This window comes from Lytechinus pictus, chromosome 5 (genome assembly GCF_037042905.1).
Source record: "Lytechinus pictus isolate F3 Inbred chromosome 5, Lp3.0, whole genome shotgun sequence".
Classification (NCBI taxonomy): domain Eukaryota; kingdom Metazoa; phylum Echinodermata; class Echinoidea; order Temnopleuroida; family Toxopneustidae; genus Lytechinus; species Lytechinus pictus.
Window position 1 is genome coordinate 34,605,393 of NC_087249.1, and position 72,089 is coordinate 34,677,481.

Here is a 72,089-nt window from a genome sequence, read left to right on the forward strand (position 1 = left end):
ATATAACTATTTTGTTAAAAATAAGCGAAACTTTGAAATGTCAAAACTTTCTTATTTTACATCCGATTTTGATGAAATTTTCAGCATTGTGCTTGTCTGGTTTTTCTCTATTGATTCAAATCAACATTTTTCTGAGGTGGACTTGACCTTTAAAGGGGAAGTCCACCCCAACAAAAGTGTGGTTTGAGTAAAAGGAGATAACTCAAGCATAGCGTTGAATATTTTAAATTAGAATATTGCAATTGTTTTGTTAAATTTCACAAAACATAACATGCATGCCCTGTTCTGAGTACAAATGACGGACCGATGACATCACCCACTCACATGGAATTGCCATTGTTGAAACCTTACCTATTGTGATTCAATGTATAGTTTCCTTAAATATTTTTATATCTGCAAAAATTGACATTGTATAATAATACAAAAGAAATAGTGAGTGTGTGACACCAAAGACATTCCTTTGCATATCACTGTGATGTGCATCTTTTTACAGTGCAGGGTGCTACATAACTTTTTTTGAAGCACTTGCCCAGTCGGGCAAGTAAATTTTCAAATAGTTGGAGAATACTTGCCCGAATATAGATTTCACTTGCCCGAAAAAATCCTTCAAAACAAAGTTTTGTTGCTTCAAAACAAGTTATAGCCTTATAGTTTTACATACCATACCATTGACGGCATCAAAAATACATTTTTCAACATGACTACTGATGTACCTTGTAGTTGTATTTCTTTTTTTAAAATGATTTTTATCTTGAACATCATGACAAAATATATGGTAAATATGCTCTTTAATTAATTTCCTAATCTCATATATTTTCCATATATTTTGGAGGGGACTAGGACACACAATAAAAAACGGGGAAAACACTAAAAATAACCAGAGAAAAAAAAATAAGAGGGGGAGAGAATTAAAGAAAAAAAAGTAAGAAGACAGAAAGGACGAAGAAATAAAGGAAGAAAGAAAAAAAAAAGAAATAAAGAAAGAGAGAGAATGGCTGCGGGGGAGAGAAAGATGGAAAGAAAGAAAGGAAGAAAGAAGGGAAAGGAGGATGGAAAGAAAAAAAAATAGAAAAAAAATGAGAGGAAGAGAAAGGAAGGAAAGAAAGGAATGAATAAAAGGAAAAAAAGAAAGAAAAAAGGTAAACAGAAAGGAAGGAAACGAGAGAAAGGAAAGAAGGAAGAAAGAAAATGTATAGGATAGATGGAAGGAAGGAAAAAAAGAAAAGATAGATACAACGAAAAAAAGAAAGAAATGAAGGAAGGAATGAAGGAAAGAGATGAAGGAAGGCAGAAAGAAAAAATAAGGAAGAAAAGAAAGGATGGATGAAAAAAAAAAGAAAGATCAAAAGAACCAAAGACAAAAAAAAAAAAAAGAAGGAAGAAAGCAAAGAAAAAATATATAAAAAAAAACTGAGGGGAAGAGAAAGGAAGGAAAGAAAGGAACGAATAAATAAAGAAAAAGAAAGAAAAAAGGTAAAAAGAAAGAAAGGAAGAAAGAAAAGAGAAAAAGAAAAGGTAAAGGATTGATGGAAGGAAGGAAAAGAGAAAGGAAAGAAGGAAGAAAGAAAAGGTATAAGGATAGATGGAAGGAAGGAAAAAAAAGATAGAATGAAAGACAGAAAGAAATGAAGGAAGGAATGAAGGAAAGAGATGAATTAAGGAAGACAGAAAGAAAAAATAAGGAAGAAAAGAAAGGATGGATGGAAAAAAGAAAGATCAAAAGAACGAAAGACAGAAATAAAGGAAGGAAGGAGAAAGAAAGAATGAAAGACAAAAAGAAAGTAAGGAAGAAAAAAAGACAGGAAGAAAAGTTAAAGAATGGATGGAAGGAAGGAAGACAGTAAGAAAGAATGAAAGGAAGGGGAAAGTGAAGGAAGGATTAAAGAAATAGGTCAACAAAGGTTGGATGGAAGGAAGGAAGAAAGAAAAAAAGATAGAAAGAAAAGAATGACAAAAAGAAAGTCAGCTATAGTATAGTAACAGAAAAAATGAACAAAAGAAGGAAGAAAATTTAAAGAAATCAAGAGAGATTCAAAAGAAGGAAAGATAGGCAGAAAGAAAGAAAATAGAGAGGAAGAAAGCTCATATCCAGTCATAAATAAAGAAGAAAATTTTATAAATTTCCTTGGCTAAAAAATAGTTACGAAAGAAACCACGTTTATCAACATACACACAAATGCATATGTGGGACTGTCAAACAATGTATTTCAGTGTGTGCGATACAGACGATCATTCGAAACCCGATCTTTTGAAGCATAACAGAAGTGAAAATTTCTCCTTTTACCGCTTACAAATGACAGAGCTACCACCAATTTTTAGGAAATATGGACACTACAAGAATTTTCATTGGTAAGAAATGTGAATTTTGACAGTTCTGTGGGAGATTTCTTCCAGAGCAAACTTCGTTCTTGCAGCACCGTACTCCGTATAAACTTTACGACATGCATCGGCTGCGTGGACTAGGCGCTAGCTAGCTACTAGGTATGCTAGACTGCCATTGATTCTGTGTGTGTGTGTACGTCTCTGAGCTGTGTGTTTATTGCAGAATATGGCGCAAATTTTGCAATTCGAAAGAAGAAATTAATGATATTGCTTTTTTTGTCTCTCTTTCTTTTCTATATTTTGATGGTGAAATATGGGGAATCTTTCTAAAATATAATTTCCATAGGAGAATTTTGCTTGCCCGATTCGGGCAAGCAGTTTTTGTCTTTGCTTCAAAACACTTGCCCGACTCTAACTTTTACTTGCCCCGGGCAATCGGGCAAGCGCTTATGTCGCACCCTGCAGTGTATACTTATTTGACTTTTCTCTTATTCAATTTAAATTTGCTGTTAGGGTGGACTTGTCCTTTAATAAAATAAATATTAGTAAATTAATAAACCAACAGAGATTTTGTCTAGATGTAACTTACTAGGGGGTGTATGAAGAGATCAAGGATTACCCCTTAGAGAGTAAATACTCAATGATGAATGAATGGTAATATCATAAGGTTTCTCTTGTGTCATGCTTGAAGAATCAGGGGGCCAGAGTCCAATTGTGTACATATGCTTTGCTCCATTTGCCTCTTCACTTTTTGAAGTGTGAGTGTGTTTGAATAAAATTTTAGGTTTAGTGGTTTCTGAAAAGAGTTACAAAAATGCAGTATTCAAACAGAAAGAACCTCCCTTGTACATTTACAATGTATTGGTACAGTTGTGTGATACATGACATGGCAGAATATAGAGCAAGCCTAGTTAGGATTTTATTGCCAGAGTAGAAATCGACAGGAATGAAATTATGAGATTGTGGTGTTTTAAAAAAGAGTGAGTAGAAAAATTCTTTTGGATGCTATTATTTTGTGTTCTTTGATAATCCTTTATTATAGATATCATGATCTGATTTCTTCTGTAGCCTACTTGTACTTAATACATAATTTGGTATTACAGAAACTGTCTGATTGACAGCCTTCCTGTGATTTAGATTCAGGTGTGTGTATATATAGATAAAGCAAATCATGACAGTTTGGATTCTGGCAATGTGAAGTTCATATGTATGTTGTGATATTATTTCCTCAATTTCAGCTGAGCAGTTTATGTCATGTGTAGGAAAAAATCTCAAAAGCCCAAATTTCCTACATTGTATTACAGTTTTCATTGGACCCTCTGGGAATTTCAGGGGTTCTTTTAAATTTTAACCCTAAAATGGCCGGGGGGGGGGGGTTGAATCAACCCCCCCCTCAACATTTTCTGCGATCATTCCGCCGCGCGAAATTTTTTGACCGCGCCACTCGCAGAGTTTATACTTTTAAGTCTCGCGCATCTTTTGAGACCAAATTTACGACGCCCGGGTACACGGTTTCGAAATTACGCAACATTTTGTAAGTGCATGTGAGACCAAAAATTGTTCCAAAACGTGATTTTGTGTACAAAGTCAATGCAAATTGAGTTTTCTCATCTTATTCATAAAGATATGATTATTTCTACTTTAAACAGCTGAAAGCAATTGATTTTAGCATAATTATGCTTCGAAAAGGTTGTGCAATAAATCTGGTGAAAAAAACAAAGAAAAACAAAAGGTTGAAAAACAAAGAAATACATAAGAAATTCATAAAACAATAAAATACATAAGAAATTGATTTCCAAACCGAAGTTTTTTTCAATTGCCATTGTTAAGAATGCTACAAAGAATATTTTTACCAAAAATTAGCATTCTAGGAGCTTTATTTAGTGAATTAGAGCAAAAAGTATGATTTATGCATAAATTAGCATAATTAATTCATATAAAATAAAATCTCATTATTTTGGAAAATTTTACCATACAGCCTTGTAGATTACATCGCACACTACCAGCGTGCAAATTTTTGCGGCGCTCACGCGATCGGCAGCCGAGATCTCGGGGGGGGGGGGGGTTGAATCAACCCCCCCCCCGGCCACAGAACAGCCAAAAAAGCCCAGCCTAGTTAGGGTTAAATTAAGAGCACTTTAGGACATTTTGGGTGCAAATTGGCCCTAATCCCAGTCTAATTTTGTGTGTGGTCATGTTTCTGGATACTGTACTAGCTTCCTTGATGCCGGGATTTAAAAAGAAATAAGTATGTAAGTATATTGAAAGATTCTTCCGCCCTGTTACAGCTCCGTTTTAGATACCGTTCTCTTGTATCTTGTAATCTGTAGGTGGTTTGAACTAGATGACATGGCTACAGAAGACACTACCCGACTGATCACGGATGGGGCCAGTCAAGGCTATAATAGTACAGAGGAGACAGACATCTCCCAAACACCCTTCAGGGATACTGACGATGAGGAGTTGCTAGATGTGACTGACATCCCAACAACATCGTCTTTTAGGACATCTCCCAGGCATTCGATAGGAAGGTCTAACAATAACGGAGGTCAGTATGCTTCAGTGGTGTTTATGAATGTTTCTGTGAATTGAATCAGTTGACAGCCTGTTTCTTATGCCCGATAAGATAGCATGATGGTTTGTATGTATGAAAACAGTTTACAAAGGCTTAAGGACCTGGTCCTGATAATACGTAGGTGTTGTGAAGAAAGAGCTATCACATCCTACAATGTAATCGGGTGCCATTGAATGGGGAAAATGAACAGATTTTTATAGTAGAATCTCTAATATTGAAATGGCTTGCAAAGTTGAATATACATCAAGTCAGGAGTTTTATTCAGTACTTGTCTAAAACTGTGTAAGCAAATACTTCAAAGCACCTTTTCTTTGTGGTTACAGATGCCTTGGACAAGATATCTGCAGAGATCAGCCAGTATGATGACTTCCACACCATTGACTGGGTACGTGACATTGCCCGCTACCGTAAGGAACGTAAAGACCTCAAGAAGAACAGAAAGGATTCCTGCTGGGGCACCGTGAAGGATATGGGTTTCAGTGTGTCAGGTTGGACTATCGTCCTATTCGTGGGCTTAGCTACAGGTCTGTATTCCTAGATTTCTTGAGCTTTGTTTAGGTCAAAGTCATCTATTGAAACATCACAAAATTGCTTTTTGTATGGTCATTCTTTGAATTAGATTCAATTTATTTCAATTTTTTTTATCGTAAACTTTTATTTTCTTTTATTTTCTTTCTACTACTACTACTACTACTACTACTACTACTACTACTACTACTACTACTACTACTACTACTACTACTGTTACTACTACTACTGCTACTGCTGCTGCTACTGCTGCTGCTTCTGTTTCTGCTAACTGCTACTACTACTACTAATAATGATAATAATAAGAAGAAGAACAAGAACAAGAAGAAGAAAAGAAGAATGTAGTGGGTTTTGTATAAGGCACATATCCACTTCGTTATGTGATCAAGGCACTTCTATATTACCCCTGCTAAGTATAATGATCAAAGTGAAATGAGTGTTTGTTTATCTATCATCTGTAGGAGCTTGTGCTGGTGTTGTTGACATTGGTACCAGTTGGATGAGTGATCTAAAGCTTGGTGTCTGCAAGAATGCTTTCTGGCTGAACCAGGAGGGATGCTGCTGGATCCGCAACACCACCATGTTTGACTCCTACAACTGCTCCGAGTGGGTCACATGGTCAGCGCTCTTTAACCACAAGGCAACCGATGATGCCTTGGCATATATCATTAGTTATTTGATGTTTGTCATGTGGTGTGTTGGGCTTGCTGCCATCACAGTCCTATTGGTGCGCATGTTTGCACCATACGCTTGTGGATCAGGAATACCAGAGGTAGGCACTTACCGTTTTAAAGTAGGGTTGTTGGAAGTTGACCAAATAACCACTTGTCGTTCACCTAGGGGCATTTTCACGGTAACTGACGTTACATGGCACAATTTTACACACCTTTTATTGTGTGAATCTCTAAAACAACAAATGATGGGAGTTTGCCTTTAATAGAGTTAATAATGTGAACCTTGCTGTATACTCTGATACTAAGTTTTTCAATGTAACCACATTTGTTACGCATCAGCAAGCAAAAATACACAAAAAGGACATGCAATTTCAGGGTGTTCAGTAAAATTGAAATATCTCATGTCCCTGAGTAGATTTGAATTTGAATATGTAAATCTACCTTCATTACTTGGTTAAGATGTGTCAAACTATTAAATAATTTGTTTTTGTCTTTTGGGGGCTATGATAATTTATCCACGACCATGCTGGTAACTGACGTTACACTTAATGTGCCATAGAGATAACACATGGAAGTCAAATGTGTGGAATCATTGCATTGTATCTTCTGTGCAAGACTTCACATGAAAGTTAGCTTGATGTGGAAGTATACCTGAGTTTCTAGGAACATTTAAATGAAAAAACTTTTTCTTTTTCTTAATTCATTTTCTTTGATTTGAACATTACCAGTGCCATATGATTTTCAAAGGCATAATTTTCTCTGTACTTATATGTAAGGATTTTAAAAATAAATTTTAAATTATCAAAAGATAATTAATATATGTTTTACTTACTCGGAGGGGGGGGGGTCATAGCAGCTACATGTATTCCTATAGTAATTTAATATTGCATTGACTGTACACATGGATTTTTCTGACTATACACCCATTTACATATATTCATAAGATTTGTATTGACTTTTTAAACCTTTTCCTTCTCCAACCTCCCCCTCTCCTCAAAAAGGCAAAATGAATAAGGGTCTCCTTCCCTAGGCTACCCCTCCCCCGAATCTCATGCAGCCATGCAGTTTTATTGATTTATATTCTGGTCAGTGCAAGCAATGCTTGTTCATATCTGTCGGATTTCAATTTTCTTCATAATTTGTTTAATCATTCTCTTTGCTAATTTCTTTTTAAGCTGTCAACAAAAAATAAACTCCAGCTTCTAAACTGAAACTGAACTTTTTGTAAATTAGAAAAAAGACACAGTTTTAGTAGATCCCTGCAACATTGATCAGAACTGTCAAATTTCACTTTTCATCTATACTTGTAAACCAAAACAAAAATTGTATCACACATCTACACTACTAACGAGTATAAAGACCAGGAATTTACTTTTAGCACGGCAATGCTCAAGAGGATCCTAGAAACTAAAAAAGGGACCCTGGAAACCCCCATTCATCACAATGTTAAGCTTATTTAGATTTGCAGATTTAGGCAATAGGTTGGGAAAAGTACCCCTTCCCCCCAAAACAGAAAAAAGTACATGTACATATGCAAAACAACTTCACAGTAATTTTCTTTGCATGATGGGAATGCAACTTCCTTCATAATTTTATATAGTATTCCTTGTAAACTATACCTTTTAAAAGTCAATAGCAAGCTCCTTCTGGTGTGATTTAACTAAGTGAAAGACTTACAGTAAGTAACAAGTATACAATGTTTCTTCACTATAAAATTGACCACATTTTCATTTCACTATTGGTAACCAATGCTTTATCATGGTAACTGACATTACTTCTCGGTAACTGACATTACATTTTTCCACATGGTAACTGCCGTTACACATATTTAATGATACCCTATGGCGTGATTGATAATTGATTATCTTTAATTTTGGTGTAGAAGGGAGGGTTGTTACCTATGGAGGAAATCAACCAAGTTTCATATAATATATCTTTTCTGGGAAATGAGAAAAAAAAGTTCATGTTTATGGGTGACTGATGTTACATACCATACCACATTCTTCATCTACATGTATATTTTTTTATCAGATGACTGAATTACTGGTGTTTCTTTTCATGGAATTTTATAAAGTGTTATAATATCAAGCTCAATCACAGGGCAAACATTATGATCAAACCTGTTCTTTAAAAATCTGTCAAAACAAAATACATGTATGTATCGATATACCATTTTCAACACTAATTTGTATCCATACTTTGGCGGCCATTTTGAAATAAAAAATGGCTGCCAGAGTCAGGAAAAAAATTGTCCCAGAAACTTCAGGTCTTGTATTTTTAAAAAGCATGTGAAATGAATATCAATTTCATCTTTTTGCCTCTGTGTCCATCTGTGGTGAAAATGCCCCTAGGATTTCATGCATTGCATATTTTTCTGCATGATCCAACATTTGTTTCTCATGGAAAATTTACTGTTGATTAAATCCGTCATGTATATTGATCCCCTGCAATTGGATCCATTTCCCACCAATTTGCCTAATTTGTATTGATATAGAAAACCGAGTTCCTCTACATCATTTTGATGTTGAAATGGATGATTTGTGAACTCAAATCATAACTTGCATTTATACATGTCTTCTTTTGGCCGTGATCTGTCCTTTCTTCCAGATTAAAACTATATTGAGTGGTTTCATCATGCGAGGCTACCTTGGCAAGTGGACATTGTTGATCAAGACACTGACCATGATGATGGCCGTAGGGGCTGGTCTGAGCCTGGGTAAAGAAGGACCATTAGTACATGTTGCTTGCTGCTGTGGAAACATCTTCACATACTTCTTCCCAAAGTACCACAAGAATGAGGCTAAAAAAAGAGAGGTAATTCAAACTAAGTGATTTCTTATTGTTCTGATGGGAATTGCTGAAGGATAATATGGTTCAGATTATGTTTCACCTCCAGCACAGATGATGCCCTACTGATTGTTTTGATTAATCATCAGTTGTACAGTTAAAAACTTGAAATGCTGCCACTCCATAATTTGACAGTACCGAACAGATTGTAGTAACCCTTCATTCATTCTGATGCGTGGATGAATGGATGGAATACATGTAAGTGTCCACAGAATATCAATCTAATATTTGAGTATGAGGCATTTAGTCTTCCTTTTATTTTGGGATGGCATCAGAAAATTGATATAAAAATTTGACTCAACCCTAGTTGAAACAAAATTGTATTTTGAATTTCCACTGTTTTTCTTATACTTTTAAGTCTTTCTCAATGTTTCTCTCATTTAATAGAAAGACATGCTTAGTTTGGCTTTTGATAACTGGATGGGGATTACATCTAATTCTTTCATTTCAATATGCATAGAAGAAAAAGTTTTATCAAGAGATGCTCTATTCTAATATCTTTACATTTATTGGAACCCTTTGTTCTTATATTCAGGTGTTATCGGCAGCTGCTGCAGCGGGTGTCTCAGTGGCGTTTGGTGCACCTATAGGGGGCGTCCTATTCAGCTTAGAGGAGGTAAACTATTGGGAGAGAAAGTGAGATTGACAGAGAGAGAGAGATAAAGGAGGGGTAAAAGTAAGATATAGAAGTGATTACGAAACACAATATCCATACTAAGTCAATGTACATGTAGTTGCAGTGATTTAGTGTAGTTTACATCAGTACATGTGTTTTCTCTTTCCCATTTTTGTCTCACCTTCATAGCAGTGTGAGACTATACATGTAGGTGCCGCTTTTCCGGCGGCGGCGTCAACATCAAATCTTAACCTAAGGTTAAGTTTTTGAAATGACAGCATAACTTAGAAAGTATATGGACCTAGTTCATGAAACTTAGCCATAAGGTTAATCAAGTATTACTGAACATCCTGCCTGAGATTCATGTCACATGACCAAGGTCAAAGGTCATTTAGGGTCAATGAACTTAGACCATGTTGGGGGAATCAACATCAAAATCTTAACCTAAGGTTAAGTTTTTGAAATGTCATCATAACTTAGAAAATGTCTGGACCTAGTTCATGAAACTTGGACATAAGGGGCCCGTTGCATAAAACTTTGTACCTGAGAAAACTCAGGTTGTTTTTACCGGAGTTTTTGCCCAGTGTTAAAGTCAATGGCAGAAATCAGACTAACCTTAGTTTTCAATTTTTACCAGAGTTTTCTCTGGTAAAAAGTTTTATGCAACAGGCCCAAGGTTAAAGAGAAATGCCAGTATTTGCAGTAAACACTGATTTCTTGAGAAAGTCTGTAAAACCAGGCTTAATTGTCAGTATATCATCAAGGATCTAGATCTGGTACAGTTAAATAAACTGACCTTTGTGAAATCTTCAAATCTACGCAGAAAAATGTTCACACTGAAGATCACCAACACAGATAGGCACACGTGGGACAGTGTATTATTATTGCTGAAATAAAGACCCTATGGAAGTGACCGAATCCGCGCTTATTTTGCTTATTTCTCAGCAATTACACAATTTCTTCCAGAATCCTTTGGCACATATTTTTTATTTATACAAACAGACACTTGGGTGGTCATTATATTAGATTCTGTAAAAAGTCATTTTGAGATCGTTACCAAAACTGGAATTTATCTTTAATCAAGTATCACTGAACATCCTGCATGAGTTTCACGTCACATGACTAAGGTCAAAGGTCATTTAGGGTCAATGAACTTTGGCCGAAATGGGGGTATCTGTTGAATTACCATCATAACTTTGAATGTTTATGGATCTGATTCATGAAACTTGGACATAATAGTAATCAAGTATCACTGAACATCCTGTGCAAGTTTCAGGTCACATGATTAAGGTCAAAGGTCATTTAGGGTCAATGAACTTTGGCCAAATTGGGGGTATTTGTTGAATTACCATCATAACTTTGAAAGTATATTGGTCTAGTTCATTAAACTTGGACATAAGAGTAATCAAGTATCACTGAACATCCTGTGCGCATTTCAGGTCACATGACCAAGGTCAAAGGTCAATGAACTTTGGCCGAATGGGGGTATCTGTTGAATTACCATCATAACTTTGAAAGTTTATGGATCTGATTCATGAAACTTGGGCATAAGAGTAATCAAGTATCACTGCACATCCTGTGCGAGTTTCAGGTCACATGATCAAGGTCAAAGGTCATATAAGGTCAATGAACTTTGGCCAAATTGGGGGTATTTGTTGAATTACCATCATATCTCTGTAAGTGTATTGGTCTAGTTCATAAAACGTGGACATAACAGTAACCAAGTATCACTGAACATCTTGTGCGAGTTATAGTAGGTTTCAAAGTCAGCACTGCTACTATATTGAATCGCGTGATGCAGGTGAGACCGCCAGAGGCCTTCCATTTGTTCATGTTTTTAAAGCTATGATATGATGAAGACAAATTTTTGTAGTTGAAACATTGTGGGATATTATTTTTAATACAGATTTTGATTCATGAGTATTTTTTTACTCCTTAGAATCAGAAAAAATGATATGAAAACTTGAAGATGAAAATGCACATGCCACATGGCATGTATCAGTAAACCTTTGAACATATTGTTGGCAGTGTAAAGGAGCTCTGTAACTGAGTGTTGACAGAAGCAAAATATATCTCCTTTTATTAATATTAGATAAGGTAGAAGATGATCCTAACAATTGTAATCATGAAAATGTTAAGACAATGTATAACTATGCAGAACAAGACAACAATACTATAATCATTGTTGTAATACTACTGTGCAATAATTCCCTCTTTCTAACAGGTAAGCTACTACTTCCCATTGAAGACACTATGGCGGTCATTCTTCTGTGCTCTTGTGGCTGCCTTTGTCCTTCGTAGTATTAATCCCTTTGGTTCTGACCATCTGGTCATGTTCTATGTGGAGTATGATCTACCTTGGTCACTCTATGAGCTATTCTTCTTCATTGTCCTGGGAATCTTTGGAGTAAGTCAACTCGTTATTTTAAACTCATTAGACCCATTTCATATTCTAGTATACAAATGATGCATGCACATGAGTTCATTATGCGATCTATCCTCACTCTAGTTGAGGCTCTGTTAAATCTATTGCATGAAGCCGTTAGGCTGAGTTCAATGGGGTGGACACAGCTTCAACGAGAGTGGATAGGTCGCATAATGGTTGAATGAAGACATGCATCATTTGGTTTATACAACGACTATTCTAGATTGTGTTATTTGAAAAAAAATAGGAGGAAAAAAAAAAGATGGAATTAGAATATATTTGCCTTTGTCCGGCAACTCGTTTTCTTTGACAACATGATTATTTTCCCCATGTATGAAAGCAGTTGTTTTTATTATTTTGTGATGCCCATCATCATCATCATCATCATCATGCACTTTGATCTATAATTAATTTAAATGCGCAGAGTTAACCTTGTTGATGCACTTACTTCGATGTATGTACGTAGCTTACTTCGATGGGCACAAACTCACACACATGCAAAATGTACATACACACACATGCTCAGAGGTACACACTGAGGGAGAGAGCTCACCATGCAATGGAAAAATGAAAAATGCACGGTCGCCGTGCAATGGAAAATAAAATTTGTATGTAGTATAAAATGGATCAAATATTGAATGGCTTTCAACCAATCAAATGACAAGAATCTTTGTATGAGTTGTATAGCAGTTTATATGAATGGCTAAAGCACACATCCTAAGCTTTAGAATGATATGTAACTTGTAAAATTCGATAAACAACAACCCACACTAGTACTTGATTGAATGCAGAGGAAAATCAGTGAGAGCTTCCTCCTCCTTTATTTGGAATAACATGTTAATATGTAAGTATGGATTCAAGACTTAAAAATTTATTGTAAATTTATTATTATAAGATGGGACTTTTTGGGGTTTGTTTTCCAGGGTCTCTATGGTGCATTCTTCATCAAATTAAATCTGAAGTGGTGCAAATTTAGGAAGAACTCAAAATTAAAGCAATATCCGGTCACAGAGGTATGTACTAATTCTTTGGATCATATTGTATGTTAATCAATATTAGTGGAATAATATACTTGATACTGTACGTATCAAGTCTTATGGTTTGAGATTTGAGATTTGATAACCAAAAGGAAAGAGAGTATCAGAAAAGCAGGCCTTGTTTCACAACATTTACAATTAACCTAAATTCACCATCATCGGTAAACTACCAATGTCAACACTACTCAACAGCTATTCAATTCAAGCTTTTTAAGGCAGTTATCACTTGTAACAAAGCCACATTCATTTGTATGTATTATGCATCAGGGCTATGATGTACGTTTAGTGTGTTTTACTTTGTAGCCTGAAATCTCCTGTGATGGTTTTTATTCTTAACAAATTTTTGTGTCCAAGATCATTAAAATTTCCGCATCCCTATATTGCTATACTGTTAAAATAAACTATAAACTATAAAAAATAATATAATAAGTGAGTTTTAAAAAGGTTGACAAAAAACTTACGCACCAAATGTTTGCTTATTATACAGATTTGCCATGTTGTAGCCTCTCCATATTTATAAGACAGTTATATGTCCGTTTAGTAAGAGACTCCACAATAATTATTAAAGAATTATGAATGAATATTTACAGAGCATACATGTAAATGTTTGTATTCCTAGGTGATAGTACTAGCATTGATCACAGCTGTCGTCAGCTTTCCCAATCAGTACACAAGAATGAACACAAGCAAGCTTATCTCACTTCTCTTCTCTGAATGTGGACCAGAAGATGATAATCTACTATGGTAAATATACATTTATTCAATGAATTCAGTTCAAAAGTGATACTTTATTATTATTGATTTATGTGTATGTTTTTTTAGAAGATGTGACTCTCATATTATTTTACAAGCAAACAATTTAATCCACAATGGACATGAATGCAGTATAAAATATGTGTTGAGTTTCAGCAAAGTTCAGAATGGTGAATGTACCGAAATATGTGATCGATCATACCGAAATGAGAGACAAGTCGCAAATCAAAATTCCTTGGAATTCGACACACAAATAAAAAAGTCAAAATTGTGAAGATTTTTTTTTTTTAAATTTTCTGATTCTTCCATGTTTCATAATTACTCTGTGAAAAAGATGAGTGAAATTGATGACGGGAATATGATAAAAAAGCAGTTTTTCTGCGAGTGTTTTTTTTTGGTCAATTCGAAAATTTCTGATACTTGGCACGTTCGACTTGATCGAATTTCGCTTCATACTAAGCTCCGCCCCTAGCAACGTATGCCATTGTTGATTGGCTATTCATTTAAAGTCGTGTACAGCTGGCGGCGGCCGCTCGCTCGATCGATCGATCGGTTCAATGATTCAGCTTCAAAAGAAAGATCAAAAGCATCGATTTCAATACGTATTCTGAAATTCAAAAGGGGGGCTTCTTGACAATAGTTAACAAACGGGATACAACTTCTAAAGGGTTATTTTTTGGTGATAATAGTACCAGGCGGGGGTATTAGCGATAGATTGATACCGGATTTAGAGTATTAACCTGGCTATAATCGCGAAATAAAAGTCATGCAGAGACGCAAAGTATTCAGAACACGGTTTGTTTGCGAGGATTAATTTCATTAAACATAACATGGACATGTTGAAGATTATCTCCATCATTTGCAAGTGATCGGGATGTTTTCAAGAGAGAACATTTTCAAAAGAAAGGGTTTACAATCCTTAAAAATATTGTTTGTTCGTGAATGTGAAAAATTTATGTAGAAAGCTTGGTGGGCTTCATTATTTCCAATTATTTATAATCAAGACATTGTTGCCCTCAATTTTTATCATGTTTGAATGAACGATAGAGAAAGCGAAAGAAATAACTGTACAAACAGAAAGTCTGAGACAGCTAACGTCGACCAATGAAAAATGGCCGAAACGACCATGGAGAAGGTTTAGTGCATTTTTTTGGATAAAGACATTGATTGAAAATATCAGTCATTTAAAATACACATATTGAAATAAACATTTCATAAAAGTCATTGTCATGTTGTTCCATTCGACTGTGTCCAGATCTATTCTCTCTTTCCCTCTCTCTTATTCTCTTACCTACTTCTTTCGTCTTTCTTGTGTTTTATTTCTTCCTTTCTTCCTCTCGCCCCCTTTTCGTTCGCTCTTCTTATTCAGGTCATTCGGTCTCCTCTCTCTAACCCCCTCCCCTATTCTATCTCATCCCCTTTCTCTTCTTTAATTCTTTCGTCCCTCTTAATCTGTTTTTCTTTCTTCCCTTTCGATCTTTTTTTTTTCTCTGCCGATTCTTCCCCCTCCTTTCCTTCTTCTCTCTTGCCTTTTTTTTCACCCTCCACTTTTTGTTTTCAATTTTTCCCCTTTTCTTCATGTTTTCGTTTCTATTTACATAATTCTGTTTTTCGTTCTTCTCACCCTTCGATCTTCTCTCTTTTTGCCGGTTTTCTTTCTTTTTTCCTTCTTTGTTTTCTCCCTCCCTCACCCACCGCCTTATTCCTCTTTTTTTCTTTCGTTCCTCTTTATATAATTATGTTTTCCTTATTCCTCTCCCCTGCCCATTCCCACCATCTTATTCCTCTCCCCCCTCCATTTCTTTTTCTTCTCCCCCGTCGATCTGCTCTCAATATTTTTTAACCTCATTTCTTCCCCCTTTTTTCCTTCTTATTCCTCTCTCTTGCTCACCCCACCGTCTTATTCCTCATCCTTTTTCCTCTTATTTATTTTGTTGTTCTGTATTATTCGTTCTTCTCCCCATTCGATCTTCTATTTTTTTTTCACAGCCGTTCTTTCTTCTTTCTCTTTCCTGCCCACGCCCACCATATTTTTCCTCCATTCTTCGTCTTATTTTTTAAAATCCTCTTTATATGTTTGAGAGTGAACACATGCGAAAAAATATCGAACAGCTTTTATTGTTCTTTCTTTAATCATTCAATCTTACAAAGACATCATTGTTGCACAAGGCATTTGCAACAATCTTCTGATTCTTTATCTGTATTTACTGCGTTAGAATATATATATATATTTTTAAACAAGTGCACACCAAGCTACCAATAATGCCTATAGAATTTCCATTTATTTGAAAGCAGGATAAAATAGCATTGCACATTAAATGCCTTGCTCACAGGCATAGGTGCCGCGGCCAGGGATCAAACCCCAGACTTTTTATGTATAGCCAGGCGCCTTAGACCACTCGGCCACGGCACAACCAAAATATTGTTTGTGCTTGATATCGATCCGAAAATCAGCATTCGTGGAGGTGTCGTGGCCGAGTGGTCCAAGGTGCCTGACTATACATAGGAAGCTCGGGGTTTATCCTGCATTCAAATAAGTGGAATGTTGTATGCATTCTTGGTAACTAGGTGTGCACTTGTTAGTTAAAAAGTTAAAAAAACTCCCCTAATCTATCCTTTGTTGGAAATAATTGTGGCGGGATTTTACTCAGGGTACCTCCTCGCTCTTTTTGTTGTAGAGTTAAGACGTTTATGCCAGGTTTTTTTTTTCAGGAATCAGTTTTAGAATCACTATAACTTTTTTTTCATTAATATATCTTTGCTTTTTTTTCATACTAATTTTGAATCATTTCAATGCTGTAAATAATTATACCCCCCCCCCCAAAAAAAGATCGATAATAGACGATATTGAGCAAATTATTCACGTTTTTTGTTCTCACTGCCTCAATCTAACATAAGCATTCATAAAACATGATCACACAAGCCTTTCGTATAAAGATAAGGTTCAAATTGAAATATTTTGAAGGCTTATCTTACCATTTTACAACGGATAGTTCTTTTTATTAGAACATGCGGTTAAAGTTTAGGTCATAATGACTCGCTTGATAGATTACATGTGAGAGTAAACGCGATCGACATTCAAACAACCGCATAGAGGCAATTTGCGGTATATGAAATTGTTATTATTATTTAATAAACAAGACGATGATACAATGAAAATCATTGGTATACTCCCTCCTCACTGGTTTTAGGTCCGACCTTTTCTCCCTGTCTTTTATTTCATTAAAAAGGGAGATCATGACAATTATTTCTTTCACGAATATAATTATAAAACCCCAGTATAACTATGGAGCTATTACACTGATCTGTATAGAAGATCAGTGGATTGACATATCGAACCAGAACATTAACTTTGTTTCGTCTTGCAGTCGCGCGTGACCTGCAAGTTCACTATTGTTCCAAATGCAGCCTCCTCATTGGTCAATCGTTTCGCCTTCTTTGGCAAGCGGTTGCTAGGACATTTCGGTTAGCTAGGCGGTGGCAAAATAGATTTTTTCATGGAGCGGATTCAAAACGGAAGTCAAACTTCGAAGGCGTTTTTCTCTTGATATTTATTTTCAAAAGCCCAATTCTTCTTGCATTCTAAGGCTAATATCTCCACTATTATTTACTCTTAAGGGTCGAGTGATATATCAAATTAAAGGTAAAGAAACGGAGAACAATAATCACTACAAAACTTGGATTTGAAAAATTCCGAGTTGTCTCTCATTTCGGTATGACGATCTAACCCATATGGGTTAGATCCTTTCATGTTTAAATATTAATATCACTTTGAAGAAAATTGTCTGTACTTAACTAACCATCATCTTAACTTTAGTATTTAACAGGCAAATATATATATTTTAATTATGTTCACAAACAATCACATGATCTACATGAACATACACAATATACAGTATTCCCATTATTAGACCTCCCCCCCCCCATTAAATGATATTGATAATGTAATTTATGAAGCACCAATTTACTTTGCCATGTCATATATGTAAAAATGCCATGCAATAGTGGAATCTTGATAAATCTTCTTGTGACTTTTTCTTTCCTTAATCACATGTGTCCATGTTTAATTACACAGTGATTATCAGAGGAACTACACCCGTATTGACAAGTCTGTCTACCCCACAGCTGCGGCAGGCCCTGGTATCTTCAATGCTCTTTGGCTCCTTGCACTAGCGCTAGCATTCAAAGCAATCATCACAATCTTCACATTTGGTATCAAGGTATGGTCAATGCTTTAAGTTATCATAGTACAAAATGTTCCAAACAGTCATGAAAGCGATATATAGTAAAGCTATATATATTACATAGAAAATTTGAATGATAGAATAAATCCAATCCTGTGTCTTTCAGTTGTGATTCATATAAGGATGAGGAGATATTTTTTTTTGTCTTAGAAGTCAGTCATAAAGTCATTTGTCATTTAAAAGTTAGCTTTTCAATTTTTATTTCAACACAGGTTATCAGAAGCATTTTTTATCCAAACTTAACAGAAAACCAAATGATTACTTCCTAAACCACTTTTTATGGAAAATGGTCCTTAACTATTGAAACTTCTGCACAGCATGAGTATGTATGTTGCATTTGTTGCAGGTTCCAGCCGGTTTATTCATTCCTAGTATGGCTGTTGGAGCTATCGCAGGGAGAATCTTGGGTGTCCTGGTTGAACAGATTGCATAGTGAGTATGAAATTATAAAATCCTAGATATACAAATTATGAAAGAGTTGGGTTTTAATGCCTTTCTGAAAATTATAGTTAGTGATGGAGACTAGTTGCATGTATTAAGTTGCAAGTCATCCCATTATAAAAATTTCAGAAATAAGACGGTAACAATAAGATTGAAACCATGTGACACCTTTCTGATTGACCTCTTCCTTGATTGACCTTCTTCCTAAGACATCTTTCAAGATGTCTTACAGATTTATTATAAATAAATCGTATCCCATGTCTGGCAATTGTTTCTGTTCTATTTGACTTTGTAGTAAAAACCCAGACTGGTATATCTTTCATGAGTGTAAGTTCATTGGGAAGTGCATCACTCCAGGACTATATGCCATGGTGGGTGCAGCAGCTACTCTGGGTGGAGTCACTAGGATGACAGGTGAGGATAGGGATAATGATGATGATGGTGGTGGTGATCTTGGTGAGGATGAGGGTATTGATGATGATGATGAAGATGATGACGGGAAAGGAAGTCGGGGAAGGAGGACAAGGGGTTGCCATAGGATGTAGGGGAAGGACAATGAGAGGAGTAGGTGGAGGACTAGGATGAGGAGGAGGAGGAGGAGTTTAATGGTCTTTTAATTTTGTTTGCCTTTTGAAAAATATAAACAATACACTTTGCATAGCAGTGTATTTATACATGTTGACAATACAGTTTACAGAGAGAAAAAACATGTATTCTTATTTTGTAATGATTTTTTGATAAATTGACTTGACTGATTTGTCTAAATTTGATTTGACAGTATCTCTGGTGGTGATCATGTTTGAACTGACCGGTGGTCTAGTGTACATTGTACCTCTGATGGTAGCTGTCATGGTCAGCAAGTGGGTTGGTGATGCCTTCTGCAAAGAAGGAATGTATCCTTGACAAAAATATACATTATTTCTGATTATACAGGGAAAAAAATACACATGGGTTTGGGGCGAGTTGGCCCCCAAAATACTCAGGAGCCCTGGAAACTGAACAAGGAGCCATGGAAAATTCCCATTTGGAATAATAATAATATTGACTGGCTCTTCTTTCGGGAAACATCAAATATGTTGCCCTTAAAAGAACCATATTGCCCTCGTCTAAAGACTCGGGCCAATATGATTTTGTTGCTGGCGACATATTGTATGTTCCCCTCAAGGCCAGTCAATATTATATAATTATTCAATATTTATTTTCAAAGTCAGCACTGCTGCTATGTTGAATCGTGTAATGCGGGCGAGACTGTCAGAGGCATTCCACTTATTATTATCCTTAATCATGAAATTTCTTACAGATATGATGGTCATATCCATTTAAATGGTTATCCTTTCTTAGACAGTAAGAGGGATTTTATGCATACATCACTAGCTATAGATGTTATGAAACCTCAGTAAGTATCATGTAACCATGAAATATATTTTTTTACACAATGATTTACAAATCATGAACAGAATTTGGGTTTTATATCATCAAAGCAAAAGGGGCATCCTTCCTCACAAAATTTCTTCATTTACTTACTGTATAAGTAGAATCTTGATCGACATGAAGTTCTTATTTGCTTATTTGTCGACTCTCAGATGTATGTTTAATGTTGAGCATTTGTCCCTTCAATTGCTGTTAGCTCATCAAGGAAACATGACATGTTGATGACCGTCAGTATCAATGTTCGCCTCTTACTCACTCGTACTCCTCATAAATGCAGATTGTGTGTATTTATATGAATAATGAAATTGAAACCAATCTCCAGATTAATTTCTGAGGGCTGTTTTCATGCATTTGTTTATGCTAAATTACATTTCATGTCTAACCTTATACCATTTTTGTCTCGCCCACCAGAGGTGAAGGCGAGACTTAGGGATCCAAATGTCGTCCGTCCGTCGTCTGTCGTCCGTCCGTCACAAATTTAATGACACATAACTCCACAACCGTAAGTTGCTTTTCTACCAAATTTAGATGGTAGAAGGACTTGGGGGACCTGCATGTTATGCTGCAGTCGGAGGTCACATGGTAAGGTCAAAGGTCATTTTCAGGTCAACGTTAAAGTTTACATGCCAGACTCTCTTATGACACCTAACTCCGCAACCGTAAGTCACTTTTCAACCAAACTTGGATGGTAGATGGACTTGGGGGACGATGGACTTGGGGGACCTGCATGTTATGCTGCAGTCGGAGGTCACATGATAAGGTCAAAGGTCATTTTCAGGTCAACGTTAAAGTTTACATGCAAGACTCTCTTATGACACCTAACTCCGCAACCGTAAGTCGCTTTTCAACCAAACTTGGATGGTAGATGGACTTGGGGGACCTGCATGTGATGCTGCAGTCGGAGGTCACATGGTTAGGTCAAAGGTGATTTTCAGGTCAATGTTAAAGTTTACATGCAACACTCTCTTATGACACCTAACTCCGCAACCGTATGTCACTTTTCAACAAAACTTGGATGGTAGATGTACTTAGGCGACCTGCATGTTTTGCTGCAGTGGGAGGTCACATGGTAAGGTCAAAAGTCATTTTCAGGTCAACATTACAGTTTACGTGCAAGGCTCTTATGACAAGTGTTATCAAACTAAGCACCTTGGTGCTTACTTTGATTGTAATATGAATATGTTAGAACAAGTTAATCAATTATGTAAATCTGTCAAATTCCATCTAAGAAACATATCGCAGATAAGAAAGTACATAACTGAAGAAACCTGCCACAGTGCTGTTCGTTGTCATATTTTGTCCAGATTAGATTACTGTAACAGCCTATTGACATCTGTTCCCCAAGTGTATTTGAAGTGCTTACAAAGTTTACAAAACTGGGCAGCCCATATTATCTTTAAGGTGGACCGACGTCATGATCCCGGCCCTTTACTTACATCTCTTCATTGGCTCCCTGTAAAGAAGAGAATTGTCTTTAAATTACTTTTTTTTGTCTTCAAAGCCCTCGCCCTAATCTCCGTTCATCTAAAGACCCATATTTGCTTGCCATACCCAAAACTCGTACAAAAACAGGTGATCACACATTTAGTGTTACTGCTTCTTAAGAATGGAACAACATCCCCACTTTCATTAAATCATCAAACTCTTCAGATCAATTTAAGAAACTTCTAAAAACATACCTCTTTTCCGATTAATTTCTTTTGCATGTATTTGTATTGTAATTATTATGTACTTTTGTTTTAAATCGTTTGTAAACGCTGTGATATAGTTAACTATGGAGAGCGTACTAAATTCTAGTTATTATTATTCCATCCCAGTCGTTTCACAATGAAGTTTCAATACAATTCTGTTGTGTGCCCTCGCAAATCACGATATTTCTGGTTATTTTCATAAGTGGGCGAGACACAAAATCGCTTTTGCCTTGTATTCAATATTATTTATTTATTTATTTATTTGATTATTTATGAATGTATTCATTCATTTATCATTTTTTATTTATTATTATTTTTTTTTTAGGGGGGATCTTTTTTAACTAAGAGGGTTTTTTAACATTTATAGGGAGGGCAAATCACAGGGTTGGCGCGTTTTAAACGGTGTGTTTTAAAACATGTTTTAAAACACCGCATAGACTTGTGTGTTATAAATTTGCATGGATGTGTTTTAGATGAATGTTGTTTTTTTCATACTGTTATTTCTTAAGTGGTGTATTTTTTTCTTCTAACTAACTAAAACTCTTTTTCAATGCCACTCCTTTTTTTCATCCCTTTATTCTTTCTTTCTCCATTGCTTTGTCATGTTCCTCTTCTCCCTGTTCAATTGTGCACATCAATCCATATTAAGAATATTCTCATTTTATCAAACATATCTGAGTGTTGTGCTCACTTTTTGGACAGGGAAAGAAACATGAGCTCAAATACATGTACATGTTATAAAAGTACTTGAATGAAATGGAAGTGTTGCACAAGCACAATAATATTTTACAAATAGACTGTAAACCTGACATCATACTCTTGAGGTACACACAAAAGCAGGTATAAAACTTTTTGCTTCATAAAGACGAAGAAAAGTATAAGATAATCAGCTAGCAAACCTTAACCCTAACAATTCAAGGGGACCTTAATGTCCCCCTAAAAATTTCTATGATAAATCCATAAACAAGACAGGGCCACGGCATATCGTTCAAGACTATTTTGGGGATGCATGCATGGGTATGCAGTTATGATATACACCACAAATGCATAATCAGATCCCGAATTGCTCAAAAATGTGATTTCATGTATAAACCCAATGTGAGTTCTTGCCAAAATTTGTACCTGTATCTGTATCATTATTTTTACTTATTGTTAATGATTGGAAAATTATTGCCAAAAATTTCCATTAGTAACAAACAAAAGTTTTTAAAATCTGTACATAAAAAATATAAAAAAGTTTTAGAAAACATTACCGGTAACCTAAATAGACTGGGCTTTTTCGTTTCCTAAGAAGACTGAGCGTGCCCCCCCCTTATGATCTGGGCCGTCGATCGCGGGATCACAACAAAAATTGGCACGGCGTTACCCATGGCAAAATCTAAAAAAATATAAATCAAATTTTGTATAAATCTCATTGCTAATTTATGCGTAAAATCAAGTTTGCTCTAATAATCTAAATAATGCCCCTGAAATGCTCATTTTTGGTTCACTCTTTATAGGAATCTTATCAAATGTTCTTTAAAAAATTTCAACATTACATTTATTTTCTTATGTATTTTATTGTTTTTTCAATGGAAATAGTCAGGGACTATATTTTGACCATAAACAAGGTGAAATTAATTGATTTTAGTCAGTAAAGGAAAAATGACCCATTTATGAATTTTGGTTAAAAACACTATTTGCATTGGATTTGTACACAAATTTTTGAGCAATTTTGGGTCTGCATGCACTTACAGAATGTTGCGTAATTTCGGAACCGCATACCAGGGGTCGCAATTTTGGTCTCAAGGACCCCCGTTTTCACAAACATTTGTAGTTCCGCAGCCCGTTCCGAGGACCCTCCTATTTACAATTAGCCCGCTCCAAGGCCCCCGTTTTTTGTCTCGCCCGCGGCACACCCCTACCACTTTTTTGGTCAAGTGCCCCCCCCCCCCCCGGGCTTGGAACTACATGTATATGTACATGTATTAGGAATGAAATGTCTATTTACTTATAAAGTGTTCTTTTTTTGTAGGCATTCAATTTCCATGATTTAGTGATTTGGGGGGAAATATGAACTTTTCTGTTGGAAATTCATTAACAAAATTGTGGTTATCTCTTATTTAAAACATCAAGAGCTTAAATCATACTGTAATAGTGTATAGTTTAATTGATTTACAGAAAATTGCGTCATTCGTTGGAAAAAAACGTTTTAAAACGATTAAGAACGTTTTAAAACAATAAAAAACGTTTTTTATTACAACCCTGGCAAATCACCAAAACCACAAGCCCCCCCCCCCCCCTCCTCCACACTTTTTCCCCTGGTATTAAGATTTGCATAAACTTGCAAAGGATAACATTATATTATGCTTATCATTTCATCTTTAATTGAATAGGAGAGGAGATCCACCACTTGCAGCTATCACCCAGGATGCCATGACAGTGGAAGATTTAGGTAAATGATAATGAAATAGAATCATGTTTTGGATGCTTATATGTCTCTCGAAGAAATCTGAGAACTTTCTACCGATGATATATACAGTGCGTCCCAGAAAAAACGAAACCGAGATTAAGCGACGATTTATCATAACTTAATCACAAATACAATAGACAAGTGACCTACCAATGTAAAGCTTAGAATCTCCTCTTTCATCTGATATTACTTAGATTATTCCTTATTCACGCATGAGTGAGCAAAAACAATTTGAAGAAAGGATACCAAAAAATCATTTGGCGGGGGGTATCTGAATTTCAAAAAGAAAAGCACATGCCTAAAAAGTTCAATATCTGCTCTTTTATTTGATACCTTAATCACAAAAAATGGTCTAGAAGTAAAAACGTTATGTTCCCTCGAAACAATGCTTGTATTTCCATAATTTCATTCAATAAACGTGTTTTCACCGGTTTCCCACAGAAGCTATCGCATGGCTAACAAAAGACTAAATGCATGGCTGATCGTCAACAAAACAGAGTGTCGAGTGAGTTTGAACGCTAGCCTGTAAAACCTCTTCATTTTATGAAATTATTTAAATTCAAGCCTTATTTCAAATAACCAGAACTTTGTTATTTCTTGACCATTTTCTGTAATTGAGGTATCAAATTAAAGAGCAGATATTGAACTTTTTAAAAATGTGGTTTTCTTTTTGAAACCCAAATAGAGCCCGCCAAATAGCTTTTTGGTATCCCCTCTTCAAATTGTTTTTGCTCACTCATCCGTGAATGAGAAATAATCTAAGTAATATCAGATGAAAGAGGAGATTCTAAGCTTTACAATGGTAGGTCATTTGTCTATTTTATTTGTGTTTAAGCTATGATAAATCATCGATAAATCTCGGTTTCGTTTTTTGTGGGACGCAATATATTGCTGATGTGTGTATGTGTTTATGTAGATAAGTATCCATATGGTCATATTTTAGTAGCTTTCAACAGTAGCTTGACCATTAATGAGGAGGTTTATGAAATGTGTTGAGTTTCATTTCCAGCTAGCAGTTTATTTTATGGGTGTTTGCACAGACCCCTTTAATAATATTTTCTATGTGGCATTTCCCCCCATATTTCTGTAGAATTCCTGACGACTGACTGTCCATTCAATTCATACCCTGTTATCGTCTCCAAAGAATCACAGAGATTAGCGGGACTTGTGTATAGAAGAGAATTAGTCTACGCATTGAGTAAGTATACAGTTCTTAGGGCGAATTATACTAGTATTTGAAAAGTTAACCAAACCATTCAAAAGGATGATAAAGACATGTCCTTTGTATTGGTGACACGTCCTGTGCTTAATCTGTGATGCAAATATCATAATTTTTCTGACCCATTCACATCCTATCGACTTTGTTCATAACATCTAATTTTACTTTAGAATAGGGTATGGTTAGGAGACAGATGATGTACTGCAAGTGCCATATTTAACAGACAGAATGAAGAAGTTACATTGTTATGTTTTCTTCATAAAAGCTATTGCCCAATAATCGAATTGAGTACTAGATATTTTCTTTCTGCTTATTATAATTTTGAAATAACATTGATTTTTTTGGGGTCAAAATATCCCTGATATAACAAAGCCTGCTTATTGATACATGTAGTTATATTATATTGGATGGCTCAGAATTAGAGCAGAAATATCCCACAAATATTATTATTCACTAGACCGTGCAATACAGCCTGATATTGCATAACAAGTTTTGTACGTGAGCATATTGGGAATATTTCAAATTTTTTGTGCATTGTGAAATACACTCTGATATAGCACAGGCAAATCATGCAGACCAAATTTTTAATGCACTTATGTAGATAATAATCATAGGTATTTTCTTTTCTCTCTCTTTCTCTCTCTTTTGCCTTATCTATATGTCTGTCTCTGTCTTTCATTGTCTTTCTCCCCCCTCTCTCTCCACGCCTCTAGGACAAGCAAGAAAGAAAGGAGAAGGCGTAGTCAGCCAATCTACAATATACTTCACTCATTCTATGCCAAAATTTACAACCCCTGATAGACCAGCTGGTTTGACAATGTCACATATACTTAATCAGGTATTCACTTAAGCACTTGGATTTTGAAACATAAAGAAATATGTTTTTGTGCCCCTTGTTGATTTCCTTATCTTTGGTAAGATCTGTACTTAAAAGGATGGTTTTAATTTTGAGTCCTGAATTCCAGTTGCCACTTCTTCGCTCAATCTGAGATTTCATGCAGATTATTTTGAAGAAAACTGGCATTACTTCGATCTGGAGAGTCACTGATATTGGACAGTGGTAAGCATCTGCAATAAAAAAAAACCTGGAAAAGGGGTATTTTTGCTGGTAGGCATGGAATGAGAATAGACTATGAATAAACCCCCAAAATTAGATAAAGCCCCTTAAACCATTGTGATTTAGGGGGCTTTTTCTAATTTCAGGGGGTTTATTCATGGCTATTCACATTCCATGCCTTCTTATTCTGAAGTCACTTATTCACTTATTCTAAAATTAATCAAACCCTTGTAAGCTCATCCGGCCCGAAGGGCCAGATGAGCTTATGCCGTGGCGTGGCGTCCGTCGTCGTCCGTCCACAATTTCAAAATGCTTCTTTTTTGCCATTTCAAGTCCGATTTGAATTTTCTGTTTGCTTTATATGATAGCACTAGGTGGGGCAGTCAGTCCGCAAGCCCTGAAAAAGTAGCTTCTTTTATCCAAGTGATATACATGACTAGAGGGTTTTTGCATAGTTAATTAGCTTGGTGCGAACCAAAACACCTCTTTTTATTCGGCCATTGCTGCTCTAAATATTGACCAAATTTCATGTTTTTGGTATCTTTGTAAAAAAGAAGAATCGTTCTTTCAGGTCATGTGTTTGGATTTTTAAAAGAATGTTGTAATATAGGAAAAACTGTTGATCTAAAACATGAAACAAATTTTTTTTTTTCATGCAACAAAATTTGTTGGTTTCACACTTAATTTCTGTTTGGGCACAAATGATTTTTAGATCATGATAAAGCTGAAGATCTAAGCTTTAATATGATATAATTTTTATAAGAAGATGTATTTTAGATGGGTCAGCAGCCAGCTTTTCATAGGCCAAGTAAATTTTGCAGCTCAAAAACAAGAATACTGCGCTCTGATTGGTCATAGAGACCACACACCCACGCAAATTCCAATGTTCCCCACACTGGGCCTCTGCAAGGTCACACTCACCATGTGGTAATCTCTTCAAATTACCTGCGCCTGTCTGTTTTGGAAACAGTATTCAGCCAATCAGAACTCTGGATTTTATGTTACTCAGAAATTTCAGAAATCTCGTCTTGCATCTTGATGGAAAAAGCTGGCTGCTGACCCATCTAAAAGATGCCACATATCAAGAGTGACATTGGAAGAAAGTATAGAGTTTGAACTTTCTGATGATATAAATAATGTTGGTGCCTAAAACACAAAATGTTGCACAATTTGCAAGTGAAAAAAGAGGAAGAAAATTCTGTTTGATGCATCTTTTCAGGTAAAAAATTCACTTATTTATCAAAATATTTCATTCAAAAGAAATGACCAATATAAAAGAGTAACATTTACTCTTGCCCATGGTACAAAAATAATCAATATTACTCAAGGAGAAAGTGGTTAGATTCTTTGAGAAAGAAAGTCTCACAATTCACGAGATTTTGCAGGGACATGAATTCAGCCACGAGAGGACTGGGATAAATCTTGCTCATTTGCTCATTAACACAGGGGCTTGCGGACTGACTGGGGGGATTCAAAACTTCTACGCAGAATTTTGAAACTCATTTAATATGCTAATTTATGCGCATTTTTCAAAATTCACAAAAAATGCTTCCTCTTTATTTACTGACTGATTTTGAATTTTTTGCTTCCATCTGGTAGAGCTTTATGGGGTTCACCAAGCTTCTACACAGAATTTTAAAATTTTGACTTAAACAATTTTTATGCTGATTTATGCAAAATTAATTTATGCATATTTTTAAAAATGCTTCTTCTTTTTTTGTTGACCGATTTTGATTTTTTCTTCCATCTGGTAGAGCTTCATGAGGTTCACCAAACCTCTACACAGAATTTTTAAATTTAGAGTAGAAAATTATTTATGCTAATTTTATGCAAAATTCATAAATCACAGAAAATGCCTCTTCTTTATTTGTTGACTGAATTTCAAAATGCTTCTTCTTCGTCATTTCAAGTCTGATTTCAATTCTGTTTGCTTTATACGATAGCATTAGGTGGGGGATTCAAAACTTCTACACAGAATTTTGAAACTCATTAAATATGCTAATTTATGCGTATTTTTAAAAATTCACATAAAGTGCTTCTTCCTCTTTAATTGTTGACCGATTTTGACCGATTTGTCTAGAAAATTATTTATGGTAATTTGTGCAAAGTTTATTCATAAATCACAAAAACATTTTTTCTTCATTTATTGATCAATTTCAATTTTGTTTGCTTTATATGATAGCTCCAGGTGGAGATACAAAATTTCAACACAGAATTTTGAAATTCATTAAATATGCTAATTTATTCATATATTTTCAAAACTCACAAAAAATACTTATTTGTTGATTGATTTTGATTATTTTTGTTCCATCTGAGAGCTACATGAGGTTCACCAAGGTTCTACACAGAGTTTAGAAATTTTGACTAGAAAATTATTTATGCTTAATTTATGTCACCAATGTAATTCACTACAGTGTCAACTGGGCTGAAATAAAATTGTGTTAAATTTTGTTGCGAGATGCCGGATGAGCTCCATATCATTGATGTGCTAGTTTTAGAGTAAGCAATCTGGGACATCTGCAAAAAATCTGCATTTAGAGTGTCCTAGCGGCCTGCCCTTGAATCTTAAAGTGATTGGTTAACATTGGTTTGACTTAAAAAAAATCTGAGCTAGAAGGTCACATTTGTCACCTGTGTCTGTGATATGTTACAAAAATGAAGCCGAGAAAAAATTGCGTTCGAAAATAATTATTTAGTGCTTCAAAAATTGAAATATAAAGTGACCGAAAATACCATCTTAATTTCATCCCATACACTTATGTGTACTATTTAGGCGTCTATAAGACGCCTATTTACAAAATCAGGGTTTGCCTTGTAGTTTTAGCTTTACATTCTCAATAATGGTTATTTTCAGGGTTTATTAGTTCTAATACATGCACTTGTACACATGTTTCATCTTGGTTTGAGAATTTTTTAAATCGGCTGCTCACAAAGTTAAACAATACCATCAATGTACGGTGCTTTTTTAGGACGAGTCTCGCTGATTCCACTGTCCAATGGCAGTGACCGCCCAATGGAAACTGGCAAATAATTGATCATCAAATAAGGACTAGTCCTGAGGAATATCATGTGTTACTCGCCCTATTATGAAAACAGAAATTCTTCAAAACAGATTTAATCTTAATGTATTTTTTTCTTTTTGTTTTATATTTGACAGTGTCCATCTCAGATCACAGATCAAACCCCTATGAGTACTGTAGTAGATATGTTTAGAAAACTTGGTCTCCGACAAACATTGGTAACACACAATGGGTAAGTAAGATAACGATACATTCAACCCCACACAAGAATAACCTCACATGGGTCTCAACTTTGCCTGAGACGCAACAGATTTATACCTATTGTAATGCGAATGCACTCTGATAGTTAATGTCAAAAGAGAAGTGCCAAAGTAAAAGTTGTACCCAAAATGAAATGCATCTCAGTCAGTGATGCCTGTTTATTTTTAATATTTTTTATTTGATCTTGATCTAAGTATTATTAACATATTTTTTTATTCAGGGTATTTTTGGAGGAGAGGAAGTGAAATACTAGCTACATGTACCTAAAATAAGTTTGTATATTTTGTTAGGCTTTATATCTTAAATATACAAATACCTCTCTGTGTATACATTGTCTTCTGATGCAGAATTGTAAGCCACCAATTTGTCTAAGTTGCATAACTGCAAACCTCAAAATTACCATTGTGGTCTTTGTTGACTATTTAAATCACCAAAAAGTGATTCCTGTTTTTTTTTCTCTCTCTTGAGCACAAGCATCATTTACCCAGAGCTGATAATAGTCGTAAGTTGGGTTAAATCTTATTGATATTCAACTCTCTCCCAATTTCTTTTCTCTTATTTCCTTTCAGGCGGTTGTTAGGTATCATCACCAAGAAAGACGTTTTGAGGCATATTGCTTCACTGGATGAACAGGATCCACTTTCTGTCATGTTTCACTAGCTCTACCGATACCATGCTCAATTATGTGCAAGATTATTGAGTCAAAGGAGAATTTTATTTTGCTGGGTATCATTACCAGAAATTGCATCGATCTTCATTGTGCTCTGATCACCCTTTTTTATCAATGCTTCAACTATCACTTTAGATATGCTTTCTCACCAAGAGGGATATTCTAAAATCCATTGCATACATGTATATCTCTAAATAAACAGAATCGGCTTTCTGTCACATTGTATGACATGTTTTGATGTCTGTGAGCTTTGTGCACATTTGTTACATTAGAGGGTATTTTATGACCATCTTGTGAAGTAAATCCCTGCTGTATGTATTTTATATCAGATCATAGAGGTAATGGGGGATTTCTTTCACCGCAATTGGTCCATAAAACATTTTTATGCATAATTCAATAGTGTGCAAATTCACTAAACTGAGAGATGCTTGGTTTCACATTAATTTGCTTGCAGGGTTAATCTGTACCTCATTCAATGTGTGCAATGCCAGCAAGATTAAGGTAAATTTCTTGTACTAGACCAACTACTCTTTTATCAAAATTATGCAATCTTTTTTAAAATAGAACCATGCTTTGGAACAATGAATGCAAAGTTTATGAGACACAAGTGCTTTCATATATTGACTGCATCATGATTAGTTGTCTCAACTATGTGCAATGAACAATTGTTATATTACCAGAATTTTTGTAGGACTGAAGAAATTTCTGTCCAGGTGCATGGTCTGAAATGAATCTGAGACAGGAACAGCTTGCTTTGCCTTGTTTCTGACTATCAGAATTATTGAAATCTAATATAGTATTATTATAGCAGAATTATCAAAGTGTGTCTTCATGAACAAGTCTAGATTTAAACCAAGCTGTTCCGAACATTTGAACCAATCTGGTGAGCATTACAAGTACCTCTGTAACAGTTGGTATGTTTGTGCCAGGCCAATTTATACAGTCTCATCTGCATGTTTCGCATCAAAGCACTATCTGTAAATTTCAGTAGGTTCGAACATCAGATATGTAAACGTTGTAGATTAGATATGTGAACATTTCATTTTATCATGAATCCATTATTGTATCAACATGAAAGTAAAAATGGAATATTTCAAGAGTATACTGTGTAAGATTCAATACTAAGCAACATTTAACATGTTTATGCGATGCATTCCAACTCCAAACCTTGAATTCTGGTAGTACTTACAAGTTGATCTAAATCATTTATTATTAAGTACATTGGATGGGATACCTAACAATCAAGGATTGCAATGTATGATGATGCATGGCATTTTGATGATAATGGAAATATTCTATACCAAATATTTGGAATGATCATAGGTCATATCAATATCATTTGCATATTGAGTTCCCTATTTCCTATACTTTCATTATTTTCATTACCGTACATTTATCACCATGATCATTAAGGTAGTGATCATGCCAAGGTTTATGAAATATGGTTATAGAAATGTATTTAATCACTTTCAAGACTGATCATATTGAAATAAACAACCAAATGTATCATCCATACAATACAATGATATTGATGATTTGCTATATTATTGTCTGTTATCATGTCATGCAAGTAAAGCTCTCTGAACAATTGGACCCATATTCTGGAGTTAGCCATGGTCCAAGACTTGAAATTGTGGGAAGCCAAAAACATCAAAACATTGCTTACTCTATATTTCTTATGCCGTTTTATCAAACACTTTCTTGATGCTCTAATAGTAAAGCTATTTCAGTTATAATTCCTTTAAAAAAAAAAATTATCAAAGGTTGGAATGCCGGATGTGCTGATAACTTAAAGCTCTTTGCCCCATTTGGCTCTCAATAGTTATACCACTACTTTGAAATACAATTTTGCCTTACATTCAAGCAAATATATTTGACATCTGTGCCAATTTCAAGAAAAATAAAATCTCTGTGCTGCATTTGGCTATTCATAGTTATACCACAACTTTAGACCACTGTTTAAGACCAGAGTCCAGAAAAATTAATGGAATCTCTGTGCCACAATTGGTTATCCATACCACGACTTTCGAGCACAGGTTTAGACCTGAATTCAGAATACGGGACTTGAAATTTAAAGATTTAAAAAATCCTAAGATCTATGTAGCTTAATGATGTTATAGGAGTATACATAATTTAAAATGTCTTTGTATCACAAAAAGCACAGCACATTGCACCATTGGATTCACATGTTGATTATCTTCAATATAAAAGCAACAGATTTGATCAATGGGGGATCAAATATGGTTTTTAATGGTTATTTTTTTATTTTAATCCATTCAGAAAGAATATAGTTTTGTTAGCCATCTCTATGTTAATTTTGAGTCTTAGTACAAGTAATTATTGGAGTGTAGCTGAATAGTACATGGGACCCAGCAAAAATGCAGGTAATTTGCACACTTCCTGATGTCTGCCATTAACCGTCTGCTTCATGATGTAGTAACTGGTATGTGAATGTCTTTCAGTGCTGATTCTGTTTCAAGTACCAGTAAAAAGATATGATGTCTATTTGAATATTGTGCCAAGATCTCATGAGCCAAGTTTGACTGAAAAGTAAAACTTTGGACCCATTTTGTATTCCGAGCTACTTTGTTTAGTCTGCAAAGTACATATAGCAGAATAAGATTTCCTTTCAGAATTTCCATAAAGTTTTTAGTGAATTTAATTTAACCCAAAACTTGTATGGAGCATTTAATAAAGTGTTTTGTAATATGCTACAAGACTAGAAGATAAGCAGGATATGGAAGCCAAATTGTGTTCCCAATTTGAATTTGGTCACAATTTTTAAACAAGAACATCCAAGTTAACAATCTTAAAATTTTAAATATGAAAAACGGAATGTGAATGTCAGTCGCAGTGCATACATATTGTGTCGTATTTGCTACAATGTATGGATCTTTAAGCTATGATTGAATTGAGATAATTAGAAATACAGTTAAACTTTATTGTGATTTTCACAAAAAAGTCATGTAGCACTTGTGACACTTTTTATTCAAGTCATTCATAATCATCACTCCATAAACAGATTTGTGAAACATTCCTTAAAATTATTTTTCATTGTAACAACACTAGTTCAACATGATTCATACTTTATTTTTGTTTATGTAATGGGAAGATTTCAAATTGAATGGAAAAAAAAGATGGAGAAAGAAATTATTTTGTTGCATTCCTTCATATGTGTAATTTATAGAATGCAGCATGTCTGTTGGGTGTAGTTGATTCGTACCTTGTGCAATTATCTAAATACTTCATGAAGTTAAAAATGAGTAACAATCAATGTCACAATAAAAGGTTATGTAATATAGATAATTAAAATGGTTGAGCTATTAAATATTTATTTTCATAAATTCTATGAAGTATTTTCATGTTACTGTGATGAACATTAAGCATTGAATAATGATTTTGAGTGATGTATTTTGTTTAAAATGAATGCAATTACAGCTCATTAGATTTCATGGAAAAGTAGCGCTTCTATTTTCATTTGATTGGCATGCAAAAATCTCTGCAACTTCTGCTTCTTACATTAATTTACTTTTGCAGCATATCAAAAGAATGAAATTAATAGTTGCACTTTGTTTTTAGAAATGATATTCATCTTGCCGTGTTTTTGCAATATTGTATTTTTTTTAGGTGTTATCTTGTGCATGTTGGAATGCTTTATGGATTGGGTTGAAAGATATTTTTATCAGAATATTAAAGATTTATATCCTTTTCATGATTACAAGATTATTTAACAATCACTGTCATTCTTGAATTCTGATTTAAGTTTGTCATACAGTGTTACATTTAGATTTTTCCCCATGGATTATTATTGCCATTTTCATTGTTTCATATAAATATTCATATCCTCTTATAGAGATCTGATTTATTTCGTTTTTTTTTATAATCGGGAAGGAATGTGTTTCTAAGATGTCTGGAGAAATTTATTTTAGAGTAGCTAATATTTTGTATCAAAAGTTGAATTGTTAGAACAAATATTACGAGGTCTTCCTGCAGTTAACTTAAAGCGACCTTTAATTGACAAATCATGGGGAAATCAAGGCTAATCTCGGAACAGAGAAGGGATTCAAGTCTTTCACTCGGCCGCATGCCTGGGGTGTTATGTAATAGACGCCGGCATGTCTGGGAGGTCTATAGGAGAGCAATTAGTTAGTAGACTAACCAACCAGAAGTAAACTGCGTGTTTTCACTTTTGAAACATGTAACTTCACAGAGGTTATTTATTTTGGTTTAGCAATCAAGAGACATGCTATAGATCTAGGAATTGGGATTGTTGGAAAATGGAGCTGCGATGATCCGAAGTAAATAACCATCAAGAGTTCGGTCAAATTCGTGCTGTACGAACTTTTATCGCATTAGTCCGACGGGCGCTCATGACGGACAGATTATATTATGCAAGTCAATTGGCCTTTTGCAAATTCCCCATGATTTGTCAGTGGCTGGGCCCTTTAAATTGTCACTATCAAAATAGTATTTATTTAAGAAAATAATATTAGACACCAAAGCCTTTCCCTATTTGTTATTTGTGTGTATATGTTTGTAATAATAAATTATGAAGTCTGTATTCTTTCTTTGTCAATACTTGGTAATTTGTTGTTTCTTTCAAAAGGTCACTGGACAAGCAATGAGGGTGGCAGCTCACAATTCTTTGCCAATGTGTTACAAGAAAGAAAAAAAAACATTGGGAAAGAAAGGGATCTTCCCCTATCTCCCTTTCCCTAAATTGCAATGCATTGTATCATGAGCATTGTTTGATAAAACTATAAACTACATTTATAGAGTAAAATGTGCTCTCAGCATAGTAAATGTGAGGATTTCAGTCACTATTTACTATATTTTCAATTGTCTCCAGAGAATGGTGCTGGCTGGGCTGCTGGCCTTTTCAATGCATTAAGAAAATTCACACAAGTCTTAACACAAAATGAAAATCGTTTATAAAATAAGATATTCATGACAGTTCAAAGTCTCACTTGATTTCTTACAATGTTCATATGCATATCCTCAAGATTCAATTGAATTTCTTAGTGTGTACGGTGGTCATAATTTCCGACATGGCCTTAGGTATAGTTTATTTTTGCTGTTTTAGATCTCAGTATTACACATTTTTCCTTGCGCAGTTGGCAGAAAATGTGTATTTTGGGAATTTTATATCCTTTTTTCTTTGTCTCCATGGCAACTTTGGGAGGTGAGCAGGAAAGTTATTTTTCTCTCATGATTCCTAGGTCTAAATTTGTATTTTATAATTATAGGTCTGTGTGAAAATACAAAGTTTTCATTTTGATGAAAATGAAAACTTTCTTATCTATACAGATCGATTTTTTTTTAGTTCCCCTTCTATTCTAATAGTGAGAACGTATCTATGCAAGGCCTTTATTTTCTCCTACAAATTTTTGTTATGTAACCCATTTATTTTCACTGATGTAACACTCTCTATGGTATCTGCGAATAGAATGTAATTTCGTAATACCACACACATACCGTACACACGACGAGGATAGTAATGGCTTCGGTACTAATTCGGAACAGCCGATCAGGTAAGTTAATTTTACATTTTCACATGGATTTGTCGTTTCAAGAGGATCGAGTGTTGAATGGAATGTAGAGAAGTACATTTTTTATTTTTTTGATTAAAATTTGTTTGATTGTCGTGTATGTAATGGTGAAATTTACTGTGTTATCGAGTACCAAGACCTCCGTTTTGCTGTGTTGTTTTTCGTTTTTCTTATATACCGGTACCGTCCGGGAATCGGGCTTCCGCCCAGCCGTACCTAGCCCATTGGCTGGAGCGCACGGTTCGCTGGATCTAATTAAGTGAGCCGGTGTCATAAATCATAATTATGAGTGAGGATATTTATCTTAATGAAATGTCGAAAAGATTTAAGGTAATCGGATGGAAAACTTAAATGGAAAATGTAAAGGTTTGAAATTGAGACGTATATTGTGTACGGACTGTATCTGTACCAATTGTGAATCAAAAATTACAAAAAAGGGCGATTCCACACTAGGGCCTGGCAGTAAGGGCCTGGCCTAACGTTAGAACTTCAAAAAATATCATAAATTTCAACATGCTTACAATAAGTCATAAGTAGTGTAATATTTTACTATGAGTATGATACCTAAATTTTAGGAAAATTATTAGTTTTACTTTTAACCAAAAATGAAGTCAGATATAGTTTTTTTTGGGGGGGAACAATGGAATTTTCAATAATTTTGCTTAAAAAATTGTCAAGTACAAACACTGCCTGAATGCTTGGCAAAGCATTAAGATTGAAAATATTGCAGGTCAATGGAATAATGTATCAGTGATGGTTCCAAATAATATCTACAACATTTTTATGATCCATAATAGGGGCAGCCCTGATTTTTCCGAACCTATTTTTGGCAATGTCCCGTACGACACATGAAAATGCAAAAGTTTTTCCTACAATTTCATTTTCGATGATGCAATTTCACAATGTCAGTTTCTCTTTCTTTGACCCATGGGTGATCGATTTATCCCATAAGGATCTAATCACTGCCCTTCATTTTTCAATAATTGTCCTATTAAAAGTTGTCCCGTATGACACAGTGTGTGTCGTACGGGACATGTCCTGTACCACACACAATATATAATGCATGTAATTGCAGGATTTGGATTCAGAAACTATAAATAGTACTAGTAGGCCTATTTAAATTCAAGTAATTGATTTGACATAAAGTGAACTGAAAAATACTTTTTTTTTATCTCCATAGAACATGAAATAGGTGATTCTAACCATTGTCATTGATTTCATGTAGGTGTATTCTTTTGTGAATCCCTTCAGCTAAACTGGTGATTTTCACTAGTCAGAGCAGGTTAATTTCTTTGTCACTGAGCATGAAACGAAAACCTTTATAATTGATTCACCTAGCCTGGAATAAGACTTCCTCTTGCATGCTAATGTGCAATTATTATAAGATGTAAAAAAAAAAAAATTACATATCAATAAACTATTTGGACTTCCATTGATGATCACTAATTTTTTTTATATACAGTATTGAAACTCCTTACTTTTTTCAAGTTGTAAAAAAAAATCTGGAAAATAAGACAAACCATGCGCGACCCCAAAAACACGTAAAAAGGATGTCTTTTCCAAGATAGGGCACGTTACATACGTACAAGTGTTTCAAGTGATGATGTGACTGAGATCGTTCGATCGTCGCCATGTTTCTTAATTGCAGCTTGAGCATACGAAGCGCCAGCCAACCATGTTCGTGTTACCATTTTCAGTTCATCATAAACCGAAAATAAGGTTTATCGCTAATAAGAATCGCAATGCATCATGGGATCGAAAAAGGGGCTCGATCCCGTGATGCATTGCGGTTCTGATTAGCGATATACCTTATGGTAACCCGATCTTGATTGGCTAGCGCATTCGGCGCTCCGAAACTACCCGGAAATCAATGACTTTGTGCATGTAGTGATAGATTCTACAAACTCACGAACACGATGTAATATCGACGCTACTTCGTAAGATTTTGACGGAAAAGCAAGAAGTAATCCAAATTTGCTTACCTGTGTGATATTGGTAAGAAAACAGATTTTCTGAGAATACCTTTCATAATTAATATGAAATATAGGAAAGTGGAATTCTAGGTCGATTTTGGTACGAGGTGACAGAGTATTGCAGACTTGTTTTGATGGATTACTGCGTGGGGCACGGGAGGCTCGCACTGCGCATGCTTACTATATTTTCATTCATAAGTTTGCTTGCGGCGCAGTGGCTGGATGATGTCACCTATGGGATTTTTCCACCAGTCATATTGCCACAGGCCTAGTGGGAGGTGGGGCTGTACTATTAACCCAATCAGGTAGAGGTAAAACCGACGGCAGTGACATAACAATAAAAATATCGTTGTCCTTGTTTAGGGGGTCAATTCAGGGAATACTTGCCAAGAGTATCGTTTTATTTTTTCAATACTTGTTAAGGGTAGGGTTTCACACGCCAATATACTTGTTAAGGGGTGCATTTTCAGAATATGGAAAATACGTGTTTAGGGTGCTTTTCGAGACCCCATGGTCGCGCATGGTATCCACTCGTCAATGGAAGTGGCCCCCCCCCCCCAGGGTTGTTCCGCTGAACTCCGTTGGCTCCACTCACCAAAATACAGAGACCGAAGTTCTAGCTCGATCTGTACAGGGGACTCAATGGCCATATGTTTATATTAAGTTCGGATAAAGCAGGGAAGTGAAATTGCGCGACAGCGGAAGTAAGTCACTGTTTTTTCCCCTTTTAAGTTTATTTTTCCCCCGTTTTGGTGCATTTCATGCCAAAACGGAATAATCTTTATTTTGGTACAGTTCTTTTTACATATTTTTATGAAATAAAGACAAAAATCGATGAGCCCCGTCGGGGGGATTTTGCATTGTTAACCCCCTAATGGTGGCTGCATGATAGCAAGCCGTCTGTGTACGAGGAGAAATAAAAAAATTTAAAAAATGTTAAAAACTTCTCGAAACAGACGGCTGCCAGCTGTCTACGTTAGCGCCCGTTCCGAATAAATCTGATATTCTCAACAAGCATCATGATATCAGCATTTTGCAAGCAGATATCATAAAAAATGTGAGTTAAATGTGGTACTGACTGATTCTATAGCATTTTGTCGTCAATCTGATATAAATATCTCACCTTTTGAGCTTGAGTTTTTGTTTGTAATCTCCACAAAACTGGTCCGCGAAGTAAGGTCACACTTTTTCAGAACGGTGCGCCTTCGTCGATCGGAATAGAATTTTGAGATCGCGATACCACCGAAACCCCTTGACCTACTTCACATTTTCGTCAATGAATTTGTAGTTTAGGATCTTGCCGTCAATGTGGTAAATATTTATTGAATTGGTTTTGTATAAATTGTGAATATTTTGTGAACAAATTTAAGCCTGATGAATATTTTTGAAAAGTCCGCAAAGTTTGGACACCCCATCATACTGCACTGTCCCAAAAAGTACAGTCAAAGCCTCGAGCAGATTTAAAAAAATCAAAATTTAGTCAAGTGAAAGTTAGAAAATTTCATGATATGATTTAAAATATATTGAACCATTAAGATAATTTTTAATTTTGCAATGTCGACATAAATTTAAAAATAAAATGATAAGTCCACCCGAACAATTATGAATTAATCGATAATTATGATAATTGGTTGAATTGAACCAAGAAAAATTCAAATTCAAACAGATTCGAGTCTTAAATTACTCATTAGAGGCCTAATGTTAGATCTCGATCTAACCTACTACACTGATGAATAAGGCCTAAGGGAATACATGTACCTGAATTAAAGTAATAGAATGCTAAAACTCCTGTTATTTTCACAACGGGTATTATGGGTAACGAGGGCCGTATAGACCAGTGATATTGTGCAAGGCCATTTCTTTTCCCTTATCACTGAGTTGTGCATATAACTGTTTTTCTTTTTTAATAAGTGAAATTTAAAATGTCATAACTTTCTTAGTTTCTTATTTTACATCCGATTTTGATGAAATCGAACAGCACTAGTTTGGTTTTTCTTTATCCATTGATTCAAATTATCTTTTTTCTAGGGTGGACTTGACCTTTAAAAGCCAAATGAATATCAATATGACTGCATTAGTACATAATTTCGCAAAACTGTTCCTAGTTTAATGAAAATCCATGTTTGGTTATTAAAGTGTGGGTGAGCAGTGTGATACACATTACATGTGACTCTAGGATTGGCATATGTTACAGGAGAATGAAACCCAAAATTGAATATCACATAATATCATTGATAAGTACATGAAAATCAAAATGAATCCACTTATACCCCAATCTGATTTCCCAGTATTGAGTACCACCTCTTCAAAGTTGGGCTTCTTCAGGTTCGAAGTCTCTGAATGGAGATCGCCATTGTTGTGGGGTTCGTTCAAAATTGTGACGTCAGCGACGAACAACTGCTCTTGGTAGTACCGGTACTTCCATGTGCATAATGCATAGCTAGCTATACGGGCTGAAACCGCCCTCAAGTTTGCATAATATAGATACTTTTTTTTACCAAAAATAAATAAAATATACACAAAACACTTGAAAATATTATTAAAAAGCTATTTAAATTATTCTATGGTTTAAAAACACAAATTGATGAGTTTTGATGAAAATGTTTATATATTTATTTACGATATCCAAATTGGCATATTTGACAAAGCTAAATTTGTACGTACTGTATGGACGGTCATATACCCTGAACCGAGTGATCGTGTTATGTTGGAAGTTTGGTTATTTATCCTGATTGAATATCGTGAAATTGTTGATTGTGCTACAGTATATTTCTATATCTAAAGTTGTTTATTATTTGTTACCGTCGATTTTAAATAAAACAAAACTTATCGTGGACGTTTGTATTGAAATGGAAGGCCCGAGAGCCTACGACTTCGAGCCACAATACTCGGCTGAAGAAATCGCTCAATGAGCAGAGCTGGAGGCACGGTCAGCAGCAGCCACCCATTTTTATTTTAGATTTCTAGTCTCTTCTGCGGATCATGAATTCGGTAAAAGCTAGCTGCATTTTGTCCCCTTTTCTGATCAATTTCGGCAGCCATACGCCTGGCGGTATACCATCCTGATCAGCATTGGCCCATGTGTTTTACGCTAGCAATCACAGGTGCGCGCCGGGGTCGGACACCGAGTTGTTCGTCGCTGACGTCACAACCCCCATGGAGATATGGGGAGTATGAGCAAAATGGCGACCTCCACGGGTCTTTGGAATATCAAAATATTGATAACTTTGACTTGGCATATCATGGGAAATAGGAAACCGTTCTGCCTTATTTTGATTTTATTTTGATTAGTGAAATGTAATCGGCTTATGACCAGATAATAAATCTATCCAGTTTCATTTTCCTTTAAATATTGAAAGAAATATGGTGCAAGTACATGTATCTACAGATTTGGTTTTGGGATCTTACAGCATAAAGATGGCTATGAAGCCGTTGCCCGTACATACCAGATCGTACATGATTTAATAGTTATGACCTCTTCGATATTGGAAATACCCGTTCAATATATAATTAGGATGGATTAACACAAATATGATGAATCATGTGGTAAAATGTTTTCACTTCATAAATACTCTTTAAGTGTTCGATGTTGATACCTCAAAGTGATCACCATTTCTTCCTATAGCATTTTCAATGATGGACAAGTGTTATATGTTGCCGTCTTTAAAATTGTCTAAATTTCTGAAATATGTTTTTGAAATAAATCAAAATCAGTCACTAGAAGAATTTTATTTTGTGAATATTAGGTATCGTATACAATATCTTCAGATCAATATATTGGTTTCATCCTAAAATATTGCATCAAGACTCAATTTTGCTTCTATTGATCTATTTCTTAACATTTTTAAAATTTGATTTTAACAGCGGCTAAACAGTTTATACGAGCGTCATCATGTGCTCAGTATTCATCAGGAAACACTCCCAAGATAACCACACATTACACAGTCATCCCAAGGGACACTGATGAAAGATGGAAAGGTAATGTAGTAGTCGTTAAACACTGGTGTTTAAAAAAACAAGAATATAATTCAAACCTCTCGGCCATAGTAATTTGTTAAAAAGCATTGATAAATGTGTCTGAGGAATTTTACTAACTTAAGTTAGTGTAATTTGCAGTTTGGAGATACTGTATTATGTGGTTCAGGGAGATAAGGGTTACAAGTATGACCCTCATTTGACCAGAAAAGTCAGTATATCATCTACCATAAATTACTGTCAAACAATGTTCTCATACCCCTTTCATGCCTCTATTCATAGTATAAAGGCAATATTTATTGGAACTGGGAAACAAGTTGGTTAGTGTTCGATTTCCATCAAAATTTGGATTACGCAGCTAACATCATTTCTATTTGAACACTAACGAATGGGAAATAAGACAAATAAAGAAGACTATTCATACTAGAAAAGATATTAAGTATTTTATGACAGCTATTTTACCTATTTCCTTTTGTTGTTAGGTAATTGGGTCCCATCATTGCAGGATGATGCATTGGTGGAGCAGAAAAAAAATGTGTCCTCTGTATGCTTTCTTAACCTGGGTTTAAATAATTTTTTTAGGGTCATTTGTTGAATATGCAATGTTTAAATAGTGATGTACATGTACAAAGTATTAAAATAAATAATATGCTTTGATATTGATTCAGATGTGGAAATGGAACGCTATGGTGATGAGGCTGATGTAGTGATAGTAGGAGGTGGACCTGCAGGGTTGTCAGCGGCGATACGTCTGAAACAGCTCAGTCAAGAGAAAGGAACAGATCTCAGGGTGTGCGTGGTGGAAAAATCTGCTGAAATAGGTGAGATATCTAGCAAAAGTACAAAGTTACTTATCATTACAGTGCTTTGAAATAATAACATTGGCATGACAAGAAAGGAGTTTATATGTCATCTCCTTCGTCAAAATTTGTGCAATTCATATTATATGATATTTTTAGTGTAAGGTTTACGATGCAGAATGATATACTGTACAAGCCAGTTCTCAACATGTTTGGCAGAACATGAGTTGCTCAGATCACTGATGTACATGTATAGATGGATGTGGCTTGGCCGCTTAGGTTTTCATGACCAAGAGAAAAAAAAAGAAAACAAGGAGAAAATATAGAAAACAAAATAATGAAATTTGAAACTTTTCTTTTTATCATAAGGTCAAAATCCATCACAAATTTAAATTTTCATTTAAAAATGGGGGGAAAATTTGCTTGCTCAGATGAATTTCCTTGTTTTAATTCCCAAAACAATTTGATTGTATTTTGGGGACATACTGATATAATAGGACTAATAGTTTGTTTTGGGTAGTCACATATCTGTTATTATAAAGAGGTTAGGAAGGTCATATTTTGATTTTAATTTTCCTAATTCTGTGATAGTAATGAATAGTCTTTATCTTTCATTTCACATATTTTATGGTATGATTTTCATTTATCTGACAATTACTTTAAATGAGAGTTCACATACATTAACAACATGTAATTTCAAAGTTGTAAACTGTGTCAGGGTCATTAGTTCTATTATCTCAAAGATAACTTGATGTGAGACACACCAACTACTCAAAACAATTATAGTTGTCTGTCATTCTTTTGATTTATTTATCGCCCAAAATAGACATTTTGTTATTTTCCAGTGCTGCAAAAATGAAGGGAAAAAATCTTACACACTTGTTTCAGGCTGTGTATTAAAACAAACCAAATATCATTGTCTTTGTCAGGTAGATTAGGAGTATTTGTGGGTACTGTGCAAAGTCCATTCCCTAAATTTAGCTGAGCTTGTCTTTTTAGTGCCTTATTCCAATTGATATACAGTCCATATTATGTGTGACCATGGAGTTACCTCACATCAGTGCCACAGAGTCTGTGTTCATATACCACATTCAGTTTTCTGGAAAAGAAAAAGAAATGAATTAAACAGCAATTTTCATTATTGCAATTTTAATTGAGAATGAGATCGACTTAAATATATTTCAGCTTGAAAACTGGCAATGATGAGAAATATCACCGTAGCTGTAATATTGTTTCAATGATTGAGTAGGAGCGAAAAAGAAGAAAAGATAAATCTTTACTCTGGTCTTCTGTACAACATGACATTACAAATATTTTGTTTATTTGGAATTATCTATTCAAAACTGATGATTTTTTTAAATTCTTTTTCTTCTTTTAGATCTTTTCAGTACTAAAATGCTTTCAATCTTGACAAAAATAATGAAGAACACTTAACTTTTTATAATATTTACATTCTTGATAAGTTACAAGCGATATATAATAGGCCTACTATGTTTTTATTTCATTCCCACCAACTGATATCCATGTCTTGTTTCAGGTGGTCACACATTGTCTGGTGCTTGCTTGGAACCCCATGCTTTGAATGAACTCATCCCAGACTGGAAGGATAGAGGAGCACCTCTCAAGACGGAGGTGAAAGAAGATAGGTTTTCTTTCCTCACAGAGAAATCTCGCATTCCAATACCTGTGCTTCCTGGTGAGTTGATTGATAAACCATTTTGATAAGTGTCAAAAAACTTACTTTAAGATCCTTTACCTGTTTATGAAATATGAATGTATTATAAACCTTGAATACAGCAGTTCTTTGTATTTCCTGTGAAAGTTGTTTACCCCATTTATATATGTGATTTATGTATGCTATGATTGTTATTTTTATGATTACTATCATCATCACCACATATAGTAGTAGTAGGAGGAGGATGAGGAGTCACCCATCTCCCATCTTGTGTTTGTAGAAGATTACTGGGCTATTCCACGGTTACTCACGTTACATTTGGAGACACCTTGACTCATACTTGGAGCTGTAACTCCATTATTATTGATAGGAACTAAACATCTCTTTATCACAACATAGTACGCAGTCTGACTATCCTTTGTATAAAAACAAAACTTGGGAAATTTCATTATGCTCCTGGCAAATCTTTGAAATGTGTCAGTTACTCATGTTACATGATTTGGACATGCATAAAATGAAAAGGGGACAAAAGTGAAAAGTGTCCTCATGCAAGGCTTTTATGAAAGTTGATTATATCCATTTCAAAGAAGTATATTAGGGAGACAAGTTTGTATATAATTAAAAAAATAAAGAACACATGGTTTTTACTAGGGGTGCAGATAAAGTGGTTACTCACGTTACGGTTCAGATGGGCTATATGTACAAAGACACATTGAGATCATGTCCACCAACCTATGGAATTGCCCACTGCATCTCTTCCTTGTGGTTTGAAGAGTTAGTTGTTGAACAAGAAATTGTAAATCATATGAAAGAGAGTTAAATCAAAATTAAAGTTTTCAGTGCTTGATCAATACAACATCTGTAGCTTAAACCAAAAAAGAATCCCTCAAATTTGTTTTTATCATTGAAAATGGTGTTCATTTTATATTTATACTATTCATTGTTTTCATAGATTGAAGACTTTTTTCTGATTGTTCTTGCTTCTTTCCTCTCAGGCCTACCAATGAACAATCATGGTAACTACATTGTACGTCTTGGTAACTTTGTACGTTGGCTTGGTGAACAAGCAGAGGAACTCGGTGTAGAGATTTATCCAGGGTATCCAGCAAGTGAGGTCAGTACAGTTACATCAGTTTCATTGGATTTAAGTAAGCCTAGATTCAAGTCAAATTTTGAAGGTCCTAGTGAGTGATCATTTTGAGAAAAAAAATCTTTAAGCTCAATCATCATAAAGGTTTTGACATATTTTTTAACTAAGTGATAAAAGCTAGCAGTAACCCTGAAAAACCGTGAAAACTTGTTCTATCATATTTTGGATAAAAGACCCACTGATGTCAGAAAACCTTGCTAGTTTTGATACTTAACTGATAAATTTATCACTTTCTACAGTCATTCTTGGTACATGATATTGTATGTAATATGTTTGTCATTTTGTCCAATTTGGTCATTTATAAAAATCATAATGTGGATATTTCATCGTAATATTCATTTCTTTGTTTATCTTTTCCAGCTGTTATACCATGAGGATGGTAGTTTAAAGGGTATAGCAACTAGTGATGTAGGTGTGGCCAAAGATGGCTCTCCAAAGGTAAGTAAAAGATGCTCAAGGTCTTATCAAGCAAGCAAAGTGGCTGTGCTAAGTAATAGTAATCATGATAACAGTATAGCAAATCTTATTTGCAGCGTATATCATCCCCCCCCCCAAAAAAAAAAAAAGATGTAGGAAAACAAAGAGAATGAGAAAAGAGCAATAAACACTTCTTCGATATATCGTCATACAATTCGAATATTATGGAAGAAATGTGTCTATGAAAGATCCTTGATGTTTTATCTGTCAGTCTACTTTAAGGACGTTCCACAGTTATATTTGTGCGCATTATGATCTGCGCATAGTTTACACTCTGCGCGCTGACGTCACAATGGATGAACAGGTGATTAATTAGCTGCGGGTATGAGCTGATTTTTCTCATCTTCTGCACTTTAACTGCAGATCCGATACGTTATTTCATGAAGCTAAAAAATTGAATTATTCCATGGACCATTCAAAAAAATATTCTCTACAATTTCAAAATACTTAACTCTGCAGTGCTGCCAAGAATCACGAATATTAGCCCGAGTTTGAATAAATGGTAGAGTGGTTTTGATTTTTTCTTCACATAGATACTAAGCATTCGGCCCATTTTTGGTGTTTTAAAAAGCACATTTGCTCTAATAAAAATGCCGATAGTTTAAAAACAAGCACATGAACCCCTATTTTTTTATGTTTGTACCTCTTAGGTATACCTTCCTCTACAACTCTGCAAATTTTGGTGAAAATGACATGGATTTTGAATAAAGTGCAGCATTTATTGTACGTTTGTAGTTTGTTACTGAAATTTTACATTTTTTAGATTGGGATTTTGTTATCTTTTACGCCATTTTTAAGAACTGACAGTGCTGTTAAACTTAAAATTGCAAACAAATAGCACTATTAATAGATTCTCCATTCTAACGATACAATTATTAACTCTCTTGCGAAATTTGATGACTTTTTCATGTATTTTGAATGATCAATGGAGGTTTAAACTCATTGTAGTAATCTTGGGCGGTCTAAAAATGCCAAATTCTTTTGAATGCGCAATTCTTAAGAACATCAATTTGGGTGAACTTTGAAGCTCTATAGCAAAAAATCAAGCACATGGACCTATGTTAATTTTTGCATATTTCGAATATTAAGGTTCTAAAGTATCTATGTGCAAAGTTTGGTGAAAATGACATGGATTTCACTTTAACTGTGGAACGTCCTTAAATCACCTGATAATTAATTTCAGAACTCTAAACTGCCCATTGAAATGATCTTGAAAGGACTGTGAGGACGGCAGTAAGTCTATTTTCAAATGTGGCCAACACCACACTGTACTTTATGGTCCCATATTGGAGCAGGGCTGACACTGCCATTAGAGAACTGACCCCCTCCCTTGCTAAGGCTGATCGTGTGTTAAAGTGTTTAGTGTCAAATAAAAACAAAAGGCCAAAAGTAAGGCTGATGACTGTGAGCTCTGCACAGGTGAAGGATAGTAATTTTCTTGAATGCATTGAAATCAACAATAAAAAAAAATTGTACAAAGTTATCTGATAACATCCTCTCCATCAGTAGAAATGTTCGAACTCAGACTAAAAACCTTTCCATTAATTCCCATACTTCCATTAATTCCCATACTTCAAGCATTTTATAAGCTCTTAATTACAGCGCAGAAGAATATATGCACATAGATTCTGCACTATTCAAATCAGTATGTTATTGTTTATTGTTAATAATATTAGTGGGGCACATTCCAACAATTCACTACTACAATGCCAGTACCTGATTTTAGCATTTGATGATGCTCACTTTCCTATCAATTGTTTTCTCCAATCACAGCAAACTTTTGAGAGGGGGATGGAACTCCATGCGAAGGTTACAATATTTGGAGAAGGGTGCCATGGACATCTTGCCAAACAACTCTACACTCAGTTCAATCTGAGAGAAAACTGTCAGCCACAAACCTATGCAATAGGCCTCAAGGAGGTAGGTCATATGACTAGCTGTTAAGTCATGTGATAAGTCCTATTGGGAACACTTACCATTATACTAATGACATGTAGTGCCATGAAGGTTGGAAAGAATGTTGGTTTTAAAGGAAAGGGTGTAGAAGGGAACAATAAAAAAAAAGTTCTGATGGATAAAATATTATCTTATGTGTAAAAGGGAGTGGGTAGTGGAAATAGTAACCATAAATAACAGAGAAAGTAACCATTGAATAGTATTATAGTGTATTATGATCTTCTGGAAAATGATATTAATGTTGTCAATATATAAAGGGGAGTCGATGATGGAGATGTAGGAATGGATCAGACGGGATTTAATGAATTGAATAAAAACAATTACATAAGTAATTACATAGATTTTTGTTATCTCAATTATCATTTCCACATCATTTAAAGCATCTACTTGTATTGTGATCTGTTTCCATTCTATCTTCCTCTGTTGTTTAGCTATGGGAAGTAGATCCTAGCAATCACCACCCTGGCAGAGTGGAACACAGTATTGGTTGGCCATTGGTAAGTATCCTTCAGGAGAGACAAGTATTTGAGATATTGTATATATACTCTGTCTAAAGGTGATTGATATATTCTTCATGTGATATAAACTGAACAAATGAAATCAAAATCATTCTTTTAAGAACTCTTGTACAATGTAGACATTCAAATTTCATTGACTACTACCTTTACAGATAAAGTCAGATGGATGATAGGACTGCATGATGTTCAATACTCCTCGTCTCATCCCAACACTGATATGCCTCAAAAGTCACAATCAGAGAGCGGTGTATGCAAATAGATGTCGAGAGCTTTGTTCTATCACACCCTTTCTGTGTGTGACTACATTTTAAACCGATATAAGTCTCTATTCATTTATTCAATGTGGAAAAGTTTCCCTTCTCTGTGTATGTATCATACATTTTAAACTGATGTATGTTTTGATTCATCCAGTGAAACATAAATAGTAAAATATTCTTTTAGAATTTATTGTAAGTCCAGTTGAGCAGCTTCAAATTTGCATATAACTCTTAATTCCCCTTTCTCATTTCTAGAGCAAAAACACATACGGTGGCTCCTTCATCTACCATCTAGACGAAGGAACACCCCTTGTAGCAGCAGGGTTTGTAATTGGTCTGGACTACTCCAATCCTTATCTCAGTCCATTCAGGGAGTTCCAGAGGTTTAAGCATCATCCATCAGTCAAAGATACCTTCCAGGGTGGAAAGAGGATAGCATATGGTGCTAGGGCTCTCAATGAAGGAGGCTTCCAGGTAGGTTTACTATTAGGCTCCTTGAACATTTGTGTCCTACATGTTTTGTAAAAAAAAGCAGAAGGTTGGCTGTGATACGTTACGGCATATTAGTTCATCACTTGCCCTCTTCCGTAGACATTTTCGCAAGCATTGAAAATTGGTTCAACCCAGAATTTAAGAAAAATTAAAGAACTTCTTTGCTATGCATTTTGGGATTTTTTTACTCATCGGTCCATGTTTCTAATGATGTTTAAATAACATTTTTGTTTACAATTGTCACATTAGAGTGGGTATTAGTACCTAATACTTTGCATTGTAGTTGCTTTATTATTGGAAACTCTAGATGTATGTATGTACGTCTAACACCTTTATGTTGAACCTTAATTTATACTGAAATGGTTTTTCTATGTTTTGTTGTTCTTATGAATAGTTCATGAAGTGAAGTAGGAAAGGAGAATGATGGGATTGGGGATATCAATTGACCATTTCATAGAATTACCCTTGATCATTATTTAATAATTCATTTTCCTTTCATTGTTTCACTTTTTCATCAGTCAATACCCAAGTTGTCATTTCCTGGTGGTGTTCTAATTGGATGTAGTCCTGGTTTCATGAATGTACCAAAGATCAAGGGTACCCACAATGCAATGAAGAGTGGTATGATCGCTGCCGAGACTATCTTTGATCGTCTTACACAGGAAGATGCTTCATCTGAAACAGCAGGTGTGTATACTTAAATCATCACATTTCCATTGTGTAAATTTTTGTAAACATGTACAAAATTTTCCTACCTTGCAGTGATGATCCGACTCTTTTCATGAATAGCATTTTGTTTACATCCATTGAGCACGAATGTAATACTAGATACTGGTATCACCAACTGTGAAGCCAGTTTTATGTATATATTTCAAACTTTGCTTTTGAGAACATCAGCTTACTTATTTGCAAAAACTAATTTGCATGAAGTCTTTATTATTTAATCCTATTTATAACAGTATAAGTGTTTTACTAAACTGTTCAAAATCTTAAAGTGATAATTTTTTATAAAAAATATTTGTATTTGATTAAAAAGTTATGTATGTTTATTGTACCACTCTTCACTTAACTTTTTTTTTTTGGGGGGGGTGTTGCACTTTAAAGTTTGAAATGTATGAAATGCTTGGTAATATTGCATGAATGTGAAAAACAAACAATGTTTAATGTATAATGGTAGGGGCCTTTTCTACTAACAGTTGAGATTGATTAAAATCTATGTCAACTGTGGAAAGCCAGCAGTTATTTAGAATATGTGCACATTGTCCTGTTTGAAAGGAAAAGAGCAAGCTTGTTTATCAAATCATCAACAAATTCATCAGAATGTAATTTCTCACGAGTGCAGTCTGTTTTGGCAGATTACAAACTATGACAGCAGACCTTTTATCCTTCATTTGTTTAAATCATGGACAAAGTTAGATGTTGCAGGCTTCCTCTCCTTGAGACAATAAAAATCAATTATGAATGCTCCATTCAAGATGTGCAATGAATTCAATTCCTTCATTTTTTTGCAGGCATCAATGTGACAGAATATGAAGACAGGCTGAAGAGTAGTTGGGTTTGGAAGGAGTTGGTATCTGTCAGGAATGTACGTCCAGCTTTCAACAGTCCTCTAGGTCTCTATGGAGGAGTCATGTATACAGGAATCTTCTACTACCTTCTTAGGGGAAAGGAACCATGGACACTCAAACACCATGGTAGGTTCAGAGCCTTTCGACTCCATGGAAGGCAGGAACCTAGGGGCAGCCTTTTTAAACTTGATATTTTACAATAAATTTCTGAATAAAAATATTTCAAATGGAACATCAGAATGGTTCTTGTTCATGTAATATAATAAAATATGACATATCTTTGACTCTTTTTGGTATGGGATGTTCCATTTTAGTCTAAGAATTGCATTTATACTCCTTACATTGGTCAGATCTCATTCATGAGGCATGCTCTACCATGTATTAATTACTGTGATTACACTTTAAATATCATAAGTGTGTTGGCACTTGGGCATGACTTTAGTTCATATTTAACTCTTTGTTGTTAAACACCCCCACCCCTACTGTTATTTAAGATAAAGAAATAAAATATAAGTCAGTTAGCAATACAATAATGCTACCATCAGTTTTATATTTTAGTTCTTAGTTTACCATAGACCTCATGAATTTCAATTGGGATCGATTTCTTTTATGTCACACAGCCTTGAATTGAGAAGTTATTATTATCAATGAATTTATTTTATTCCCTCTGCTTCCATTGACTCACAGGCAAGGATGCCGATTCCCTGAAGCCTGCTGCTGAGTGCACCCCAATAGAATACCCCAAGCCAGATAATGAGATCAGTTTTGATCTTTTGAGTTCTGTCGCCCTCAGCGGTACGAACCATGAAGGAGATCAACCAGCCCATCTTACACTCAAGGATGATAGCATCCCAGTCAATAGGAATCTAGCCATCTATGATGGGCCTGAACAGAGGTTCTGTCCTGCAGGTCAGTTAGTTTTTAAGAAGATTCCTTTTCATTATGGGGACTAATTTAATTCAGTTTTTTGTTGTTGCAAACTTAACAAAATCATTCATTATTCAAATGGTTTGAGAGCTCACTTTCAAGTTTCCATATATGGCAACACTGAGAGGCATAGTGCACTGTCACTTAAAGGAAACAAAAACCCAAAAGAGAAGCATCTTATTGGAAAGGGTAAATCAAGAGGAACAATTTAAAACAAGTTGCATCAAAATTGGTTGTGAAATAGGCAAGTTATGGACGTTTTGAAATTCTTGTACTTTCTATGGGTATCCTCAAATTGGCAAACATACTTCAAAATGGCTGATTTTGTGGACAACCCTCCATTTGTTTTGTTCACAAATTTTCAGATTTTCCCCTTTATTTTACATATTTCACATCTCCTGACCTTGACATATGTGGTGTGAATATATTATATATTTTCCCATGACAGACATTATGCTCAGAATGAGGCAAAATGCAATTTTAAAGATAATAGGGAAAATCTGAAAAAAAATTGTGTATAAAACAAATGGAGAGTTGTCCACAAAAATCAGCCATTTTGAAGCATGTTTGCCAATTTGAGGATCCCCATAGAAAGTACAACAAGACTTTTAAACATCCATAACTTGCTTATTTCACAACCAATTTTGATGAAACTTGTTTTAAATTGTTCCTCTTATTTTACTCTTTCCAATAAGATTGCTTCTCATCTTGCGTTTTGGTTTCCTTTTGTCAATACAGATGCAGTGACCAAGTTTATCTGCTGAGCTCAGTTCTCCTGGTTTATGCTTTCTTGTCAATATATATTTCTATCTTATCTTTTAATTGACAAATTATCACTCTTTTCATTTCAGGTGTATATGAGTATGTCCCGACAGAGGATGGTGATGCGATGAGACTACAGATCAACGCTCAGAACTGTGTCCATTGTAAGACGTGTGACATCAAGGATCCTAGTCAGAACATTAACTGGGTAGTTCCAGAAGCTGGAGGTGGACCGGCATACAGTGGCATGTGATTCCAATGCATGTACATCTAGCATCACGGGAGCATTTCATGAAACACATAGTCAGTGATTTCACTGATAATTGTTAAAAGCTACTGAAATCCTTGCTTCTGATTGGCTCAGATCAAATGAGTCAATGAAAACCATTGACTATTCGTTAATTCAACAATGTCTGGGGACTTTAAGTGAGAATTCGAAAGAAATTGCAGTGGAAAAGGCCTCTTCATATCGTGTTTTGTTCAACCCAGGAAAAACAGGAAACAGGTTTACAAAAGCTCTGGGATTTTGAAGAAGTCTGAAGTGCACAGGTCAATTGATTGTGACATTCACTTGTCATTGTTTTGTATTCAATCAGATGGAATACAAGATGCAATTAATTCTGGCTAGGGCAAGTGTTATAGCTTGCCCTACTTTTATGCATTTCACATATTGATCATTGAAATCTCATTAATATGAAGGTTGGCAGTTTACTGAATAATCAGTTGATTTGTACATCAAAGAACTATCGGGTAATATCATGTTCTTTTTCTCTCATTATTCATTTGACAATGAGTAGCGTCCATCTGAAAATTTGTTGAAAAGTCCAGAGTCCAATCTTACTGCATTTCATTTCAATAAGTAGTCACAGTTTTTTTCAAAGGTGTATGATTGGTTCTATCCTTGGGGGAAAATCTTCAATCCAACCATCTCTTATAGTCATCTAAATCTTTATTTTACTAGTTTTATATGGAAGTACCAATTTAAATGCAAATCATTTGGAATGGAATAACTTAAGAAGGCACTAGACTGTTTGATTTTGTAATTCAGTTATACACTTTTCAAAAGTTGGAGGATATAGGTCCATGAACTAGTTGACAAAAAATTGCTTGTTCCAGAGTATGTTCAGCAATAACCCTTCTCTTTTCAATTATAAATTTATGACAAGTTGACAATTCTAATGGGATGATTTCTGTAGCTGACATCAGTATATTTGTTATTAATAGGATTTATAGAATAGAAGGGCCAAGTGGTTTTGTACTAGGGGCATCAATTGAGATCTATCTGACATGAGTATTTACAGATCTGTCTCACAAATTTTGTTTCATGAAGTTGTTCGGAAATTACGAATAGGGTGATTCCATACGTGTCGTACGGGACATTTAGAGAACATTTGACAGTTTTTTGACACGAAAAACAAAAAATATTCCAGTAACTAAAGGTGATCATCAAGTACTACCAGAGTGTTAGGAAAACCAAGACTTAACATGACTTGAATTCACATCCTGTATAATACAGATTTAAAATAAAAATGTGTCGTACGGACGCAGAAAAAGTGGCTTTTTTCGAAACCTCAAGTTTGAACTCTAAAGTCTGTGAGTTGGACAGATAATTTTCATAGAAAATGAACTCAAATTGATATTTAATTACCCAAGAACAAACACATCTATGAAAGAAATCAAAATAAACATTCATGAATGAATAAAGCAAATTACAATTTTCAAGAACATTGTGGCGTACGGGACACTCAAAATGTGTCGTACGGGACACTTGTGTGTTGAACAGGCACTTGCGTGTTGTACTGGACAGCCTGTATAAAACAATGAACTTTTTATCGATCAGAAGGGGAGCATTGCCCCTAAATTCTTCCTTTTTAATGAAAAGCCTTTTAATAAGTAGTCATTCAGGACAATATAATTAAGTAACCTCAATATATACAATCGGGAGCAATATATTATCTTTTTTTTCACGATGGGAAATGTACAATGGTTCACAGCATTTTTACGAGCTGAAAAACTTGAGGCTTGGTGAGAAGTTATGTATTAGTGAATTAATTGATGATTTCCAATACACTATTTAAACAATGAATGAATGAAACTGTTTGTGTAAATTATGGGGCTAAAATGTTATGATTTTTCATATAGAATGTATATATACATGATATATGTCACAACTGTCACTTGAAATTCCACAAAATGTTTTTTTTTTTCTAAAATAATGCGATTCTACTTTTTCAAACCTTTCTGCATTTCATGAAACTATATGGTTTGTCTTTTTTTCCAGACTTTTTATTCAACTTGAAAAAAGTAAGGAGTTTCAATACTGTATATAAAAAAATTATTGATCATCATGGGAAGTCCAAATAGATGATTGATAGGTAAATATTTTTTTTTACATCTTATAATAATTTCACATTAGCATGCAAGAGGAGGTCATCTTCAAGGCTAGGGTGAATCAATTGTAAAGGTTTTCTGTTCATGCTCAATGACAAAGAAATTAACCTGCTCTGACCAGTGAAAATCACCAGTTTAGCTGAAGGGATTCACAAAAGAATACGCCTACATGAAGTCAATTAAAATGGTTAGAATCACCTATTTCATGTTCTATGGAGATAAAAAGGATACTTTTCAGTTTACTTTATGTCAAATCAATTACTTAAATTAAAATAGGCCTAATATTTATTGTTTCTGAATCCAAATACTGCAATTAAATGCAGTATATATTGTGTGTCGTACGGGACAACTTTTAATAGGACAATTATTGAAAAATGAAGGGCAGTAATTAGATCCTTATGGGATAAATCAATCACCCATGGGTCAAAGAAAGAGAAACTGATATTGTGAAATTGCATCATCAAAAAAAAAAATTGTAAGAAAAACTTTTGCATTTTCATGTGTCGTACGGGACATTGTCAAAAATAGGTTCGGAAAAATCAGGGCTGCCCCTATTATGAATCATGAAAATTGGTGTAGATATTATTTGGAACCATCAATAATACATTATTCCATTGACCCGCATTATTTTCAATCTTCTCGTGCTTTGCCAGTATTGAGTAATCGTTTCAGGGGGCAGTGTTTGTACTAGACTATTTATTTAGCAAAATTATTGAAAATTGAAAATTCCATTGTTTCCCCCCCAAAAAAAACTATATCTGACTTCACTTTTGGTTAAAACTCATAATTTTCCTAAAATTCAGGTATCATAGTAAAATATTACACTACTTATGAATTATTGAAAGCATGTTGAAATTTATGATATTTTTGAAGTTCTAGTGTGGAATCACCCAATAGCTTTATGCAGGACTCTTGACCCTTTCTACTGCTGTATGAGATATCCATATGTAGCAGGCTTAGCACCTCTAAGAACATGTTCCAGCTGTACGTTAAGTCATGCATGAATTTGTGTGTTACTTACAAACAGCTTTATGAAACACCCACTTGTTATATGAGAATATAAGTAGTTTACACTGCATAGCAAGTTTCTTTCTCAAATGATAAAATTTATTCTTTTGACATACATGTACATGTAACACTCGTACTTGAAATCCTTAGACCTTTAGTAATGTATTTCATATTAAGTGCATGAAATTTGAATACCGGTAAGTAATCCTAAACTTGTGTATTGTGACAGGAATTAGGGAGGACTTGTGTATCATCATGAAGAACATGGGCACCGTTGTAATGTATTCTTGCAAAACGCACAATTTGTTTAATGTATTTTGAAGCCGTTATGGAGTTAATGTCTTTATGACTTTTAATGTAATAGTGATTGCATGAATGTTATTCATGGACCATTGTATATAAATTCAAAGAAGTTATATGTTTTGTGCACTTATGATTCAATGAGAAATCAAATATATAATGTATAGCTGTATCATACTAAAATGATTGTTTGAAGGCAATAAAGCTGTTTCACCTGATTAAATCCCTTTGTTTTGCTGTTCATTTGTTTGATTAATGAGATGCAGAAGCCTCAATTTACTTAGGCAGTTGCAAAATGAGCCCAAATTTATGCCAATTTGATTGAGTGCATTTGATTTATGGCATGTACTGAGAAAGTAATGAAAGAATGCTCCCGACACATTTAACCTGACATTGAATTAAAAATTGTATATTTGTTACTATTCTGAGTAAACAGATGTCATGTAAGACATGATCTTGACATAATAGCAAGGAGCATGGATATTGTGGACATTCCTTGTCTGAATCAACTCGTAGACCTTTCTCAGAGTACATGCTAAATCAAGTGCACGTAATACGTAAGCCACAGTTACTACCTTACACCACACTTCTATGTAATGCCAGTTGCCAATTTTGTTATGAATCAATAAAAAATGTAAGACGAATCTCATTGAATTCTTAGGCATGCAATTTGAATCAAGATGAACCTCTCGCCAGAGAAGTGTGGAACAAAATTGAATTCTAAAATTAAACCTGGCTTTAATGAAGAGACCACTTTTCATGTTAAGATAATAGCTTTCCTGACTGCATAATGACATGCCATTCACTGCTCAGAACTCCACTCAGGAAACATTCATGCTCAACTGAATATCTAGAGGAGTAACATATTTCCTTTTTCTTCCCCCAAGTCCTGAATGGATAGGTCAGTCGTATTTGCACATATTCAGAGTCTTATTGGTGCTGTTTTACTGCAGCATATTCAGTGGAACAGTGGTGTCCATTAAAAAAACAACTATATTCATGTAATTATATTCCAGTTCCCAGGACGGGCAAGTCCATCCCAACAAAAAGTTGACGTGAAGAAAAGGGAAAAAATCCAACAAAGCATTTATTGAAAATTTGATCAAAATCTGATGTAAAATAAACAATGACATTTTTAAATTTCGCTGAATTTCACAAAATAGTTCTATGCACAACCTGGTCAGGATGCAAATGAAGGGACTGATGTCAATGTCACCCACTCACCATTTCTTTTGTATTACCAGTATATATATCAAATATTCAAATTTGTTCCTCTTTCTCATGTGAATCAAATTTCCCTTTCCACATGAAATTCCCAGTTATAACATTTTATGGTTCAGTAAAAGTTGGTCTTTATTGTTAAATATGTTAAAATTAAAATATTGTAATAATTCAAACAAAAATAAAAATAAATATTGACTGAGGGACATCATTGAATCTCTTATTTACATGTAACTGAACTGTTTTGTGGAAAGTAGCCAAACTTTAAAAATGTCAAATCTCTCAATATTTTACATCTGATTTTAATTTTTAAGCGGTATGCTTGTTTTTTCTCTATTGATTCCAATCAACATTTTTTGGGTTGACTTGACCTTTAAGGATTTTTTTACCCGATTCATATTTCTTTAAAACCAGACCCACTTATTTCAATGGGGCCAAGAAGGTAATCATCACCAAATTTGTGTTATGGAGTTTTTCAGCATGCTCTACTGGTAGATGTATAAAAAAATCTTTGGCGACATCTCTAATTCTTCGTATAATTATTGCTCCCAGGTCAGCATTTATCTTCATAATCTGAATTGATTCATTCTATTATAGTTTCATTTCAAATTTTTTTGACCCAATTTTATTGTATTTCTCTTCTAAAGCCCCTATCTTTTGTTTTACAAAAAGTGAGATAATTTAGTACTAATGTAGACTAATGTGCATGTAATGTGATTAACAATGTGACCAAGTTCATTGTAATTTGTATTCCATTTTAACCCTAAAATGGCCAGGGGGGGGGGGGGTTGAATCAACCCCCCCCTCAACATTTTCTGCGATCATTCCGCCGCGCGAATTTTTTTGACCACGTCACTCTCAGAGTTTATACTTTTAAGTCTCGCGCATCTTTTAAGACCAAATTTACAATGCCCGGGTACGCGGTTCCGAAATTGCGCAACATTTTGTAAGTGCATGTCAGACCAAAAATTGTTCCAAAACGTGATTTTGTGTACAAAGTCAATGCAAATTGAGTTTTCTCATCTTATTCATAAAGATATGATTATTTTTACTTTAAACAGCTGAAAGCAATTGATTTTAGCATAATTATGCTTCAAAAAGGTTGTGCAATAAATCTGGTGAAAAAAACAAAGAAAAACAAAAGGTTGAAAAACAAAGAAATACATAAGAAATTCATAAAACAATAAAATACATAAGAAATTGATTTCCAAACCAAAGTTTTTTCAATTGCCATTGTTAAGAATGCTACAAGGAATATTTTTACCAAAAATTAGCATTCTAGGAGCTTTATTTAGTGAATTAGAGCAAAAAGTATGATTTATGCATAAATTAGCATAATTAATTCATATAAAATAAAATCTCATTATTTTGGAAAATTCTACCATACAGCCTTGTAGATTACATCGCACACTACCAGCGTGCAAATTTTTGCGGCACTCGGCGGCCAAGATCTCAGGGGGGGGGGGTTTGAATCAACCCCCCCCCCCCGGCCACAGAACAGCCAAAAAAGCCCGGCCTAGTTAGGGTTAAGCAATTATTCATGAAACGACATCCACATTTTGAACTTCCTCCATGACATCAGCATCATTTCGCTTGTATTTGGCTTCCTCAAACATACAATTTATCATTCATCTACACTGAAAGTACTTGGGGGTTGATGGTCTTAAATGATAGAACTTGCTCTCATCACCATTTTCCAACCAGTCATATGCTGTCCTATCAAATTAATTCAGTACTTTCACACATTCTCTTCTCTCCCACTTCTTTAGAATCCATCTGCTTGCTTTACAACCTCAAAGTTATTGCTTGCATTCATTGCTCTACAACCCCATGTCTTTGTAGATTTCCTACTCCTGCTCAAACAACTATATCATCACTACGTCATCATCTAACCCACATCTCTATCACTTCCAACTCATGAGAATAAAGAACTTTGGTCAATTCAATCTAATTTGGCCAAAAATACACAAAACATCTTTTGGTACTGAACAATTCTCGATACCCCAAATAGGAACAAAAATCTCATAATGCGCGAGACGAGATAATTTTCACTCCGTCGGGTCGTCATCACCACTTCCGGTTTAGAGTCATGCTTGCGCGAGGTTCGCCACGCTGAAATCGATGCCAATCAGCGTAATATGTACATAGTATAATACTTTTTATTACATTTGGTCAGTTTTGATTCCATTTGAATTATAAATAAAATATATTTCACGTGAGAATAATTTTTATTCATGTTTTTATTTGGTTATAAAACAATCAAACAAATAATGAATATCTTAAAATTTTGCATTTAGCGACCGGCCTGACATCACGATCGTATTCAACTAGACACTAAATATATTCAGCATTCATTTCGTTCAATTTTTCGTCGACCACAAAATGGATAAAAATCGGTTTCGGAACTTAAAAAAATCTTAACTGACAGATGAATACCGTGCAATGGAAAGCGTCGGGCAGAATTAGTGACTTTAGCAGAAAAGGCTGTAAAACTGTTAGTGAAATAGAGGGTTGTGATCACGAACTTTCCGAGCGAAAGCTACGTTGTGTTGTTGTGCATGACGGCACTGTCGATCTGAATGGCAAAACAGTGCGTTGGACTTCCAAACAGGAAGTTGTAATACCGAAAAAGCTATCCCATAATGCAATGCACGTTACAGGGATTTTCCCGGATCTCGGCGAAATCGCTATTTGGGGTAGCGAGAATTGGAAAGTTATCATTTAGATAATACAAATCAATCAACATGCCATTTTAACCTTAATGTGTGGATTATACTTTAACAGGCCATATACCAATTTGAAAAGCCATTAGGACTTTATGGCAGATGTTGGCATACAGTATTTATTTTTCCAGATCTGGGGGCCGTTTCACAAAGCTGTTCGTAACTTAAAAACGACCTTAAGAAAGACTGTTGTTCCTTTGTACGTGCTAAACCATCGTCAATGAACATATTGGTGCGTACCATTTACCACAAGAAAGGATTACCAGTCGTTCTTAAATTCGCTCCTAACTTACGAACAGCTTTAAGAAACACCCACCTGTTAGTATCAGCCTCATTGTTAAGATCAAGATGTGTAGTGGATTCAGCTCAAAGAAGCCATCATGTATCATTCACAACAACACAATGAAACAAATTCTAACTGGACACAATGGGTTTATATTATTCTGTACACTTTATTGAATCACTGTAGGCACCACACTCATCCATGTCTATGCAATGAACTCATATGGGATGGGCTCAATCAGTTGGGGAGCGTTGTTCTTGGCGCTGACAAAGTGGGCTTTCCTTGGTTGGACAGGCTGTGGATAATACAGATAAAGTACAATTCAAATGACTACATGGTAGTGTAATGGGACAATTTCATTACTTTCACAGAATGGATTCTTGGTTAATTGATACCACACTGGACCAACTGAAAATTAGGAACATATCTCTTTATTATTATATAGAGATACCATCATATTACTCTGATTCTCACGAACACACTTCTGAGGTCCACAAGATGAATATGCTACAAAATACATTTAAAATCGAAGAGAAGAAACAAGTGTATGAGATCTTTTCAGCCAAATTTCTGCTAATTCTCTGTTTTATCTACAACTACATACTGCTTGATTTTGTAAGAAAGCATGCCTGTTTCTTCCTGTAAGTACTGTAGCTGCTCTAGTGTCATCTTTGTTGGAGTAAACTAATTAAAACCACTATTTATGAGGAATGATCTGTGCTGACTTACACCATCAGTTTGCCTACGGTCCCACACCTACACTTTTGTGGTGGATGTGCACTCTGTATTCTACAGTAGCCTATATGTATATGTAACATAGGCATCTTGCTTAGTCGTGTTCAAGCTACCAATGCCAATGGAGATCATGTTGAAGCTGTTTTTGTTGGCCCTCCTCTTCATCGGGACAACAGACTGTATTGTTAGTGCCTGCAACATGATGCACTTGAAAGGAATTTGTTTGACTCCAAATAAACTTCGACCAGCTGGTAAGCCTATGCCATATTATTCAAATAGTTATTCAACATTTCGCTGCTTGTTATACACTGCTGGTGACATCGAATGCAATCCAGGACCTGATCCGGTGCTTACTGGAGTGTGTGATGACAACATAAACATTAATAGAGGAAGAAACAAACTGTTGTCTTGTACATTATTTAATGCAAGGAGTATAAGTAGCAAACTGGCTGAGCTGATAGTTTTTCTTCAGACCTCGAAACCAGATTTCCTATGCATAACCGAAACTTGGTTGGGGGCTGACACTGATGACTGTGCACTTGGTTTCCCAGATGATTATCTGATACTGCGTCGTGATCGAGGTGGTAGACGTCGGGGTGGCGGTGTTCTCCTTGCTGCGAAACATTCCCTCAAACCGCAAGTCATTACTTCTGTTATTCAAGGTGACAGAGCAGAACTTTTATGGGTATCGTTATCCTTCACCCCAGGATCCTCTTGGCTAGTTGGATTGTTGTACAGGCCTCCGAACAGTTCAAGTTCCTACTGGAATATCTTGAGAGCTGAGATTGAAGCTGTAGGTGTTGACAATTATGATGGTTGCCTACTGTTGGGTGATTTTAATGTCAACATGTCGGCCGGTAACTTCTCTTCTAATCGGAACCAACTGTCAGAGCTTATGGAGGAGTTCAACTTTGATCAGATGGTGAAGCAGTCTACTAGAATCATGGTCAATGGAGATGTCGTTTCAGGTTCCATTATCGATCTTGTTTATACGAACCGGCCTTATTCCTTGATCCACGTTGATACTGCAAGTAACCCAGTGACATCTGATCATCATGCTGTTAACATCCGTATCCGTTCTCCGAGACCTTCGCCCCAACGAGCCACTTTGAGGTCCTTTCTACAGGTTCGTCGTGGGGATTTTGCGAGACTTCGATACCTCATTCATCTGATCCCATGGCGAGCTATTTTACCTGGAACTGATGTGGATGAGTGCAACGAAATCTTCACAGACTTTCTTGATGCTGCCATTAAGGAAACTATCCCACAGGTGCACAAACGGAAGAATCGCCTCTCTCCTTGGATCACACCCGAAATCAGGTCTCTGATTAATGAAAAACATTCTCTGTTTAGACTTGCTAGGAGAACTCATAATCATGTAGACTGGTCAAATTATAAAGCTGTCAGAAATAATGTGAAGAAGGACTGTAGAAAAGCGTATTGGACATATGTTAATACATTGTTTGCCTGTGATGACAATAGACGTAGGTTTTGGGCTTTTATAAGAACTCGCAAAAACTCGCCTCCTCCTCCTAAGTTTAGGTTTAATGATGTAGATATTTCAAATCCTGGAGATATTGCAGATGCTTTCAGTTCTTATTTTAGTTCTGTATTCAGTCAGCAATGTACTCTACCTGATGATCCCCCTACTTGTAATTTGCACATTCCTGTTCTTTCACATTTCTCTGTATCTTCTTCACAGGTTCACTTAGCTCTTCTTCGTCTGCAGAGAAATAAGTCTCCTGGACCTGACGGCATTCTTCCCAGTATACTTCTTGAAGTTGCAGAAGAAATTTCACTTCCTATTTCTATTCTTTTCAATACATCCTTAGGTTGTGGCAAAGTTCCATTGTCCTGGAAACGGGCACATATTACACCCGTTTTCAAGGGTGGGGACAAATCACTTGTCACGAACTATCGTCCTGTTGCTTTAACCTCAGTTCTTTGTAAGCTCCTTGAGGGTTTTATCGTTAAGAACATCCAGGAACATATTTATGCAAATGGACTTCTCAACCCTGGGCAGCATGGTTTTGTCTCTGGTAAAAGCTGTGTAACACAATTGACAAATGTTTATCACCAGTGGAGTTGTACCTTGGACAAAACCCGTGCACCCAGGATTGATGCAGTCTTCTTAGATATGTCGAAGGCATTCGACAGAATGCCACACACACAGCTTTTGTATAAACTTGCCAAATCATTTAACATTCAGGGTAGTTTATGGAACTGGATTTACTCCTTTCTCTCCAACAGATCTCAGCAAGTTTTGTTTTTAGGCTCTTCATCGGACTGGATTGATGTCCCAAGCGGCGTCCCCCAAGGGAGTGTCCTGGGCCCCACACTTTTTAACTTGTTTGTCAATGATATCTCCCATTATGCTCTATCTCCTTGTGTTCTGTTTGCAGATGATGTTCTTATTTTTAGGAACATCTATTCATCTGCAGATGAACATCAACTTCAATCAGATCTTGTTGCTTTGAATTCTTGGTGTGCAAGAAATGGAATGACTTTTAATACCTCAAAGACAAAGGTGATGCATATCACAAGAAGTAGACGAGTTAACCCACCTACCTATTACTTAAACAATACTGCTCTAAGTTCTGATTCTTCCATTAGATACCTGGGACTGATCCTCTCTTCCGATCTCTCCTGGAAAACCCACATTGACTCTGTTGTATCACGTGCTAATCGTCTATTGGGATTCATAAGACTGGTGGCACGTGGTGCTTCTGCATCCTCTATATTCTGCTTATACAAGTCAATAGTATTACCGATCTTAGAGTATGGTGTGCCTGCATGGCATCCCACAACCTCAAAACAGGTGGATAAGCTTGAGCGTGTTCAGAGGACAGCCACTAGACTTGCCCTAAAACAGCGTCGTGGTGAGATGTCCTACGAAGATAGGCTCAAACTTCTCGACTGGTCTTCACTTGCCTCCCGACGAGATTATCTCCTATGTTCCTTTGCAATTAAGTGTCTTCGTGGAATTTGTAACTGTGAACAGCTCAGTGCAAATATCTATATCAACCCCCGCCATCCTGAAACACTTTCTTTCCGTCATCTGCCCTCTAGAACTCAGTCTTTTTTCTTTTCACCCTCTAGGCGCCTTCCAAGACTTTGGGACACTCTTCCTCTAAGTGTAAGAGATAATGCTGTTTCAACTTCCCTCTCTTCATTTCTTTCTTCTTTAAAGGGAGCACTCTTGTCCAACTCATAAATAACTCCATTTTCTTTCCATTTTTTTTTATTTTTGCTTTCTTTTCACCACCTCATTATTCGTGCTATGATTCCAACAATGACATTTCTTTAATAATTATTTTTGTCTGCTGTATTATACAGTGCATATATCTCTTCCCCTCTCTTCTCCTCTATTTAGTTGGAACTTTATTACCTCTAGAACAGTTATACTAAATTAATTTTTGCCATTACACTTTTCCTGTAATTTGATATGCTTGCCATATTACCTAAATAATTACATGTACTTTGCATATTTCATTCTATGATGTGCATCCAACAATTGTGTTTCCTTTATTGTAATTTGATTCAATTATCTGTCAGTAAGGATTTAGTATATAATTAATTTTTTTTTTTTCCAATTAATATTTTAGAATAATGCTCAAGTAGTACAGGCTGTATGATCTGTTATATCCATTTGTTACAGTTGATTTTTTTTTATAATTCCTCTTTAGCAAAACTGTTGGGGGCACATAAAATTCTAAAAATCTCAATATCATTTCTATATTTTTTTAATTATTATTATTACTATGCAGTTCTTAATTTTTCTTCTTTTTCTTAATCAAAGGAGGCGAGTTTCCTGTAATTTTACTATTTATTGTCTCAATAATTGTTATGTATTAGGTGCTGGAGCCTGGCGAGTACACATGTCATTAATAGGAATGTGGAGGCATGCTCTTGCTGTTGTCTAGGGCATTCCTCCTTATTTCATTTCATTGTTGCTTTTCAGGCTCTAGTACCTCACACAAATCTAAGTTATCTTTGTGCTATGTTATGTTAAGCATTACACACATATCAGTCCGGCATGGGTATTCAAATTCTTCCCAATACCCGTCTTTATTCCTTTTACTGTATCTTGCCTGGCGTTACGTACATGCTTTTTAAAATAATGTTTGTCAATGTGTTGTATTTGAATTTTGATAATGTGCAATTTTATATATTGAATGTGCAATATTCTCTCAACGGTTTTTCCATGAGGGCTCGCATGCCTCTGGGCAATAGTACTGAATTTTACTTTTGCGAGCCCTGGCCCATGGAAAAACCGTTTTCTTCCTGTTTTCTTCTTCTCTTTCATTTCTACCTTATCTATATTTAATTATTCAATTTCAAATTGTATTTATGTAATTACATTGTACAATTTGTGTATGTTTTTATGGCCAAATAAATAATAATAATAATAATAATAGAGGCCTTTCATTGTGTGTGGTATCCAATTCCCATTCATTGGCATTGAAGGAAACCTGCCCCGTGGACCATCATTTTTTAGTATTGAAAAATCAATGGGATGCACGAGTTGGCATGACATCTTATTTAGTTCTTGGTTTAATACAAATAGGAATGTTTAATCAAATGTTCAAAATATGGAATTATGCACTTATTTCACTGCCGATCTCAATGAACAATACCAAAGTTTTACATCAGGTCCTAATACTGCACAATGTTTTCTCCACATCAAACCACACAGGGATCAACACCATAGTTTAACCAGAATGAAAGATCAAAATAAAAAAATAATCTAGGCACTCATTTTACCCTCCCTAGCAAACTTTTTACAGAAATTAATTTCAAACATCCGACTTATTTCACTTTTCTTTGTCAGATACATCTTTAAAAAGAGCCTTTTAGAAATTAATTCTACAGTACTGACCTCTCTCTTGATGTTGTAGAATTCACCCTTCTCCTTGGCTTGCTTCTTGAGGATGTCATTGGTTCGCCTCCTCTCCAAGAATCCCTCTCGACTCTTTGATGCCTTGATGTGCTCAATGCGGACATTGATGCGCTTGGGCAAGACGCGATTCCTACATTGAAATAATGGCCACATTTTAACAGTTTAAAAAAAATATTTTTATTCTATAAGAGAAAGATGTTTGAGCTGGACAACTTACAAAGAATGACATTCTGAATGTTCAAATTCTAGGATTACTTCATAAAAAATTTCGCACTACCAGAATTGTGCCATTGACTGAATATACCAAAATTATGTAAAAGAAATATAAACGAACCTTATGTTAATATCAAAGAACATTCTTCCTCATAGGCTCATCTTATGTTTTAGAGCCTGAAGTGTTACATTCCATTCCACACTGTTCATTATGCAGTTTTGCCAGCTCAATGTCAGACTTGGATTACTCACATTGTTCTATGAATCACAAGAAACTCACAAAACACTCCCATTTTTTAAAACCATGTCTTCAATTAAATTTTGCCTTATTCAAAATCATTTAAATCCTAATAAGATAAGCTAATGCATAGGTGAAATGCAGCCAATAATCCTGAATAAATTGAAATCACTTTTGTGAGAAAAAAAAGGGTGGCTTTTTGCATACATACCTGACTTGCTTGTTCACAACAACACCAACAGCATGGGGTGTGACGTTGAAGACACGGCCAGTACGTCCGTGGTATACCTTGTATGGCATACCCTTTTGGAAGGCTCCACAACCCTGTGATCAAACATCATTACACAGATGAAAAAAGAATTATCAGTGCATCTCATAAAATATATCCTCTACTCCCTCCCCATGCAGCTAGTGATCAACAGCAGGCAGCAAAAAAAAAAAAAAAAGTTATTCTCATGACACTCGAGTGCTTTCAACACATGATGATTGAGTGAATACTCACATACAAAAGTGAGTCAGTACTATGTACCAGTTTAACTGTTCAATACTTCATACAACATTCAGTATTTCTTGGTTAATTGAATTCATACCGGTACTGAGAAAAAATGAATCTGTTGTTCAACTCACCTTGATGTCGACATAGTCGCCACGTTTGTAAACCTTGAGGAAGGTTGATAGCTTTTCGACTCCATTGGTCTTGAAAGCCCTAGAGAACATGTACCGCGTACCGCGGCGGTATCCGGTGGTGTTCGTCTTAACCATGATGCCTGTAACAGGGTCACAATAAAAGAGAGAACTTAATAGCGTTCATATTGTTCGTGGGATGGGGGTATTTTCATTTTATTCTTTAAAAATTGTTTGAGGACCAAATACACTCCCCTTTTGACAAATAATTAGATCTTAGATATTAATCTGTTATGTTTGTCTTGTTAGAGCTGAATTGAATAAGGAATGGTCTATTGCAAGTAAGTGAGAGCAATTCTTTACTCCTTCATTATTTTGTTTTCGAAGTAGATCTTGTGGCAACTCCCCCATCTCAACGAAGGGAAATGGTGTGGTGGGGAGCATTCCATACACCCTTTCAAAAAATGCCCTCATTGTCTTGAAAGGTGGCATTGAGAATGGAGTGGCACATTAACGCATCCATTTCAGACAAACAGAGGGAAGGAGCTTTCCTTGAAAGGGTGCATTAACTATAACTAGTCTTCCACATCAGTTGTTTAAAATTACATAAATTGTATGTAAACTGGTATAACAGATCAGATGAGTAAAATTGAAGGTACAGATTGAAAACTGAAAAAAAGTTATGTAGCTTTTCAGATCAGTCATTTATGATGAATTGAAATTGTGAAAATAAAGACAGGGATCATTATTATTTATTTCAAAATGAAAGACTGACATGCAAGATCGGGTATCCTACATGTAGTTTAAATTTCTAAATATTTAAATAATACTATATATGATTGTGTTGGTATTTTCTCATTATTTTCCATAACTTTTTTCACCACTGGCTTTGATTCATCATCTGAAAGATTACATAAAATCAGTTTTTAACATTTTTTATCAGTACCTGCAATTTTGATTCTGTCAGTTTAAAAGACCGATTCATAATACCAGTTTACATCCAATTTACGTAATTTTACACAACTGATGTGAAAGACATCCTTAACTCATCAGTAAACCCACAAAATGTGTGTAATATGAATGGGCAGATCTAAACTTAAACAGACATAAAATTAACCTTGAGGTACATTGTTGTTTGTTTCAACCTTTAGACGACGGGTGTCAGTTTGTGTTATAATTCCCTTTTTGCTCCTATTTGGATGAAATTTTTGGCATAAAAAACCATATCGAATGAAAGAAATTCATGTTTTAACCTTCAGTCCAATTTTACATGTAGGTACAAAGACATCCTTCAAGTTCAAATAGCTTTTGTTCTACCCCCCCCCCTTTTTAATCAGGAAAAGTGAAAATTTTGCAAGCTAAAAAATTGCTAGACCAACTAGCTAACAAAGCCCATATATCATTTTGAAGATGGTTCAAGATGTGATGTGTTATGGCACCAATCAAGCTAGTGCACTTTCAAACTGCCCTCTAATACTTGCTGCTGCAGCTAGCTGAAGCTTGAGAGTTGACCAAACTTGAGGATCGTGGTGCAAACTTTTGTTTGCTTGCTTTCATACTATCTTCAAAAACGTTTGTTACATTTAGATTTTAGATCGAGGCCTGACCTCAATTAAGTTTTACCCTTCGGGCAACTGAGCTCCACAAATTATGACTGTGGATGCTTGTTCATGATGCTGTGGTTAAGACTAATAACTAACAAAGTTATTTGGCTTGAAAGTTAAAACCAGGTCCAAGGTGAATGAATCAAATGCACACAAGCTCGAGCAGCGTGCTATATACCCAGAGATGCCAACCTAAAGCGATGGTTGTCAGGAATATTTACCATATTTGTCAGGAACAAATGGGAGTTTCTCAGGAACATCCCGCGAAGTACATGTAGCATCGTTTATACGCTCAACCACCCAATGATTACATGTACATGTATGTGTACAGTCAATCGCCATTGACATTGTGCATGCATGAACCGCGGCTTGCACTCCGCACTTCGCTGTGTATTCAGCAGCAGCGAGCGGAGGCGCTTGCAATAGAAATCTCAGTAGAGAAACTCCCGTTGGTTTACCGTTGGCCACACACACGCTGCATGCACGATACATGTATACACAATACATGCATATACATGCACAATACAGGCATATATACACATGCACAGCAAAGCAATACACATGTATTGTAGTTGTTTTTTCCGTAACCTTTTTATTGTTGCCGTAACACCGTAATTGGAGGAATAAAATCGGAACAAATATGGCGAATCCGTAACGGTTGGCATCTCTGCATACGTCTGTTATTTTCTTTTTGGAGATTAACAATTAAATGATACACCAGCTTAAAGTGGTACTACCATTTGCTGTGCTCAATTGATTATAACAGAAATTAATGATGCCATATATCCATTCGTATCACATTTCTTTTAATAATATAGTAAAAATAGTGATAATTGTTGGAGTAGTGAACCTTAGTCGTAAAGCTAACAGTGTTTTGTCTTTTCTCTTGTTTTTATTTGCAGGTAGTGAAGAACATGATCGATAAAGATGGAAGACACCATTTACCAACAGGCCAGGTGACAAATGGTTTGGGAGATTTCTCACCAGAAATCCGAGGCTTGTCTTCCGAAAATCCCAACTGATAGGCAAGGAGAGGGCCATTGTCACCCCTGGCCAAATCGATCGATGGTTCAAAGAATTAGAGGCCTATCTGGAGGAAGTGGGGGCCATGAGCATCCTCTTTGAAGGAAGGCGGATGTTCAATTGTGATGAAAGCGGCTTCCCACTTGGTGGGCACAAGGGGACGAGAGTTCTTGCAGAGAAGGGATCGAAAGTCGTCCACGAGGTGAGGAACTACGACAAGACGCAGATCAATGTCTTGGCAACAATGAATGCTTTGGAGATTTCCTTCCTCCTGTCATTATCATTCCAGGTAAACGGACAGAGGCTTGTGGGCGGTATATGACGGACGCACCCCGCGGAGCATTCTTTGCAGCAACCGACAGCGGATGGATGGACTCCAAGTCCTTCTTCGCCTTCGTCGCGAATCTCATCCATCCGTTTCTCACTCAACACAACATTTCGAGACCCGTTCTGCTAATGGTGGATGGCCATAGCACTCACCAATCACCGGAGGTTGCTAGTTTCTGCCGGGAGAACGGAATCATCTTATACAGGCTTCCGCCTAACGCCACACACCTACTTCAACCCTGTGATGTTTCCCTCTTCAGGTCACTCAAAGCGGAGTGGAACATTGCAGAACGGGCGTTTCGGATAACCCACCCTGGATACTTTGTGACGAAGTCTACATTCGCCGGAGTTTTCAAGAAAGCCTGGGAGAGAGTGGCATCACGACCGGCGATAGCAATCAACGGATTCAAGGCTGCTGGGATCTTCCCCTTCACGAAAAATTACAAAAAAGATCATCTTCATCCTTCTTCAATTTTCTCAGCAGTATCTGGTAGCACGTCATCTACGTCTGCACCAGAGGAAGTAGACCAACCATCCACATCGAGACAGGTGACTGATGTAATTCCTCAACATTCAACCCCAAGGTTGAGTTCTATGGATCGTGTCAATGTTTGTGACAGACAGGCATTCTCCGAGGCTGACTTCATCTCCCCTGCTCTTCACGAATATATCAGATTTCCACGGGTAGAATTCTCAACCGGAAAGAGGCGTAAGCAGTTGCCAGAAGCAATTTCGGGGGAAGCCTTCCTTGAATTCCTTCAGGAGAAAGAAGATAACAAGAAAAAAGAAGAAGAACGGAAAAGAGAGAGACTCGAAGAGCGTCAAAAAGCTAAGAAGTTAAAAGAAGAACAGAGTGAAGCGAGAGAAGAGAGAAAAGAAAGCCATGGAGAGGAGGAAAAAGAAGGAAGAGAAGGAGAATGACAGGGGGAAAGAAAACGCGAGACGAAAAGCAAAAATCAACCCCGTAAGCAACCTTGCCTGCAAATAGATCCAAATATTTGTTGCATGTGTCAAGTAGCATACAGAGAGGGAGAAAAGTGGATCGGCTGTGATTACTGCAATCGGTGGATGCATCATGAATGCTCTGAAGTTTGGGGACTCACCGATGCAGAAATCACAGCAACTACGTATCGTTGTCCTATCTGTCAAAAGGAAGATTAATCCTTTCTTTTAATGTACCACTATATGTATTTCGCATTTTATTTATTTTAGTCATTCAAATTACAAAAAAAAGATACTTCCTTGGCTAGGGTAAATTCATAATATTCTGATGTACATGAATTCAGAATGAAAAAAAAAAACGTATAAATTTGAAGGGACGAGTATCTGTATATGTCCAAAGATTTATGTTTCTTGAAAGTTTGGTATGCACTCGATATCTTTGATACAGGTTTTTAAAACTCTATTGCAAAGATGCTCAGTATGAAAATGATAACTGTATGTGACATTTGATAACAATTTATCAAAGAACTCTACTGCAAAGATGCTCAGTATCAAAATGATAACTGTATGTGACATTTGATAACAATTTATCAAAGAATTCTACTGCAAAGATGCTCAGTATCAAAATGATAAATGTATGTGACATTTGATAACAATTTATCAAAGAACTCTACTGCAAAGATGCTCAGTATCAAACTGATAAATGTATGTGACATTTGATAACAATTTATCAAAGAACTCTACTGCAAAGATGCTCAGTATCAAAATAATAACTGTATGTGACATTTGATAACAATTTATCAAAGAACTCTACTGCAAAGATGCTCAGTATCAAAATGATAAATGTATGTGACATTTGATAACAATCTATCAAAGAACTCTACTGCAAAGATGCTCAGTATCAAAATGATAAATGTATGTGACATTTGATAACAATTTATCAAAGAACTCTACTGCAAAGATGCTCAGTATCAAAATGATAAATGTATGTGACATTTGATAACAATTTATCAAAGAACTCTACTGCAAAGATGCTCAGTATCAAACTGATAAATGTATGTGACATTTGATAACAATTTATCAAAGAACTCTACTGCAAAGATGCTCAGTATCAAAATAATAACTGTATGTGACATTTGATAACAATTTATCAAAGAACTCTACTGCAAAGATGCTCAGTATGAAAATGATAACTGTATGTGACATTTGATAACA

The 72,089-nt window shown here is 35.4% G+C and overlaps 3 protein-coding genes across 3 annotated transcripts; 2 read left to right on the plus strand and 1 right to left on the minus strand.

The window, feature by feature from the left end:
* The first annotated feature begins 3,151 nt into the window (after positions 1–3,151).
* Positions 3,152–34,824, plus strand: LOC129262040 (H(+)/Cl(-) exchange transporter 5-like). Its single transcript, XM_054900075.2, has 19 exons — positions 3,152–3,302; positions 4,653–4,870; positions 5,221–5,421; positions 5,887–6,197; positions 8,707–8,913; positions 9,482–9,562; positions 11,787–11,969; positions 12,911–13,000; positions 13,644–13,768; positions 17,853–17,997; positions 18,368–18,453; positions 18,758–18,876; positions 19,241–19,355; positions 19,763–19,858; positions 23,960–24,018; positions 25,127–25,234; positions 25,969–26,093; positions 29,470–29,564; positions 30,163–34,824. Exons 1-19 carry the CDS (start codon positions 3,277–3,279, stop codon positions 30,251–30,253), a joined length of 2,481 nt encoding a protein of 826 aa, XP_054756050.2. The 5' UTR covers positions 3,152–3,276; the 3' UTR covers positions 30,254–34,824.
* Positions 34,825–35,725: 901 nt separating this feature from the next.
* LOC129261501 (electron transfer flavoprotein-ubiquinone oxidoreductase, mitochondrial-like) lies at positions 35,726–56,264 on the plus strand. Its single transcript, XM_064100315.1, has 13 exons — positions 35,726–35,794; positions 41,650–41,763; positions 42,429–42,581; positions 44,098–44,256; positions 45,231–45,349; positions 45,746–45,823; positions 47,636–47,782; positions 48,250–48,315; positions 48,849–49,067; positions 49,604–49,772; positions 50,597–50,779; positions 51,341–51,562; positions 52,432–56,264. The coding sequence occupies exons 1-13, from the start codon at positions 35,761–35,763 to the stop codon at positions 52,593–52,595; spliced, it is 1,827 nt and encodes a 608-aa protein (XP_063956385.1). The 5' UTR covers positions 35,726–35,760; the 3' UTR covers positions 52,596–56,264.
* A 4,153-nt stretch (positions 56,265–60,417) lies between these two features.
* On the minus strand, positions 60,418–67,150 carry LOC129260256 (large ribosomal subunit protein eL21-like). The gene is made up of 4 exons (XM_054898271.2): positions 66,982–67,150; positions 66,566–66,678; positions 65,883–66,033; positions 60,418–60,563 (listed from the first exon to the last, which is right to left on the minus strand). Exons 1-4 carry the CDS (start codon positions 67,114–67,116, stop codon positions 60,474–60,476), a joined length of 489 nt encoding a protein of 162 aa, XP_054754246.1. The 5' UTR covers positions 67,117–67,150; the 3' UTR covers positions 60,418–60,473.
* Positions 67,151–72,089: the final 4,939 nt, after the last annotated feature.

Excerpts from the sequence above, each read along its gene's own strand:
- LOC129260256 (XM_054898271.2), bottom strand. The coding sequence starts at position 67,116 with ATGGTTAAGACGAACACCACCGGATACCGCCGCGGTACGCGGTACATG. Across the intron at positions 66,679-66,981 it reads GCGACTATGTCGACATCAAG|GGTTGTGGAGCCTTCCAAAA; the intron begins GTGAGTTGAACA and ends GTTTGATCACAG. Across the intron at positions 66,034-66,565 it reads GTTGTGAACAAGCAAGTCAG|GAATCGCGTCTTGCCCAAGC; the intron begins GTATGTATGCAA and ends ATTTCAATGTAG.
- LOC129261501 (XM_064100315.1), top strand. The coding sequence starts at position 35,761 with ATGGCTTCGGTACTAATTCGGAACAGCCGATCAG. Across the intron at positions 42,582-44,097 it reads GGAAAAATCTGCTGAAATAG|GTGGTCACACATTGTCTGGT; the intron begins GTGAGATATCTA and ends GTCTTGTTTCAG. Across the intron at positions 49,773-50,596 it reads TGCTTCATCTGAAACAGCAG|GCATCAATGTGACAGAATAT; the intron begins GTGTGTATACTT and ends ATTTTTTTGCAG.
- LOC129262040 (XM_054900075.2), top strand. The coding sequence starts at position 3,277 with ATGAGATTGTGGTGTTTTAAAAAAGA. Across the intron at positions 6,198-8,706 it reads GTGGATCAGGAATACCAGAG|ATTAAAACTATATTGAGTGG; the intron begins GTAGGCACTTAC and ends CCTTTCTTCCAG. Across the intron at positions 18,877-19,240 it reads TGGAGTCACTAGGATGACAG|TATCTCTGGTGGTGATCATG; the intron begins GTGAGGATAGGG and ends TTGATTTGACAG.